Here is a 72,089-nt window from a genome sequence, read left to right as displayed (position 1 = left end):
GGACAGTGTCATTTCCATGTGAACATTCTTACAAGGAGAAGTCAAAAGGTAAGAGAGGGGACGGCTACAGCTAAAGCATTTAAATGTAAAAAAACAAAGTTAATATCGAAAGTGACAAATTCTGTAAATTTATTTTTGCTCACTTTTCTGCAATATGAAACAATTCCTTAACCCTAATCAACAGTAGACCCGATCACTCACTAATCATATATCATAAACACCACTGTCACAAATAAAGACCAAATCATATGCATATAAACAACAAAACTAGGCATATCATAAACAACAAAATAAAGGGCAAAACAACATATCAATTATCATAATATACATATTACCATATGCATATATATCCCAATGGAAACAAATTATCCCAACCATTAATTTTAATAGCATAAATTCCCGAATTAATAATTATATAGATTTCATGTGCACATATCTCAATGGCAGCAGTTTATCTCAATAAGAAACTAGAGCATATCATAAAGAAGAAACTTATCATCCTCTCCAACTGTAGATTTTCAGATTCAACTATCTCTTTCATGTACCTCATCACACAATATCCACATTCAACAGAACCATTTTGTTTTAGATTACCCTATATATAATGAAATTGAAAAGTTAATGCAATAATCACATTCCAAATAATAAGAACAATTCATTCATGTCTTCATACATAAGCACAACTCATATTGGCGATTGTTTAGAACACGATATTTGAGAAATACCCTTCCAGGAATTGTATATTTTAACCTCACTTCATTTTAAAAAGTAAAATTTTTTTTTTTTTCATATTTATAAGTGAATGCATTCAAAATCTACTACTTATTTGGTCATTATAGTTTTCCATGCATCGTCTCGGTTTCTGTTAGCCGTACAGTCCAATAAATATATCATAATTTTATCTTCTTTGATGATAGTCAAGATCCAATGGTACCTGCAAAAATGAAAATATGACATTGACTAGTATTAAATAACTAAACTCTTACCCAGTGTTGTATGGGATAAGGCAGATGATGTCTCTACACACTGCTTCCAACTGGTCAATAATATGTCGTGATAAGTCACGACCATCTTTACCAATTGGGCATGTAGGTATGCTTTCGGGATCCACAAATGAAATATAATCAGCCATGTCTTCTTCTCTCAAATATTTGTAGAGGTGACTGCACTCAAATATTACATAACTTGGTTATAAATGTTTCAAAGTATAGACAAGTTCCACATAAAATAATAAATATGCAAAAAACACAATAAGTTAGATATAACATACCCATGTAAATCAAAATTTGTCTGGCGTCTATCTCTCTCATCTCCATAAAACGTAAGATATCTTCTTTTAGAAATCATATGTTTTTAGGACGTCCAAACATAGCGCCCTCAAACTCTAAGTATATGGTCTCCAATTCATTCATCAATCTAACAGCATGCGAGTAGATATACTTGCATGCCATGAGTAATGTTTTTTCAATAACCTTGAATATCCTTGAACTTGTCAGCTGACCAGGAACATCCGAAAGAGCAAATAGTTGAGGTTTCCCCTTCTTCTACAATTTAGAATTTTCATACAATTATTCTAAACTAAACCATTGTCCAAGCAACATAAATGCCAATTGCAAACACAAAATCAAGATAAAACTTAAAGTATTTGTGTCTTTAGATAAATTATCCATAATAATAATAATAACAAAAATATAAACGTGACATAAATAATAACAATAAGACAAATATATATATATATAAACATTACATAAATAATAACAATAAAAAAACATGATAAAAGTGCATAATATAATTTTTTAAAGCAGATAACATATCTTTTCTTGTCCCTAAATAAACATGCCATAAAAGTAAAAATCATCATTGTTTCTTGTTCATTTCCCAGACATCCTCGTTTTCTAATCTAAAGTATCTTTCATGAACAAGAATACAATGAGGATCAACATCATCAATTGGTCGAGACTCTAGAATACTAGTCCAACCATCATCATCTCCCTCATTACATCTATTTGGCACTGGGAGCACAATAGACCATCATTTTTAATGGGTCGTCAATATAAAAGACTTGATTGACTTGACTTGCAAAGATAAATTCATAATTTTTGTGCCCTCGTTTGTTCATATTGACCAAGGTAAAGCCACATTCATCATTGTTGATTACTCCTTTGTCATTTGAAACTCACGCACACCTGAAAAGAGGAACTTGAAATTGATGATAGTCTAATTCCCATATTTCTTCAATCACTCCATATAAATACACATCCGCCATTAGAGGATTCTTAACTTTGGCACTGCCGATGTAAGGTCCAAAATACGATGACGTAGTCCAACTGCATGTAAATCTAGGGAAAATAGAAAATGACTAATTAAACGGTTTTAATGGCATGAATTAATTATGATATGCATGATTACATGTTTAAAAATAGGGTTTAATGTTAAAATGAATAAAATTGTGTTTTAAAGGTTATTCGATATGCGATCGAGTAACAGAGACCGGGGACCATATAAGAAAAAATATTTTTATTAAAAAATTATTTTTAAATATTTAAAATATGGTATATGTTATATGATATTTTCAAAAAAGAATTGTTTTGAGGTGTTTTTATACGCTGAGTCATATTTTTAAACGGCATTCAATTTTCGACGAAAATAGGGACTTTTGAGAACTCGGCTAATATTTTCACAAACTTTCTTAAACAAAATATTTTAAATATTACTTAATGGGCTTAAAGGGCCTATTATACTAGATTAATGGGTCTAAGCTTACACCATTGCCTTTAATTAATAAATAAGCCTAAAACTCTACCCCAAAGTCATGAAACTCTCGCCCCTCACCCCCTACACATACTAGGACTCTCCCCTCCCCAAAAAACACGCACACACGAAGATATTTGAAGGAAAAAAGCCACGGTTTTGAGGGGAATTCAGCCTAGGGTTTTTCAACATCGTCTTTTTTCGCATCGCCAACTCGTTTTCTTGCGTAATAAACGCAAAAGCACGTCTTAACTTTCTTTCAAAAATCTTTCACACCATATTATGTATATTTGATTAACCTTGCATGAAAAATATGTGGCACAAGTTTTATTTTCGTTTGTATGGGCATACATGCAAATAACTCGTGTTTTGATGATATAAAACTCATGTATATGATGCATAAAGGGGCAGATATCCTAGTTCAATAGAAAGGGATGAATTTCAAAGGGTTTAGGAGCCTAGGCAAGGCTGCACAAGGGCTGGACCGTTGGTAACCCAGGCTTGAACGAAAACTGCATGATTTGTGTACTAGGGTTTCGGCAAGGAGGAAGCATGGCGTGCGGCTCGACCAGGGCTTGGGATGGATGTGGTTAGGTGTGAGGAAGAGTCCTAGCATGGCCAGGACTCATGCACAGTTGCTAGGGAAGAGTCCATGCGAGATAGGACTTTTCCCATGCAAATTGAGGGCGGCAGCATCTGTGCGAGTGAGTCACGGCTTGACCAGGGGGTCCAGGCTAGGTATGAGGGTGGTCCAGTGAGGTTCATGAGGGTTTGGGCTCGGGTGGTGGCTCGGTCGAAGGGTCCTCGGGGAGTTAGGAGTCCTAGTGTGCATTATCGGCTGCGGCTCGTGCTGGATTTGTGGCGTGGGCTAGGGGCTGGTTAAATTGATTGAGGATAGTCAGTAGGGTCCCTGGTGGTATGGTCAGGGGTTGGCTCGAAGTGGCTCGGGGGTGGTTCGAAGAAAACGAGAGATGACTCGAGGAGAACTAGCTAGGATTCGTGATCTTGGTGTTGAATTGATAAGGGGTCGAACCATAGTCCACAGGGGTCGGTTCATGGTTCACGAGGGTAATTTAGGTAAGAAAAGTTCATGATAAAAGTTTGAGATTAAAATATTAAAGTTTGATTTAATTCGGGAATTAAACGCTTTAACAAATTAATAAATAGGAAATTAAATCGAAAGCCTTAAATTTAAGCTAAATAAAAATATTAGAAATTTAATTTAAGCTTAAATAATTATTTGGGATCGTCTAAAGTCAATGAAAGTAAGAAAAATTCAAAATCGAGAAATTTCAAGTCCAAGGGTAAAACGGTCATTTTAAAACATATATGAACCAAGCCGCTAGTGAGTCAGCTCGTTAGCTCATGAACATGTTCGTTGGTAGGCTCATGAGTCAGTTCATAAATAAAAAGAAAATAGTAGTTTTGATATTTGATTTATTTATTTACATTTTACTTATGAAAAATATAGAAAAATCGATTAAAGTTTTTTATTAGAATAAAATTATTAATTTTAATAAAAAATTATATTTTCCTCTAAATATATAATTTAATTTTTAATGAATTCAATAAATATTTAAATTTATAATTTATATTTATTAAATTTGTTTAGACTCGATAAAATCTCAAATAAGCTTATGAGTCATGAATATATTCATTAAATAAAGTTCGAGCTCAGATAGATTATAAATGAGTCAAACTAAAACATTCAATAGTTCGACTCAATTACATCCCTACCTGGATTTTATAGGCACCACACATGTTTTCTTTTCAAGGTTTCGAGAAAATTCATTCAAGCTAAAGGATGCGCAAGGACACAAATTTCTAGTCCTTTGGAAAATTATATTGCTCTAAAAATCGGCCTAGGCACAGTAGGCGGCAACCGACCGCCTAGAAAAAGTGCTTGTCGGCTTGTCGCCTAGGCGGTGCTAGGCGATCCTAGGCGGCTTTAGGCAGTTAGGGCTTTTATTTTTTAAAAAAAAAATTGGCGTTTAATTTATTTTAAAAATCCAATTAAAAAATGAAATGTAATGTTTTATAGGCTCTAAACTAAGTCTAACAAGAAATGTTATTTGTTAGTTTGTCCTAGTAAATCTAACTTCATCTTCATATGCGACCTAGAGTGAAAAAACTTCACGAAGACGATTTTGCATCCGAAAAAGTGGAAGATCACAATGATAATATTGAATTAATTTAAACAATGATTTAATATTATAAAGTAAAAAACTGCATCTTATTTTTTTATTAAGTCATGTTATCTCCACCTATATAAATCAGTGATTTAATATCTTAAAATAAAAATAAAATTTAAAAAAATTAGAGATATTTATATATAATATCACTAAATATTATAAAAATTAATTTAAAAAAGTTGTTTAGGCGGCGGCCTAGGCAGCTAGGTCCTAGGTGAAAGGTAGCAAATCGTTTACCTTTTTCGGAATACTGAAAAATTATAAATGAAATTTAATTTTTTTTGGTAATTAATAATTTTGCTACTGAGTTCACCATATTCAGAATAAGAAGATCTAATCGTTTGAGTAGGATTAATAGAATTTAATTAAATTGTTATATGTATAAATTATGATATTTTTATGTTGTTTCACCTTATTAAATATTTATAAAGATTTTGAAAAATAAAATATTTAAACCATTTTCCATTTTGTCATGCAACTATATAATTTATGGTGCCCAATTGATTGCTTTTTTTCCACTTGTTGGGTAGACGTGTTTTTTTTTTCTGTCTCGGATCTTTACAATATGTTTATTTCTAGTGTACAATTGATTTTTTTTATGATGGGTGTTAGTCTAGAAAATTATTTATTTTTGTGAATATTAGTTTGACATAATTAAATTGATTAAAGTTATAAAGATTGGTATGGGCCATTAATCAAGGAAAATAGGCTCAATAGAGAGCCCATGATATTCAAGCCCATGACCCATCATGGAAGTCTATAAATATGAACTATATCACCATTGTAGAGATTCATTCACATTATCTCATTTTATGCTCCAAAAATCTCTAGCTTTTGTGAGTACATATCTTGAGGTGTTTGTTAACTTGAGTGCTGGAGGATTTTTCGCCGGGTATCTTCCGACACCTCTAACCTCATTTCGTGACATAGGTGGCGACCCCGATATTTACTAGGATGGACGCAAAAGTAGCGGATATTCTTTCATAATAGCGTGTTCACCCGAATTTCGTGCAGCATCAGTTTGGCGCCGTCTGTGGGAAACCCGTCACCTAATCACTTAGAATGCAAACACGATCGCGTACGACCCATGATGCCCAAGAGGAGCATCGACGCCCTCCTCCAGCTCGATCGCATCACGAGGAGTTCCTGATCACGTCCGAGGTTCTGAAGGCATTGATGGAGGAACCAGCATCTCGGGCTGTAGCCGAAGCCGTGGCGCAATACCTCGCGACTCGGCAGCAGGACAGCAAGAACAGGGGAGCGCACGGCGAAGGAGCCCATTCATATCATTCAGAGAGAATCCCGCAAGAAAGAGAGGTAGTCGGGACCAACGACGTGCCACCGACAAACCTAAAGAAGTGGACTGCACTTCAAGATGACGAGGCTCACAGCCATGCACCTCTTTCCTATCAGAAACTCCACGCCAAGAAAGGAGAAGAGGGTGGATTGGCAATTTTACCAGCAAAGCGTATCCCTTTCACAACAGCCGTTCTAGCGGAGATGCTACCGGTTTGATTAAAGATAGCAAACCTGCCTGAGTATAAAGGAGAAGGGGATCCACAAGATCACCTCGACAAATTTTATGCAAAGCCAGACCTTTATGATATCAGCGACGCTGCTTACTGTAAAATCTTTCGAACTACCCTATCAGGACAAGCCCTTACTTTGTTCAACAAGCTACCCCCGGGGACAGTAGGTAGCCTGGAGGAACTCACCAGACGCTTTCTTCAACAATTCTCCATTAATAGGAAGTATCCTAAAACAGCATTTTATTTGTTCACCATAGTCCAGAAAGAGGGAGAGAGCCTGAGAGAGTTCGTACAACGATTTACTCAGGTCATTCATGAGGTCCCGCATGTCAATCACGATTTACTAGCGGGAATCATGCAGCAGAACCTCCGTCATCGGAGATTCAAAGAGTCAATAGCGGGAAAACCCCCGAATACTTTGGAAGAATTACTTGAAAGAGCAGAAAAGTACGTTCGCATCGAAGAAGCTGTAGAACCTCGTTATCTTATGAAAAGAAAGAAAGAGGATGAGAAATTCGGAATCAAGAAAGAAGAAAGACGGGTAACTCAAAGCCCTCATCTTCAGCATATCCCGCTAAACTCACGCTTGACAGACATATTAGTGGTAGCTGAGAAGCAAGGTCTTTTGCAACCCCCTCGCCCTATGAAAGAGAACTCGAAAAGACAGCAATCTGACAAATACTGTCGTTTTCACAAGGACAAAGGTCATGCCACAGAAGACTGTTTTGTCCTGCGAGCAGAAATAGAGAAACTCATCAAGCGAGGATACATGGGCAGTTTCGTGGATAAGTCACGAAATCAGCAGGACAATAAGCGCCCGTAGTCCCAGCACAAGCCCAATCCTCTGAGAGGACATGACGACCAAGGGAAATGACCCGTAAGGATAGAGGAGAACCTGCCTACTGGAGGAATCATCGCAGTAATTTCTGGAGGCCCGGCTTGTGGGGATTCAAACAGGGCGAGAAAAACCTTGATTCGCGCAGCATTGCAGGAACTTCCATCTGCGATTAGTACCAAACAACACACCGTACTCAAGGTAGTCCAGTCAAAGGAAGATATGGTGTTCGGTGATAGTGACCTGGAGCTCCCTCGCGGGGAACACAATGACGCCCTAGTCATCTCCACCACCATTTCCAATTTCTGGGTGAAAAAGATACTAGTGGATTCAGGAAGTTCTGCAGACATAATTTTTTATAGCGCCTTTGTAAAACTAGGAATTGACAATGCCCTACTAGCCCCAGTAAACACCCCTCTGGTTGGATTTGCAGGGGAGGTAGTTGAGGCATTGGGAGAGGTTACCCTTCCCCTTTCCTTGGGGTCTTATCCACTAAGGACCACAAAGATGGTAAAGTTTCTCGTAGTGAAGTCTCCATCAGCATACAACATTAGTTTGGGACGACCTAGCTTAAATTTGTTTCAGGCGATAGGCTCTACGTATCACATGAAACTTAAGTTCCCCACACCCGAAGGAATAGGGGAGGCCACCGGTGATAGCCGATTAGCGAGAGAATGTCATGCCATTACCTTACAGAAGACAACAAGTCACCGAAAGAGGCAGGCCGCCCCAAAAAACTCATCACACAGAAGTAAGCAGAAGTTGGAGCATCATCCGGACAACAGCGAGGTTCATGTTGTTGAGAGTGAATCTGGAAGAGACGAGAGACTTAAAGCGGCAGAAATACTAAAGAGTATAGAAGTAATACCAGGAAATTATGGGAGCAAGGTCAAGGTTGGAACAGGTTTACCAACTAATTTAGAAGAAGCCCTGGCAGCTTTTCTAAGGAATAACGCAGATGTGTTTGCCTGGGAGGATGAGGCATTGCCCGGAATACCCCAGGAGTTTGCGCTCCACAATCTCAAAGCAGATCCAAAGATAAAACCAATTAAGCAAAAGAAAAGAACGTTCGGTCTCGAGAAGAGCAAACATATCAGTGAAGAAGTAGAGAAGCTATTAGCAACCAAGTATATCCGCCCAGTCATGTACTCAGAGTGGTTGTCAAATGTCGTGCTCGTTCCGAAACCGGGAAACAAGTGGCGTTTGTGCATAGATTTCACTGATCTGAATAAAGCGTGCCCTAAGGATCCTTTTCCCGTTGCCAAGGATTGATTCATTGGTCGACTCCACCGCCGGATGCGACATGCTCAGCTTCTTGGATGCATATCAAGGCTACAATCAGATTCGGCTAGCACTTGAAGATCAGGAAAAAGCAAACTTTATAACTTATCGAGGGATTTACTGCTTCAAGGTGATGCCATTCGGATTAAAGAACGCGGGGGCAACTTACCAACAATTGGTAAACAAGATGTTTGAAAAAACAATCGGGCGCAACATGGAAGTGTATATAGATGACATGCTTGTCAAGAGCGTACGGGCTTCGACCCACACCGAAGATCTCAAAGAATGCTTTGGAATTCTGAGAAAGTATAAAATGAAGTTAAACCCCGAAAAGTGCACTTTCGGGGTCGGAGGAGGGAAATTCCTAGGTTATATGGTCTCAGTTAGAGGGATAGAAGCTAATCCCGAGAAGATCAATGCAGTTTTGAACATGTCTCCTCCGAAGACGTTGAAAGGAATACAAGAGTTAACAGGATGGATCGCCGCTCTTAATCGATTCATCTCTCAGTCGGCAGATAAAGGCCTGCCATTCTTCAAAGTGCTTAGACAAAGAAGTAGATTCAAATGGACCGACGAGTGTCAGCGAGCCTTCAACAACTTGAAAAAGTACTTGACCACACCACCTTTACTTGTAAAACCGTGTGAAGGAGATACGTTGTTCCTTTATCTAGCAGTCTCTGCCGAAGCAGTCAGCGCAGTACTAGCCTTAGAGAAAGGGCGCGAACATAAGCCAGTATATTACGTGAGCAAAACATTGCAAGGAGCAGAACTTCGATACACCAATATCGAAAAACTAGCCCTGGCGCTAGTCACTGCAGGAAGGAAACTGCGTCCTTACCTAATATCACATCAGGTAGTAGTGTTGACCAACCATCCCTTGAAGAAGGTACTCTTCAGCCCTGAGGCATCCGGTAGGATGGTCAAATGGGCGGTGGAGTTGAGCGAGTACGGCTTGGAGTACCAACCGCGCCCAGCGGCCAAGGCCCAGGCTCTGGCAGATTTCATAGTGGAAATGGAGATAATGGGTGCAGAATGTTCCAGCCCCACTTGGACACTTTTTGTTGATGGATCTTCCACCGCATCAGGAAGCGGAGCTGGGGTATTATTAGAAAATCCTCAGGGAGACAAGTTTCAGTATTCCATAAGGCTTCAATTTTTGACATCAAATAACGAAGCAGAATACGAGGCTATTATAGCAGGATTAAAGCTAGCTTTAGCCGCGGGAGCAAGAAGGTTGATAGCGCACAGTGACTCCCAGCTTGTGGTTAACCAACTTCAAGGGACTTATGTGGCTAAGGAGGAGAAGATGGCCAAATATGTGCTCCGGGTTAATGAGTTGCTCTCGCTTCAAGAAAACTATGAGGTAAAGCAGGTACCCAGGGCCCAGAATGAAGTAGCAGATAGGCTAGCCAAGATGGCGAGTTCTATGGCAAATATTGACAGTAGATGGGTCACAATTCTAGCAATTACAAAGGAAGAGGTGGATGGACCAACTCTTGACATTCTGTGCGCTAGGGAGGGTGAACCGAGCTGGAAAGATGAAATCATCAGTTTTCTGATGCAAGGACGCTTACCACAAGATCCCTCTACAGCCCGGAAGCTTCGGATAAGAGCCGCTCAATTTACAATAATAGATAATGAGTTATACAAGAGAGGCTACTCCTTACCGTACCTAAAGTGCCTTGCTCCCAGTAATGCTAATTATGTACTTCGAGAGATTCACGAAGGAGTTTGTGGGAATCATTTAGGAGGAAGGGCATTGGATGGAAAAGCTCTGCGACAAGGATATTTCTGGCCTACAATGAGGCGTGACGCAGAAAAGTTGGTAAGACACTGTCATGCATGCCAAGAGCACGCAAATATCAATCACCAGCCAGCTACGCTCTTACAACCCTTGGAGAGCCCCTTGCCTTTCGCGCAATGGGGAATGGATTTCGTAGGACCATTTCCAATAGCTTCTGGGCAGAGAAAGTTCCTTCTCGTTGCAGTCGATTACTTCACGAAGTGGGTAGAAGCTGAACCTCTAGCTAAGATAGCTGAAAGAGACATAATAAACTTTGTGTGGAAGAATATAATATGTAGCTTTGGAATACCACAAGCCTTCGTCTCGGATAATGGAACACAATTCTCAGGTTCTAAGTTAAGAAAGTGGTGTAAGGAGTTTTCCATCAAGCAATTCTTCACTTCCGTAGGAAACCCCCAAGCAAATGGACAAACTGAAGTTACAAATCGTACTATCTTGCAGCACCTCAAAACCCGATTAGGCGTAGCCAAAGGCAAATTGGTGGATGAGCTGCCCGAGTGCCCTCTGGGCTTATAGGACTACGTCACGCACCTCTACCGGAGAAACACCCTTCAACTTGGTTTATGGGGCAGAAGCAGTGGCTCTCGCAGAGATAGGAGAACCTTCCATGAGAGTCCAGAATTATACTCTAGCAGATATTGAAAAAGCAATGAGGCTATCTTTGGATCTCGTGGACGAGCTTAGGGAAGAGGCACCACTTAATGCAGAAAGGTGCAGAGCGCAAATGGCCAGAGTGTACAATAACAAGGTTAAGCATAGGTCATTTCAAGTAGGGGATTTAGTCTTGAGGAGGGAAGAAATCTTGCGGCAGGTAGGTAAATTGATCCGAAATGGGAAGGCCCATACAAAGTGATTGAGATAATCAAAGGAGGAGCATATCGTCTTCAGCAGCCAGATGGGAAGAAATTACCAAGAACATGGAACATTGTGAACTTAAAGAAATTTTATGATAGACTGCGTGTTTCTATTTGTTTTTACTTAAAGAACCATCAGTGGCAGGATGTTGTTTCCTCAGTTACCTTTATCAATAAATTTAAGAGTTTTTCCTTGCATTTAGCATCTTATCATTTTATTTAATTAAAGCCCATGTACCAAAAAAAAAAAAAACTGTAACACGCGCAAAAGTCGTCACAAGACCCAAGATGTCACAGAGAGCCACCCAAACATAAGAGGCTTGACCAGTCCAGTGGGAAAGTGCTCAGACGCTGTAAGAGGTCACCGAAATAGAGTCCCGAGATACCTACACCTCATCACTAGGGTAAGGACTTCCTGTCGAGACCATAAAGGCTTAATTATGCCTAAATTCATTTTCAACTAAGCAACAAGCATAAAGTACGACCGATAGAAAACATAAAATAACGCCCATGTGACATCGTAATCAAAATAAATCACGACTGAATAAAATAGTTGCGCAAAAAGGCGATCTCAGAATAAAGGTCAGCCAAGTTTAGTGGCAAAGCAACAACTCGTACTACTCATAAAAAAAATGATGAAAAAACATAGCTCACGAAAAGGCGAAAATCATCCATCCTCGATAACTTCGTCAGCAGGGAGCAAGTGCAGTGCACCAATGACCTCACAGTCAGCGTCCCCCGCTGGGGGAAGCTCTGGCAGAGGGTCAACCTGAGCGCTGTCATCCAACTCTGGCACATGAGGTGAAATCTTCATAAGCACCTCCTCAGGAACCAAGCCAGTCAAACGGAGCAGGCGACGACAGTCTCGCACCACCTCATCATGGAGACCAAAAGCGTGAGTGTAAACCTCGACAGCATAAGCCGGAGAAGCACGAAAGACTGCTAGTGCTTTCTCCTCAACACCCGTAACAAAAGACTTCCCTGTCTTAGATGCCAAGAACATCCCGCCAGTCTTCACCTCGGTATGGTACTTATCATAGAGAGAACCAAGCTCTTTACGCAATTCCTCGTCATCTCTGATCTTTTCTTCACATTTATTTTTCAAGCAAGAAAGATCATCTTGGAACTGCATGTTCTCCGATCAAAGGCGTTCATTTTCTTCCTTCAGTTGGGAAATCTCTCGGCGAAATCGAGCCTCCTCAGATCGACCTCTCTCCTCTCGAGCCTGGTAAGCACAGGCCAGAGACACAGCCTAAGAAGTAAGAAACAATTGGTTATATCACATAAACATCCCTACAGACAAGGCACTGAGGGACGAGAAAAGCACCTGGAAACCTATTAAGGCCAGAGAATGGGATAGAGCAGCGGGTGTTTGAGGGACCAGATGGGCCATGTCATAGTCACATATCATCTCCATCCCCTTTCTCCATCCCATATCAGGATCATCTGTATCCCAAAAAGACCTCACTCTCTCTTTAGCATTAACTCCTTCCAAGAATAGAGAGTTCTTCCGAGGGCCTCGAGAAGACGATATCGAATCTCCGCGACCTTTCTTAAAGTTTGGCGGGGTGGCCACTTCACCCTTCCTCTTTCCATCGTCGTGTCCTCTAGTACACTGATCCTTTCTTTGATCAACATCAGCTCCAGGAGCACGATTGTCAGTCGACATTGGATTAGGCCCTTGGCGACTCTGAGAATTAGACCCTCCTCCACGACCAGATTGGGAGTATGACCCCAAGGTAGGGATAGAAGATCGAGGAGCGGGAGCGTAGCGCCGATCATCAATTCTTTTCTTCTCTCCGATAGAAGGAGGCCTCCCCATAGTGTCTTCGCGAGCTTGAAGGGTGGCCAAGTTCATGCGCAACCCTACAAGAAATATAAGGGGCAATGAAGCATCAAAAGTCCATAAATCAAACGAAAAGCTAAAAATAGCAAACATCAATGATGTGCAAGAAGACAATTAGAGCAAGAAAAAAGATACCGCGGGCCAACAAACTCTTAGGATCGAATAAATCATCAAAAAACCCCAGGGTTTGACACTGAACTTGCAAGTGTCGATGAATCATTCTCATTTTCACAACACTACAACTAGAGCTCCAAGTTGAAGGTACGTCCCACCCACTATCCTTTACAATATGTTTATTTCTAGTGTACAATTGATTTTTTTTTATGATGGGTGTTAGTCTAGAAAATTATTTATTTTTGTGAATATTAGTTTGACATAATTAAATTGATTAAGGTTATAAAGATTGGTATGGGCCATTAATCAAGGAAAATAGGTTCAATAGAGAGCCCATGATATTCAAGCTCATGACCCATCATGGAAGTCTATAAATATGAACTATATCTCCATTTTAGAGATTCATTCACATTATCTCATTTTATGCTCCAAAAATCTCTAGCTTTTATGAGTACATATCTTGAGGTGTTTGCTAACTTGAGTGCTGGAGGATTTTTCTAAGGGAATCTTCCGACACCTCTAACCTCATTTTGTGACATAGGTGGCGATCCCGATTTTTACTAGGATGGACGCAAAAGTAGCAGATATTCTCTCATAATAGCGTGTTCACCCGGATTGATTGATCACCCGAATTTCGTGCAGCATCATTTGTCCTCTTGTTGGGATAGACATGTTCCTCTTGTCGTTACTCTATTAACTTGAATATTTTTAACGTATTTATGTCTTCACTCACACGATCACGAAGATTACTTATCCCAAAATTGCCTTAAATCAAATATTTTTAATTTTGGAGATCTTATGTGATGAACTATATACATTTTATCAACACGGGTTTTTCCAATATGCTTATATCCTCACTCCCAGAATTATCTCAAGTCAAACATTATTATATTTGAAGTTCTTATGTGATGATGTCATGAAAATAAGATGTATCTTGATGATATGCATAGTATTTAACAAATATTTTAAACTATACTCAACTGTACAGTCTCATATCAGCACAGTTTTGGAATCTCGTTCATTCTTGGAAGGGGTATATCCCTATTTGATTTGTTTTTCAATAATTTTTCAATCCAATTAAAACATTAGTTAAATAAGGGTCAAATAAAATTTTTATAAAAATTATTTTTTAATATATGTGAAAATACACAAACCTAATTCAATGAGATTGAGGAAGTAGCATTTTTTCGGAAAATTCAAAAAATACATTCCTTAAGTTTCCTACTTTCGCTAGGGTAGTGTAAATCGCCAAATTTATTTTTTGTGTAATAACTAATAAGTTGATATTTTTAATTTAAATAATTCATTTCTACTGATATCTAAATATTATTATTACTAAACCAAATTTTGCTGACACGTGATGCCAAACATTTTTAACATGTTGACATTAGCATCAACACAAAAATAAATAACAAAAAAATTATTAAAACGATATCATAATGATTGCAATTATTTAGGAAAAACATATTCGGAATAAAAAAATGTTTTGAAAAATTAAAAACAAGTTCTTCATTAACATTACAAAATGTAAATATAATATTAATGAGAATGATAATGATGATAGTAATAATAAAAAAATATTTTGAATGCAAAAAAATAAATAAGATAATAATAATAATAATAATAACAATAACAATAATAATAATAATTAAAAAAAGCATGTGATTTCCATCTTTTTCTCGATTAAAAAAATTATGTTTCTTTATTTTTGGATTTTTTAATAAAATAAAAAAATTATATCAACGTCTTTTGTTAGATAAAAATTTAGTAATTACTGTTCAAATATTAAAAAAAAACTGAAAATTATTTAATCAAACATTCTCACTTATATTATTCAAATATACATCATTGTTTACGGTCTACACACCACACGATATTAACACTATCATACACAAAACATTCAGACAAGAGTCCCACCCTTGACATACTCGGTGTAAGCCAAAGCTATCAATCCTACCATTGCAAGCCTTCCATTCCAAAGCTCTGCATCAGATGTCATCAATCCCCGCGATTTCGAATCCGCGCTCACTCCTTTAAACAACGGCACAAGTGATGCCACGGATAGCAAAACAGTCGTCCCGAGAAACCACGGGATCCCTCCGTTTTGTATTTGCGAGAAGATATCCTGTCCTCTGGTTAATTCTACTGCGATGGCTGACACGAATCCGATCATGGCTAGACGACCGTTGATCCTCTCCGGGCCAGGCCCGTCAAAGGCCATTATGTTTGTAATCTTGGTGCTTTCCTGCATGCACGTAGATTGAGCTCACATGTGAATATATGAATAATGAATGTATTATGTATCGTATTAATTGTAACAACAAGAAATATTGTTTGGATTTGAATTAACCTCGGGTTGCGGCGGTGCAGGAGGTGTTGAAAACAACTTAGGAGGAATTGGAACTGCTGCTTTTTCTTTCTCTCCAGTGACATCATCACCATCCTGTTGAATCAAGAATTAATAAACTCCAATATTATTAATTAATATATATTATTTACTTAAAAAATGTACATCATAAACTTTGCATAAGTAGTACTATAAGATCTGCGGATCACTTTTTTTGTTATTTAACCACAATCATTCAATAGTTTCACATTATATATATACCTCAGCCATGCTTCGAATTCTGAACTTTAAATCCCTCTTAAAAAGTGACGCGCTCTTCAAAGGTACAAACTGGTTCAAACCAACTGTTCTTGAATTAAAACCAGCTCCACAGATCATTTGCATCCCCGTTGCTGCAGCTGCCATATTGTGTATTTAGTCTGAAAGAAAACTGAGAATTTTTCTACTTATTTTAATAATCAAAATAAGTTGTTTTGGTACAAAAGTCGTATCTGGTTTGAATATGGGAGTGTGTTGGGATTGTGGGTTTATTTATAGATGCAATATCCGAGCTTTTTGTGCGGAGAAATTGTGGGTATTTCTTGTTCCACGTAAAATTGTTATTATTCGCACAACACCGTATGAATATGAACTCATAGGCACCGCACAGGTTTCATTTCAGGATGTGTACGGCTATAAAATTCTAGTTGGGTCGGTGTATGAAATTATGTACGTAGATATAATTATTTCACACAAAATTCAAACTATGTGTAACCTTTCTCTGTAATAACATAATAAAATAATGGTGTCAAAATTAAAATGAGGATGTTGAGATCCAAAGGTCGTTATGAGGATTTTGGAATATGTTATGTTATGTGAGGCATTTTTATTTTGAGTCTATTTTTCGTCAAAGTCTTAATATTTTTTCAGACATATCGATTAGATGGGAAAATAATATTTTTATCAACTGAGTTGTCTCATTTTGTGTTTAATAATTGGTCCATTAAGTATTCAAAGTTTAGTTTTAGCACGTAGTAAATTTGATTAGTTTTTTCTCTTAATCCTATTTTATCGAAGTGTTGTTATGGCACCAGAATTATTGATGTAACACTGAAATTTCTTAGTCGTCTAGTGTGGCATCAGCAATTTATAGGAAAATAGTTGTAAATTAAATTTATTGCACCCAAATCTAATTTTGACGAGTTAATGGACTAAAATCCGAAAATTAAATGAGTTACCATACTAAAAAGTTATCTTTCCATCATCAGATCCATTGTGATAATGACAAATCTCATTATACTAATGAAAGAAAATTACAAATTTAACTTTAGTGATTAAATAGTACTGTATTAAATTTCAGTAGTGTGTATCCTATATTGTCCTTATCTTATCACTAGTAGAATTTCCTTGATTTCCTTCGCATATTCAATGAGATCATAGGTAGATAATTGTCGAAGTAGACGAACGTGAAGTAATAGGGTAACATTTTACTTCGCATTCTAACCGAAGTCGTATCCAAGAAATTAGCGAAGTCTTTGGCCGGTTCAGTGAGGGAAAACCGGTCAGGAATTAGACCGATGCCGGTCAGGAATTAGACCGAAGTCGTATCCAAGAAATTAGTGACGAAATATTTTGTTTTTTATTACTTCATCATTTAGTTTAGTGTTGAATTAAATAATCATATTTTATTGCAACAAATTTTTAATTTAACGAAGTAATTCTTGATCACCACCACACTAATTTAATAAAATAGTGAAGTAAAACCATATTTTCACTTTATCAAAATAATTTAAGTAATATACAATAATGCCACTATAAACACACACACACATATATAACTTAAAATACATTCATTTGATTCATAAATTATCCATCTAAAAATGATGAAAATACACGAATCCACAAGTATATCTACCAATCCTCAAGTAATATATCCACAAATCCACAAGTGTAACCCTAAAATATATCCACAAGACCAAATGTGTATATCCACAAGTATATCCTAACAGCACAATGACAAACCAAAGATTTTTCCCAACGCACACGATCCACCTACATAAGAGTAGACGAATTCGTTCCATTAACTTCTAACTTCATCATTTTGACATTGTTTGTAATATTGGTTCTTGATTGATTCTGCAAACTGAAATGTAAAAAGTACAAGATGCATTAGATTAATACGATCATTCATCGAAAAAAATGACAATATCCACAAACCCACAAGAATTTTGTGTTTCTTCTCCGGTCCAGAGGGTACCTAGCAGAAATTTCGGGTTTGAATTTAAGCTATTTAAAGTTGATAAGATTCAAAGCAAAATATAAGGACAATAAAATCAAAATTGAAGTAGTGTACAAATGAAAAAACTTTTACAACGTGTGGGGATTTAAATGTTCTACAAATGGTTATGCCATATTTAGAGGACATTGTCGTTTTCATGTGAACATTTTTACAAGGAGAAGTCAAAATGTGAGAGAGGGGACGGCTACAGCTAAAGCATTTTAATGTAAAAACAAAAACAAAAGTTAATATCGAAAGTGACAAATTCAGTAAACTTATTTTTGCTCACTTTTCTGCAATATGAAACAATTCCTTAACCCAATCAACAGTAGACCCGATCACACACAAATCATGTATCATACACACCATTATCACAAATAAAGACCAAATCATATCCATATAAACAACAAAACTAAGCATATCATAAACAAAAAAATAAAGGGCAAAACAACATATCAATTATCATAATATACATATTACCATATGCATATATATCCCAATGGAAACAAATTATCCCAACCATTAATTTTAATAGCATAAATTCCCGAATTAATAATTATATAGATTTCATGTGCACATATCTCAATGGCAGCAGTTTATCTCAATAAGAAACTAGAGCATATCATAAAGAAGAAACTTACCGTCCTCTCCAACTGTAGATTTTCAGATTCAACTATCTCTTTCATGTACCTCATCACACAATATCCATATTCAACAGAACCATTTTGTTTTAGATTATCCTATATATAATGAAATTGAAAAGTTAATGCAATAATCACAATCCAAATAATAAGAACAATTCATTCATGTCTTCATACATAGGCACAACTCATACTGGCGATTGTTTAGAACACGATCTTTGAGAAATACCCTTCCAGGAATTGTATATTTTAACCTCACTTCATTTTAAAAAGTAAAAAATTTTTTTTTTTCATATTTATAAGTGAATGCATTCAAAATCTACCTAATCTACTACTTATTTGGTCATTATAGTTTTCCATGCATCGTCTCGGTTTCTGTTAGCCGTACAGTCCAATAAATATATCATAATTTTATCTTCATTGATGATAGTCAAGATCCAATGGTACCTGCAAAAATGAAAATATGACATTGACTAGTATGTAGTAGAAGTCATTAAATAACTAAACTCTTACCCAGTGTTGTATGGGATAAGGCAGATGATGTCTCTACACACTGCTTCCAACTGGTCAATAATATGTCGTGATAAGTCACGACCATCTTTGCCAATTGGGCATATAGGTATGCTTTCGGGATCCACAAATGAAATATAATCAGCCATGTCTTCTTCTCTCAAATATTTGTAGAGGTGACTGCACTCAAATATTACATAACTTGGTTATAAATGTTTCAAAGTATAGACAAGTTCCACATAAAATAATAAATATGCAAAAAACACAATAAGTTAGATATAACATACCCATGTAAATCAAAATTTGTCTAGCGCCTATCTCTCTCATCTCCATAAAACGTAAGATATCTTCTTTTAGAAATCATATGTTTTTAGGACGTCCAAACATAGCTCCCTCAAACTCTAAGTATATGGTCTCCAATTCATTCATCAATCTAACAGCATGCGAGTAGATATACTTGCATGCCATGAGTAATGTTTTTTCAATAACCTTGAATATCCTTGAACTTGTCAGCTGACCAGGAACATCCGAAAGAGCAAATAGTTGAGGTTTCCCCTTCTTCTACAATTTAGAATTTTCATACAATTATTCTAAACTAAACCATTGTCCAAGCAACATAAATGCCAATTGCAAACACAAAATCAAGATAAAACTTAAAGTATTTGTGTCTTTAGAAAAATTATCCATAATAATAATAATAATAATAACAAAAATATAAACGTGACATAAATAATAACAATAAGACAAATATATTTATAAACATTACATAAATAATAACAATAAAAAAACAAGATAAAAGTGCATAATATAATTTTTTAAAGCGGATAACATATCTTTTCTTGTACCTAAATAAACATGCCATAAGTAAAAATCATCATTGTTTCTTGTTCATTTCCCAGACATCCTCGTTTTCTAATCTAAAGTATCTTTCATGAACAAGAATACAATGAGGATCAACATCATCAATTGGTCGAGACTCTAGAATACTAGTCCAACCATCATCATCTCTCTCATTACATCTATTTGGCACTGGGAGCACAATAGACCGTCATTTTTAATGGGTCGTCAATATAAAAGACTTGATTGACTTGACTTGCAAGGATAAATTCATAATTTTTGTGCCCTCGTTTGTTCATATTGACCAAGATAAAGCCACATTCATCATTGTTGATTACTCCTTTGTCGTTTGAAACCCACGCACACCTAAAAAGAGGAACTTGAAATTGATGATAGTCTAATTCCCATATTTCTTCAATCACTCCATATAAATACACATCCGCCATTAGAGGATTCTTATCTTTGGCACTGCCGATGTAAGGTCCAAAATACGATGACGTAGTCCAACTGCATGTAAATCTAAGGAAAATAGAAAATGACTAATTAAACGGTTTTAATGGCATGAATTAATTATGATATGCATGATTACATGTTTAAAAATAGGGTTTAATGTTAAAATGAATAAACTTGTGTTTTAATGGTTATTCTATATGCGATCGAGTAACAGAGACCGGGGACCATATAAGAGAAAATATTTTTATTAAAAATTTATTTTTAAATATTTAAAATATGGTATATGTTATATGATATTTTCAAAAAATAATTGTTTTGAGGTGTTTTTATACGCTGAGTCGTATTTTTAAACGGCATTCGATTTTCGACGAAAATAGGGACTTTTGAGAACTCGGCTAATATTTTCACAAATTTTCCTAAACAAAATATTTTAAATATTACTTAATGGGCTTAATGGGCCTATTATACTAAATTAATGGGTCTAAGCTTACACCATTGCTTTTAATTAATAAATAAGCCTAAAACTCTACCCCAAAGTCATGAAACTCTCGCCCCTCACCCCCCTACACATACTAGGACTCTCCCCTCCCCAAAAAACACGCACACACGAAGATATTTGAAGGAAAAAAGCCACGGTTTTTAGGGGAATTCAGCCTAGGGTTTTTCAACATCGTCTTTTTTCGCATCGCCAACTCGTTTTCTTGCGTAATAAATGCAAAGACACGTCTTAACTTTCTTTCAAAAATCTTTCACACCATATTATGTATATTTGATTAACCTTGCATGAAAAATATGTGGCACAAGTTTTATTTTCGTTTGTATGGGCATACATGCAAATAACTCGTGTTTTGATGATATAAAACTCATGTATATGATGCATAAAGGGGCTGATATCCTAGTTCAATAGAAAGGGATGAATTTCAGAGGGTTTAGGAGCCTAGGCAAGGCTGCACAAGGGCTGGACCGTTGGTAACCCAGGCTTGAACGAAAACTGCATGATGTGTGTACTAGGGTTTCGGCAAGGAGGAAGCATGGCGTGCGGCTCGACCAGGGCTTGGGATGGATGTGGTTAGGTGTGAGGAAGAGTCCTAGCATGGCCAGGACTCATGCACAGTGGCTAGGGAAGAGTCCATGCGAGATAGGACTTTTCCCATGCAAATTGAGGGCGGCAGCATCTGTGCGAGTGAGTCACGGCTTGACCAGGGGGTCCAGGCTAGGTATGAGGGTGGTCCAGTGAGGTTCATGAGGGTTTGGGCTCGGGTGGTGGCTCGGTCGAAGGGTCCTCGGGGAGTTAGGAGTCCTAGTGTGCATTATCGGCTGCGGCTCGTGCTGGATTTGTGGCGTGGGCTAGGGGCTGGTTAAATTGATTGAGGATAGTCAGTAGGGTCCCTGGTGGTATGGTCAGGGGTTGGCTCGAAGTGGCTCGGGGGTGGTTCGAAGAAAACGAGAGATGACTCGAGGAGAACTAGCTAGGATTCGTGATCTTGGTGTTGAATTGATAAGGGGTCGAACCATAGTCCACGGGGGTCGGTTCATGGTTCACGAGGGTAATTTAGGTAAGAAAAGTTCATGATAAAAGTTTGAGATTAAAATATTAAAGTTTGATTTAATTCGGGAATTAAACGCTTTAACAAATTAATAAATAGGAAATTAAATCGAAAGCCTTAAATTTAAGCTAAATAAAAATATTAGAAATTTAATTTACGCTTAAATAATTATTTGGGATCGTCTAAAGTCAATGAAAGTAAGAAAAATTCAAAATCAAGAAATTTCAAGTCCAATGGTAAACAGTCATTTTAAAACATATATGAACCAAGCCGCTTGTGAGTTATTCGAAACTCGAATCGATAAAAAGTCATTTTATGATACTTGTTAAGATAAAAGAACCAAGTTCAAACTTTACAATACAGCTCGTTAGCTCATGAACATGTTCGTTGGTAGGCTCATGAGTCAGTTCATAAATAAAAAAAATAGTAGTTTTGATATTTGATTTATTTATTTACATTTTACTTATGAAAAATATAGAAAAATCGATTAAAGTTTTTTATTAGAATAACATTATTAATTTTAATAAGAAATTATATTTTCCTCTAAATATATAATTTAATTTTTAATGAATTCAATAAATATTTAAATTTATAATTTATATTTATTAAGTTTGTTTAGACTCGATAAAATCTCAAATAAGCTTATGAGTCATGAATATATTCATTAAATAAAGTTCGAGCTCAGATAGATTATAAATGAGTCAAACTAAAACATTCAATAGTTCGACTCAATTACATCCCTACCTGGATTTTATAGGCACCACACATGTTTTCTTTTCAAGGTTTCGAGAAAATTCATTCAAGCTAAAGGATGCGCAAGGACACAAATTTCTAGTCCTTTGGAAAATTATATTGCTCTAAAAATCGGCCTAGGCACAGTAGGCGGCAACCGATCGCCTAGAAAAAGTGCTTGTCGGCTTGTCGCCTAGGCGGTGCTAGGCGATCCTAGGCGGCTTTAGGCAGTTAGGGCTTTTATTTTTTAAAAAAAAAATTGGCGTTTAATTTATTTTAAAAATCCAATTAAAAAATGAAATGTAATGTTTTATAGGCTCTAAACTAAGTCTAACAAGAAATGTTATTTGTTAGTTTGTCCTAGTAAATCTAACTTCATCTTCATATGCGACCTAGAGTGAAAAAACTTCACGAAGACGATTTTGCATCCGAAAAAGTGGAAGTTCACAATGATAATATTGAATTAATTTAAACAATGATTTAATATTATAAAGTAAAAAACTGCATCTTATTTTTTTATTAAGTCATGTTATCTCCACCTATATAAATCAGTGATTTAATATCTTAAAATAAAAATAAAAATTAAAAAAATTAGAGATATTTATATATAATATCACTAAATATTATAAAAATTAATTTAAAAAAGTTGTTTAGGCGGCGGAATAGGCAGCTAGGTCCTAGGTGAAAGGTAGCAAATCGTTTACCTTTTTCGGAATACTGAAAAATTATAAATGAAATTTAATTTTTTTTGGTAATTAATAATTTTGCTACTGAGTTCACCATATTCAGAATAAGAAGATCTAATCGTTTGAGTAGGATTAATAGAATTTAATTAAATTGTTATATGTATAAATTATGATATTTTTATGTTGTTTCACCTTATTAAATATTTATAAAGATTTTGAAAAATAAAATATTTAAACCATTTTCCATTTTGTCATGCAACTATAGTAATTTATGGTGCCCAATTGATTGCTTTTTTTCCACTTGTTGGGTAGACGTGTTTTTTTTTTTGTCTCGGATCTTTACAATATGTTTATTTCTAGTGTACAATTGATTTTTTTTATGATGGGTGTTAGTCTAGAAAATTATTTATTTTTGTGAATATTAGTTTGACATAATTAAATTGATTAAGGTTATAAAGATTGGTATGGGCCATTAATCAAGGAAAATAGGCTCAATAGAGAGCCCATGATATTCAAGCCCATGACCCATCATGGAAGTCTATAAATATGAACTATATCACCATTGTAGAGATTCATTCACATTATCTCATTTTATGCTCCAAAAATCTCTAGCTTTTGTGAGTACATATCTTGAGGTGTTTGCTAACTTGAGTGCTGGAGGATTTTTCGCCGGGTATCTTCCGACACCTCTAACCTCATTTCGTGACATAGGTGGCGACCCCGATATTTACTAGGATGGACGCAAAAGTAGCGGATATTCTCTCATAATAGCGTGTTCACCCGAATTTCGTGCAGCATCAGTTTGGCGCCGTCTGTGGGAAACCCGCCACCTGATCACTTAGAATGCAAACACGATCGCGTACGACCCATGATGCCCAAGAGGAGCATCGACGCCCTCCTCCAGCTCGACCGCATCACGAGGAGTTCCTGATCACGTCCGAGGTTCTGAAGGCATTGATGGAGGAACCAGCATCTCGGGCTGTAGCCGAAGCCGTGGCGCAATACCTCGCGACTCGGCAGCAGGACAGCAAGAACAGGGGAGCGCATGGCGAAGGAGCCCATTCATATCATTCAGAGAGAATCCCGCAAGAAAGAGAGGTAGTCGGGACCAACGACGTGCCACCGACAAACCTAAAGAAGTGGACTGCACTTCAAGATGACGAGGCTCACAGCCATGCACCTCTTTCCTATCAGAAACTCCACGCCAAGAAAGGAGAAGAGGGTGGATTGGCAATTTTACCAGCACGGCGTAGCCCTTTCACAACAGCTGTTCTAGCGGAGATGCTACCGGTTTGATTAAAGATAGCAAACATGCCTGAGTATAAAGGAGAAGGGGATCCACAAGATCACCTCGACAAATTTTATGCAAAGCCAGACCTTTATGATATCAGCGACGCTGCTTACTGTAAAATCTTTCGAACTACCCTATCAGGACAAGCCCTTACTTGGTTCAACAAGCTACCCCCGGGGACAGTAGGCAGCCTGGAGGAACTCACCAGACGCTTTCTTCAACAATTCTCCATTAATAGGAAGTATCCTAAAACAACATTTTATTTGTTCACCATAGTCCAGAAAGAGGGAGAGAGCCTGAGAGAGTTCGTACAACGATTTACTCAGGTCATTCATGAGGTCCCGCATGTCAATCACGATTTACTAGCAGGAATCATGCAGCAGAACCTCCGTCATCGGAGATTCAAAGAGTCAATAGCGGGAAAACCCCCGAATACTTTGGAAGAATTACTTGAAAGAGTAGAAAAGTACATTCGCATCGAAGAAGCTGTAGAACCTCGTTATCTTATGAAAAGAAAGAAAGAGGATGAGAAATTCGGAATCAAGAAAGAAGAAAGACGGGTAACTCAAAGCCCTCATCTTCAGCATATCCCGCTAAACTCACGCTTGACAGACATATTAGTGGTAGCTGAGAAGCAATGTCTTTTGCATCCCCCTCGCCCTATGAAAGAGAACTCGAAAAGACAGCAATCTGACAAATACTGTCGTTTTCACAAGGACAAAGGTCATGCCACAGAAGACTGTTTTGTCCTGCGAGCAGAAATAGAGAAACTCATCAAGCGAGGATACATGGGCAGTTTCGTGGATAAGTCACGAAATCAGCAGGACAATAAGCGCCCGTAGTCCCAGCACAAGCCCAATCCTCTGAGAGGACATGACGACCAAGGGAAATGACCCGTAAGGATAGAGGAGAACCTGCCTACTGGAGGAATCATCGCAGTAATTTCTGGAGGCCCGGCTTGTGGGGATTCAAACAGGGCGAGAAAAACCTTGATTCGCGCAGCATTGTAGGAACTTCCATCTGCGATTAGTACCAAACAACACACCGTACTCAAGGTAGTCCAGTCAAAGGGAGATATGGTGTTCGGTGATAGTGACCTGGAGCTCCCTCGCGGGGAACACAATGACGCCCTAGTCATCTCCACCACCATTTCCAATTTCTGGGTGAAAAAGATACTAGTGGATTCAGGGAAGTTCTGCAGACATAATTTTTTATAGCGCCTTTGTAAAACTAGGAATTGACAATGCCCTACTAGCCCCAGTAAACACCCCTCTGGTTGGATTTGCAGGGGAGGTAGTTGAGGCATTGGGAGAGGTTACCCTTCCCCTTTCCTTGGGGTCTTATCCACTAAGGACCACAAAGATGGTAAAGTTTCTCGTAGTGAAGTCTCCATCAGCATACAACATTAGTTTGGGACGACCTAGCTTAAATTTGTTTCAGGCGATAGGCTCTACGTATCACATGAAACTTAAGTTCCCCACACCCGAAGGAATAGGGGAGGCCACCGGTGATAGCCGATTAGCGAGAGAATGTCATGCCATTACCTTGCAGAAGACAACAAGTCACCAAAAGAGGCAGGCCGCCCCAAAAAACTCATCACACAGAAGTAAGCAGAAGTTGGAGCATCATCCGGACAACAGCGAGGTTCATGTTGTTGAGAGTGAATCAGGAAGAGACGAGAGACTTAAAGCGGCAGAAATACTAAAGAGTATAGAAGTAATACCAGGAAATTATGGGAGCAAGGTCAAGGTTGGAACAGGTTTACCAACTAATTTAGAAGAAGCCCTGGCAGCTTTTCTAAGGAATAACGCAGATGTGTTTGCCTGGGAGGATGAGGCATTGCCCGGAATACCCCAGAAGTTTGCGCTCCACAATCTCAAAGCAGATTCAAAGATAAAACCAATTAAGCAAAAGAAAAGAACGTTCGGTCTCGAGAAGAGCAAACATATCAGTGAAGAAGTAGATAAGCTATTAGCAACCAAGTATATCTGCCCAGTCATGTACTTAGAGTGGTTGTCAAATGTCGTGCTCGTTCCGAAACCGGGAAACAAGTGGCGTTTGTGCATAGATTTCACTGATCTGAATAAAGCGTGCCCTAAGGATCCTTTCCCGTTGCCAAGGATTGATTCATTGGTCGACTCCACCGCCGGATGCGACATGCTCAGCTTCTTGGATGCATATCAAGGCTACAATCAGATTCGGCTAGCACTTGAAGATCAGGAAAAAACAAGCTTTATAACTTATCGAGGGATTTACTGCTTCGAGGTTATGCCGTTCGGATTAAAGAACGCGGGGGCAACTTACCAACAATTGGTAAACAAGATGTTTGAAAAAACAATCGGGCGCAACATGGAAGTGTATATAGATGACATGCTTGTCAAGAGCGTACGGGCTTCGACCCACACCGAAGATCTCAAAGAATGCTTTGGAATTCTGAGAAAGTATAAAATGAAGTTAAACCCCGAAAAGTGCACTTTCGGGGTCGGAGGAGGGAAATTCCTAGGTTATATGGTCTCAGTTAGAGGGATAGAAGCTAATCCCGAGAAGATCAATGCAGTTTTGAACATGTCTCCTCCGAAGACATTGAAAGGAATACAAGAGTTAACAGGACGGATCGCCGCTCTTAATTGATTCATCTCTCGGTCGGCAGATAAAGGCCTGCCATTCTTCAAAGTGCTTAGACAAAGAAGTAGATTCAAATGGACCGACGAGTGTCAGCGAGCCTTCAACAACTTGAAAAAGTACTTGACCACACCATCTTTACTTGTAAAACCGTGTGAAGGAGATATGTTGTTCCTTTATCTAGCAGTCTCAGCCGAAGCAGTCAGCGCAGTACTACCCTTAGAGAAAGGGCGCGAACATAAGCCAGTATATTACGTGAGCAAAACATTGCAGGGAGCAGAACTTCGGTACACCAATATCGAAAAACTGGCCCTGGCGCTAGTCACTGCAGGAAGGAAACTGCGTCCTTACCTCCAATCACATCAGGTAGTAGTGTTTACCAACCATCCCTTGAAGAAGGTACTCTCCAGCCCTGAGGCATCCGGTAGGATGGTCAAATGAGCGGTGGAGTTGAGCGAGTACGGCTTGGAGTACCAACCGCGCCCAGCGGTCAAGGTCCAGGCTCTGGCAGATTTCATAGTGGAAATGGATATAATGGGTGCAGAATGTTCCAGCCCCACTTGGACACTTTTTGTTGATGGATCTTCCACCGCATCAGGATGCGGAGCTGGGGTATTATTAGAAAATCCTCAGGGAGACAAGTTTCAGTATTCCATAAGGCTTCAATTTTCGACATCAAATAACGAAGCAGAATACGAGGCTATTATAGCAGGATTAAAGCTAGCTTTAGCCGCGGGAGCAAGAAGGTTGATAGCGCACAGTGACTCCCAGCTTGTGGTTAACCAACTTCAAGGGACTTATGTGGCTAAGGAGGAGAAGATGGCCAAATATGTGCTCCGGGTTAATGAGTTGCTCTCGCTTCAAGAAAACTATGAGGTAAAGCAGGTACCCAGGGCCCAGAATGAAGTAGCAGATAGGCTAGCCAAGATGGCGAGTTCTATGGCAAATATTGACAGTAGATGGGTCACATTTCTAGCAATTACAAAGGAAGAGGTGGATGGACCAATTCTTGACATTCTGTGCGCTAGGGAGGGTGAACCGAGCTGGAAAGATGAAATCATCAGTTTTCTGATGCAAGGACGCTTACCACAAGATCCCTCTACAGCCTGAAAGCTTCGGATAAGAGCCGCTCAATTTACAATAATAGATAATGAGTTATACAAGAGAGGCTACTCCTTACCGTACCTAAAGTGCCTTGCTCCCAGTAATGCTAATTACGTACTTCGAGAGATTCACGAAGGAGTCTGTGGGAATCATTTAGGAGGAAGGGCATTGGCTGGAAAAGCTCTGCGACAAGGATATTTCTGGCCTACAATGAGGCGTGACGCAGAAAAGTTGGTAAGACACTGTCATGCATGCCAAGAGCACGCAAATATCAATCACCAGCCAGCTACGCTCTTACAACCCTTGGAGAGCCCCTTGCCTTTCGCGCAATGGGGAATGGATTTCGTAGGACCATTTCCAATAGCTTCTGGGCAGAGAAAGTTCCTTCTCGTTGCAGTCGATTACTTCACGAAGTGGGTAGAAGCTGAACCTCTAGCTAAGATAGCTGAAAGAGACATAATAAACTTTGTGTGGAAGAATATAATATGTAGCTTTGGAATACCACAAGCCTTCGTCTCGGATAATGGAACACAATTCTCAGGTTCTAAGTTAAGAAAGTGGTGTAAGGGGTTTTCCATCAAGCAATTCTTCACTTCCGTAGGAAACCCCCAAGCAAATGGACAAACTGAAGTTACAAATCGTACTATCTTGCAGCACCTCAAAACCCGATTAGGCGTAGCCAAAGGCAAATTGGTGGATGAGCTGGCGAGTGCCCTCTGGGCTTATAGGACTTCGTCACGCACCTCTACCGGAGAATCACCCTTCAACTTGGTTTATGGGGCTGAAGCAGTGGCTCCCGCAGAGATAGGAGAACCTTCCATGAGAGTCCAGAATTATACTCTAGCAGATATTGAAAAAGCAATGAGGCTATCTTTGGATCTCGTGGACGAGCTTAGGGAAGAGGCATCACTTAATGCAGAAAGGTGCAGAGCGCAAATGGCCAGAGTGTACAATAACAAGGTTAAGCATAGGTCATTTCAAGTAGGGGATTTAGTCTTGAGGAGGGCAGAAATCTTGCGGCAGGTAGGTAAACTTGATCCGAAATGGGAAGGCCCATACAAAGTGATCGAGATAATCAAAGTAGGAGCATATCGTCTTCAGCAGCCAGATGGGAAGAACTTACCAAGAACATGGAACATTGTGAGCTTAAAGAAATTTTATGATAGACTGCGTGTTTCTATTTGTTTTTACTTAAAGAACCATCAGTGGCAGGATGTTGTTTCCTCAGTTACCTTATCAATAAATTTAAGAGTTTTTCCTTGCATTTAGCATCTTATCATTTTATTTAATTAAAGCACATGTACCCAAAAAAAAAAAACAAATTGTAACACGCGCAAAAGTCGTCACAAGACCCAAGATGTCACAGAGAGCCACCCAAACATAAGAGGCTTGACCAGTCCAGTGGGAAAGTGCTCAGACGGTGTAAGAGGTCACCGAAATAGAGTCCCGGGATACCTACACCTCATCACTAGGGTAAGGACTTCCTGTCGAGACCATAAAGGCTTAATTATGCCTAAATTCATTTTCAACTAAGCAACAAGCATAAAGTACGACCGATAGAAAACATAAAATAACGCCCATGTGACATAGTAATCAAAATAAACCACGACTGAATAAAATAGTTGCGCAAAAAGGCGATCTCAGAATAAAGGTCAGCCAAGTCTAGTGGCAAAGCAACAACTCGTACTACTCATAAAAAAAATGATGAAAAAACATAGCTCACGAAAAGGCGAAAATCATCCATCCTCGATAACTTCGTCAGCAGGGAGCAAGTGCAGTGCACCAATGACCTCACAGTCAGCGTCCCCCGCTGGGGGAAACTCTGGCAGAGGGTCAACCTGAGCGCTGTCATCCAACTCTGGCACGTGAGGTGAAATCTTCATAACCACCTCCTCAGGAACCAAGCCAGTCAAACAAAGCTGGCGACGACAGTCTCGCACCACGTCATCATGGAGACCAAAAGCGTGAGTGTAAACCTCGTCAGCATAAGCCGGAGAAGCACGAAAGGCTGCTAGTGCTTTCTCCTCAACACCCGTAACAAAAGACTTCCCTGTCTTAGATGCCAAGAACATCCCGCCAGTCTTTACCTCGGTATGGTGCTTATCATAGAGGGAACCAAGCTCTTTACGCAATTCCTCGTCATCTCTGATCTTTTCTTCACATTTATTTTTCAAGCAAGAAAGATCATCTTGGAACTTCATGTTCTCCGATCAAAGGCGTTCATTTTCTTCCTTTAGTTGGGAAATCTCTCGGCGAAATCGAGCCTCCTCAGATCGACCTCTCTCCTCTCGAGCCTGGTAAGCACAGGCCAGAGACACAGCCTAAGAAGCAAGAAACAATTGGTTATATCACATAAACATCCCTACAAACAAGGCACTGAGGGACGAGAAAAGCACCTGGCAACCTATCAAGGCCAAAGAGTGGGATAGAGCAGCGGGTGTTTGAGGGACCAGATGGGCCATGTCATAGTCACATATCATCTCCCTCCCCTTTCTCCATCCCATATCAGGATCATCTGTATCCCAAAAAGACCCCATTCTCTCTTTAGCATTAACTCCTTCCAAGAATAGAGAGTTCTTCCGAGGGCCTCGAGAAGACGATATCGGATCTCCGCGACCTTTCTTAAAGTTTGGCGGGGTGGCCACTTCACCCTTCCTCTTTCCATCGTCGTGTCCTCTAGTACACTGGTCCTTTCTTTTATCAACATCAGCTCCAGGAGCACGATTGTCAGTCGACATTGGATTAGGCCCTTGGCGACTCTGAGAATTAGACCCTCCTCTACGACCAGATTGGGAGTATGACCCCAAGGTAGGGATAGAAGATCGAGGAGCGGGAGGGTAGCGCCGCTCATCAATTCTTTTCTTCTCTCCGATAGAAGGAGGCCTCCCCATAGTGCCTTCGCGAGCTTGAAGGGTGGCCAAGTTCATGCGCAACCCTACAAGAAAAATAAGGGGCAATGAAGCATCAAAAGTCCATAAATCAAACGAAAAAGCTAAAAATAGCAAACATCAATGATGTGCAAGAAGACAATTAGAGCAAGAAAAGGGATACCGCGGGCCAACAAACTCTTAGGATCGAATAAATCATCAAAAAACCCCGGGGTTTGACACTGAACTTGCAAGTGTCGATGAATCATTCTCATTTTCACAACACTACAACTAGAGCTCCAAGTTGAAGGTACGTCCCACCCACTATCCTTTACAATATGTTTATTTCTAGTGTACAATTGATTTTTTTTATGATGGGTGTTAGTCTAGAAAATTATTTATTTTTGTGAATATTAGTTTGGCATAATTAAATTGATTAAGGTTATAAAGATTGGTATGGGCCATTAATCAAGGAAAATAGGTTCAATAGAGAGCCCATGATATTCAAGCCCATGACCCATCATGAAAGTCTATAAATATGAACTATATCTCCATTTTAGAGATTCATTCACATTATCTCATTTTATGCTCCAAAAATCTCTAGCTTTTGTGAGTACATATCTTGAGGTGTTTGCTAACTTGAGTGCTGGAGGATTTTTCTCCGGGTATCTTCCGACACCTCTAACCTCATTTCGTGACATAGGTGCCGACCCCGATTTTTACTAGGATGGACGCAAAATTAAAGTAGCAGATATTCTCTCATAATAGCGTGTTCACCCGGATTGATTGATCACCCGAATTTCGTGCAGCATCATTTGTCCTCTTGTTGGGATAGACATGTTCCTCTTGTCGTTACTCTATTAACTTGAATATTTTTAACGTATTTATGTCTTCATTCACACGATCACGAAGATTACTTATCCCAAAATTGCCTTAAATCAAATATTTTTAATTTTGGAGATCTTATGTGATGAACTATACACATTTTATCAACAAGGTTTTTTCCAGTATGCTTATGTCCTCACTCCCAGAATTATCTCAAGTCAAACATTATTATATTTGAAGTTCTTATGTGATGATGTCATGAAAATAAGATGTATCTTGATGATATGCATAGTATTTAACAAATATTTTAAACTATACTCAACTGTACAGTCTCGTACCAGCACAGTTTTGGAATCTCGTTCATTCTTGGAAGGGGTATATCCCTATTTAATTTGTTTTTCAATAATTTTTCAATCCAATTAAAACATTAGTTAAATAAGGGTCAAATAAAATTTTTATAAAAATTATTTTTTAATATATGTGAAAATACACAAACCTAAATCAATAAGATTGAGGAAGTAGCATTTTTTCAGAAAATTCAAAAAATACATTCCTTAAGTTTCCTACTTTCGCTAGGGTAGTGTAAATCGCCAAATTTATTTTTTGTGTAATAACTAATAAGTTGATATTTTTAATTTAATTAACTCATTTCTACTGATATCTAAATATTATTGTTACTAAACCAATTAACATGTTGACATTAGCACTCAACACAAAAATAAATAACAAAAAAATTAATAAAACGATATCATAATGATTGCAATTATTTAGGAAAAACATATTCTGCATAAAAAAAATGTTTGAAAAATTAAAAACACTTGTTCATTAACATTATAAAATCTAAATATAATATTAATGAGGATGGTAATAGTAATAATAAAAAATGCAAAAAATAAAAAAAATAATAATAACAATTATAATAATATGAACAACAAAAGTAATCAAAAAGCATGTGATTTCCATCTTTTGCTTGATTAAATAATTATGTTTCTTTATTTTTTTATTTTTTTAGTAGAATAAAAAAATTATATCAACGTCTTTTGTTAGATAAAAATTTAGTAATTACTGTTCAAATATTAAAAAAAAACTGAAAATTATTTAATCAAACATTCTCACTTATATTATTCAAATATACATCATTGTTTACAGTCTACACACCACACGATATTAACACTATCATACACAAAACATTCAGACAAGAGTCCCACCCTTGACATACTCGGTGTAAGCCAAAGCTATCAATCCTACCATTGCAAGCCTTCCATTCCAAAGCTCTGCATCAGATGTCATCAATCCCCGCGATTTCGAATCCGCGCTCACTCCTTTAAACAACGGCACAAGTGATGCCACGGATAGCAAAACAGTCGTCCCGAGAAACCACGGGATCCCTCCGTTTTGTATTTGCGAGAAGATATCCTGTCCTCTGGTTAATTCTACTGCGATGGCTGACACGAATCCGATCATGGCTAGACGACCGTTGATCCTCTCCGGGCCAGGCCCGTCAAAGGCCATTATGTTTGTAATCTTGGTGCTTTCCTGCATGCACGTAGATTGAGCTCACATGTGAATATATGAATAATGAATGTATTATGTATCGTATTAATTGTAACAACAAGAAATATTGTTTGGATTTGAATTAACCTCGGGTTGCGGCGGTGCAGGAGGTGTTGAAAACAACTTAGGAGGAATTGGAACTGCTGCTTTTTCTTTCTCTCCAGTGACATCATCACCATCCTGTTGAATCAAGAATTAATAAACTCCAATATTATTAATTAATATATATTATTTACTTAAAAAATGTACATCATAAACTTTGCATAAGTAGTACTATAAGATCTGCGGATCACTTTTTTTGTTATTTAACCACAATCATTCAATAGTTTCACATTATATATATACCTCAGCCATGCTTCGAATTCTGAACTTTAAATCCCTATTAAAAAGTGACGCGCTCTTCAAAGGTACAAACTGGTTCAAACCAACTGTTCTTGAATTAAAACCAGCTCCACAGATCATTTGCATCCCCGTTGCTGCAGCTGCCATATTGTGTATTTAGTCTGAAAGAAAACTGAGAATTTTTCTACTTATTTTAATAATCAAAATAAGTTGTTTTGGTACAAAAGTCGTATCTGGTTTGAATATGGGAGTGTGTTGGGATTGTGGGTTTATTTATAGATGCAATATCCGAGCTTTTTGTGCGGAGAAATTGTGGGTATTTCTTGTTCCACGTAAAATTGTTATTATTCGCACAACACCGTATGAATATGGACTCATAGGCACCGCACAGGTTTCATTTCAGGATGTGTACGGCTATAAAATTCTAGTTGGGTCGGTGTATGAAATTATGTACGTAGATATAATTATTTCACACAAAATTCAAACTATGTGTAACCTTTCTCTGTAATAACATAATAAAATAATGGTGTCAAAATTAAAATGAGGATGTTGAGATCCAAAGGTCGTTATGAGGATTTTGGAATATGTTATGTTATGTGAGGCATTTTTATTTTGAGTCTATTTTTCGTCAAAGTCTTAATATTTTTTCAGACATATCGATTAGATGGGAAAATAATATTTTTATCAACTGAGTTGTCTCATTTTGTGTTTAATAATTGGTCCATTAAGTATTCAAAGTTTAGTTTTAGCACGTAGTAAATTTGATTAGTTTTTTCTCTTAATCCTATTTTATCGAAGTGTTGTTATGGCACCAGAATTATTGATGTAACACTGAAATTTCTTACTTGTCTAGTGTCGCATCAGCAATTTATAGGAAAATAGTTGTAAATTAAATTTATTGCACCAAAATCTAATTTTGACGAGTTAATGGACTAAAATACGAAATTAAATGAGTTACCATACTAAAAGGTTATCTTTCCATCATCAGATCCATTGTGATAATGACAAATCTCATTATACTAATAAAAGTTAATTACAAATTTAACTTTAGTTATTAAATAGTTCTTTATTAAATTTCTGTAATGTGTATCCTATATTGTCCTTGTCTGATGACTAGTATAATTTCATTGATTATTTCGCATGTTCAATGATGTCATAGGTAGATAATTGCTGAAGTAGACGAACGTGAAGTAATAGGGTACCATTTTTCTATGCATTCTAACCGTAGTCGTATCCAAGAAATTAGCGAAGTCTTTGGCCGGTTCAATGAAGGAAAACCGGTCCGGAATTAGACCGATACCAAAGTAAAACAACGTATTTTATTTCATCGATTTCTTAAAGTGCAACAATAATAGCTCATATATAACTTCATAGTTTACAATGATTGACGCAGTAAATGTTTTGTGTAATTTCACAGGTTTTGTATTTTGGTGAAGTAATTGATGCGAATGACTTCGTTGTTATGAAACTATGATGAAGTAAATATATTTTATACCTTCGCCATAGTTGTTATTTGTTGAAATATTTGGTATTTTGTTACTTCACAATTTACATTTATTGACGAAGTAGTCAATTTAAAAGACTGCATTTTTTTTTGTATTATAATGAAGTATTTAATAAAGAACGACTTCACAATTATTGAGTTGTGGTGAAGTAAATTCTTTCTTTGACTTCGACAAAATTTTAATATGACGAATTATTTTGTTTTTTATTACTTCATCATTTAGTTTATTGTTGAATTAAATAATCATATTTTATTGCAACACAATTTTAATTTAACGAAGTAATTCTTGATCATCACCGCACTAATTTAATAAAGTAGTGAAGTAAAAACATATTTTTCACTTTATAAAAATAATTTAAGTAATATACAATAATACCACCATACACACACACATATAACTTAAAATATTCATTTGATTCATAAATTATCCATCTAAAAATGATGAAAATCCACGAATCCACAAGTTTATCTACCAATCCACGAGTATATATCCACAAATACACCAGTATTATCCAAAAATATATACAAAAAGCCAAATGTGTGTATCCACAAGTATATCCTAACATGCACAATGACAAACCAAAGATTTAGCACAACGCACAGGATCTATTTAAGCACCTACATAAGAGTAGACGAATTCGCTCCATTCACTTCTTGCTTCATCATATTGAGATTGGTTGCACTATTTGTAACGCCCCAGATTCGAATACTGTCCTCACTGTACCAAGACGAGTCTTTACAGCGTGCTTATGTCCTCACTCACACGCACCATAGAAAACTTCCCAGGGGTCACCCATCCCAAAATTGCCTCAAGTCAAGCATGCTTAACTTTGGAGTTATTATGTGATGAGCTACCGAAAAAAAGATACACATTCTTGATATGAGTAGTACCAATCAAATCTTTTAAGCCCTCCTCAACTGCACAGTCTCATACCTGAACAGTTTCGGAATCCCTCTCCTTCCGATGTAAGATCGGTTCATTCATGTTCCTTCCGCCTAGAAGCCTGTCAGGAGCCGCTCATTGTCCGTGCAACCTCATAGCACCGGCGATCACCCCCCGCCCTCTTCGGCCCTAGGCCTCACATGCCCACCAGCTTCCGCTTGGTTCATCCTCGAACCACACCGTACTAGGAGAGGTCGGCTCTGATACCAACTGTAACTGTGATTAGGGCTGGCAAAAATCAGAAAATTCCCGACCCTTCCCGACTTTCGACCCGGGCCCGACCCGAAATTTTCCCAACCCGAATGGTCGGGATTTTTCCCCACCCGCTCAGAATCGGGAAAGGGATCGGGAATATAGGATATACCCGACGGGATTCCCAACCCGACCCGAATATATTAATAAATTTAAAGATTTAATTTTATTTGAAAAATAGACTAAAATACTAATTTTATTTATTGAATTAAAATATATTTTTTTAAATTTAATAAATTTAATCTATACATAATATTTATACTTATTTGGGTTATTTTATATATATTTAAGATTTTATTAACTTATATGTATATATTCTTAAATTAGTTAGTCATATTAGTAGTTAGAGAACAAATGGAAAACGAAAAGAAATTTAAAAAAAAAATCAAGAATAGTATAGAATGTATCTTTGTCCACCCATCATTTGCTTTTAAGATATATGAAAAATATTGTTTCGCTTAGGTATATTTTAGTAATTTACTTCAAATACAATCATAATACTAAAACGTTTTAGTAATTTTATATTTATATTAGGTATATTTTACAATGAAAAGCTACATTTGATTTTATCCGTCAAAAAAAAAAAAGACATAAATGAATCTTATTAATTTGATTTGATTAAAAAAATATTAAATTTTATACTTAAAATATATATTTTTATAAATATAAATCGGATCAAAATCTAGGTCATATTAAAAAGTGCAAATATTTAAAACATTCTTCAAATTTAATTTCTCATATCTAACAACAATAATAATAAAATGAAATGATGAAAATAAAAAATGAACAGAATGAATGACTCACTATTTTAATTTTCCATTAATGATTTATCTTAATTTCAATGTTAATGTGAAACTAGTAATATTTAAAATTGTAACTCATTTTTAAATTCGGGTATTTTGTACTTGAGGATATTTAAGGAATTCTTTTATGAAATATAATTCTTAGGTTATGACATGAAGTTGATGATAGAAGATGATCAATAATAGTTTCCACTATATCAAGCTGAGATCGAGGTAAGTGGGCTTTTGCTATGTATTTCTTTGTAACTTAAACTTTGTATAAGTATTTCATGACATGCGTGTATGTGTGTCAAATCATTTTCGAAAAATGCTATTATATATTTTATAAAATCTCGATCGATGAACGATATGTTCCTTCTATTTCTGATGTTCTTTGATTCCGCTGAATTCATTCAAAAATCCTGATAAGTGTTGTTTGATACATCTGATTCTGTGTTGCACTGTTATGATTCGAGTGGGATATAGAACGACGATTGTAAATTCTATATGGCCCCCATCAGTGGGTATAAAATTGTGTTATGGCCCCATCAGTGGGTATAAAATTGTGTTCTGTATGGCCCCCATCAGTGGGTATAAAACTGTGTTTTGGCCTCACCCCTTAGAGGACTAACATATGGGGGATAATTTGACCATGGAAAACGAGATGATTAACAGTGTTTTCGTTTGTTCTGATTTGTTCTGTTCTGAACTGTCTGATAATCTCTGTTTCGCATTTAGATTCCGATTCTGATCTGATATGATATACTACGTTTTGAAAATCAGTTTGCAATATGGGTTTTAAATTATATTTATATGTACTTGTGGTAATCGATCATCCCCCACTTGCTGAGTGTTTTCCAAAACACTCATCCATTATTTCCCTCCTCAGATAAGAATGAAAAGGAACTTGAAAAGGAAGAGCATACATAATCTTGGGCTGATGAAAAAGGAGACATTTAGAAGTGCTACTATTATTTGATTTTTGTTGTCTCTATGATGATAAGTTTTAGCTTCCGCTGATGTATTTGGTTATGTTTTGTACTTTGGGATGTAAGAACAAATTTCGTCATGAAATAATAAACTGGTTTTTGGTTAAATTCTATACTATGAGGTTTGTTGTTTTTGAATTTTATTTGAAAACAACGCCGATGCCGCTCTCCCAGGTTCGGAGCGTGACAATAACGCCCCAGATTCGACGATTGTCCTCACTATACAAAGACGAGTCTTTCCAGCGTGCTTATGTCCTCACTCACACGTACCCTAGGAAACTTCCCAGAGGGTCACCCATCCCAAAATTGCCCCAAGTCAAGCACACTTAACTTTGGAGTTCTTAAGTGATGAGCTACCGAAAAGAAGATGCACATTCTTGATATGAGTAGTACCATTCAAATCTTTTAAGCCCTCCTCAACTGTACAGTCTCATACCTGAACAGTTTCTCAATCCCTCTCCTTCCGATGTAAGATCAGTTCATTCATGTTCCCTCCGCCTAGAAGCCTCCCAGGAGCCGCTCATTGTCCGAGCAACCTCATAGCACCGGTGATGACCCCCCGCTCTCTTCGGCCTCGGGCCTCACACTATTGGTTCTTGATTGATCATGCAGACTGAAATGTAAAAAGTAAGTTCAAGATGCATTAGATTAATTAATAAGATCATTCATCCAAAAAAATGACAATATCTACAAATCCACAAAAATTTATTGTTTCTTCTCCGGTCCAGAGGGTACCTAGCAGAAATCTTCGGGTTTGAATTTAAGCTATTTATAGTTGATAAGATTCAAAGTAAAATATAAGGACAATAAAATCAAAATTTAAGTAGTGTACAAATGAAATAACTTTTACGACAGTGGGGATTTAAATGTTCTGCAAATGGTTATGCCATATTTAGAGGACAGTGTCATTTCCATGTGAACATTCTTACAAGGAGAAGTCAAAAGGTAAGAGAGGGGACGGCTACAGCTAAAGCATTTAAATGTAAAAAAACAAAGTTAATATCGAAAGTGACAAATTCTGTAAATTTATTTTTGCTCACTTTTTTGCAATATGAAACAATTCCTTAACCCTAATCAACAGTAGACCCGATCACTCACTAATCATATATCATATACACCACTGTCACAAATAAAGACCAAATCATATGCATATAAACAACAAAACTAGGCATATCATAAACAACAAAATAAAGGGCAAAACAAACAAAAAATATTTTAAGAAATAATTTAAATTGCATTTATCGCTACCAACAGAAAATAAATTACAAAAAATTTAATAAAACGATAACATAATGATTGCAGTTATTTAGGAAAAAACATATTCTGAATAAAAAATGTTTTGAAAAATTAAAAACACGTTCTTCATTAATATTATAAAATATAAATATAATATTAATGAGGATGATAATAGTAATAATAAAAAATGCAAAAAAGAAAATAATAATAATATTAACAACAACAATAATAATAATTAAAAAGCATGTGATTTCCATCTTTTGCTCGATTAAAAAAAGTATGTTTCTTTATTTTTGTATATTTTTAGTAAAATAAAAAAAATTATATCAACATCTTTTGGTAGATAAAAGGGTAAGGAAGAATCATGTTTATATTTTTGAAAGAATGACTGACATTATCAAATAATATCATTAACATTGGGGATTTGATTCATAAATTATCCATCTAAAAATGATGAAAATCCACGAATCCACAAGTATATATCCACAAATCCACAAGTATAACCCAAAAATATATCCACAAAATCAAATGTGAATATCCAAAAGTATTTCCTAACATACACAATGACGAACCAAAGATTTATCCCAACGCACACAATCCATTTAAGCACCTACATAAGAGTAGACGAATTCGCTCCATTCACTTCTGACTTCATCATATTGAGATCGGTTGTAACATTGGTTCTTGATTGATCCTGCAAACTGAAAGGTAAAAAATACAAGATGCATTAGATTAATATGATCATTCATCCCAAAAAAATGACAATATCCACAAACCCACAAGAATTTATTGTTTCTTCTCCGGTCCAGAGGGTACCTAGCAGAAATCTTCGGGTTTGAATTTAAGCTATTTATAGTTGATAATATTACAAGTAAAATATAAGGACAATAATATCAAAATTTAAGTAGTGTACAAATGAAAAATCTTTTACAACAGTGAGGATTTAAATGTTTTGCAAATGTTTATGCCATATTTAGAGGACAATGTCGTTTTCACGTGAACATTCTTACAAGGAGAAGTCAAAAGGTGAGAGAGGGGACGGCTACAGCTAAAGCATTTAAATGTAAAAAAACAAAAACAAAAGCTAATATCGAAATTGACAAATTTTATAAACTTATTTTTGCTCACTTTTCTGCAATATGAAACAATTCCTTAACCCTAATCAACAGTAGACCCGATCACGCACTAATCATATATCATACAGCCCACTGTCACAAATAAAGATCAAATTGTACGCATATAAACAACAAAACTAACATATCATAAACAACAAAATAAAGGGCAAAACAACATATCAATTATCATAAAATGCATATTGTCATATGCATATATATCCCAACGGAAACAAATTATCACAACCATTAATTCTAATAGCACAAATTCCAGAATTAATAATCATATAGATTTCATGTGCACATATCTCAATGGCACCAATTTATCTCAATAATAAACCAGAGCATATCATAAAGAAGAAACTTATCATCTTCTCCAACTGTGGATTTTCATATTCAACTATCTCTTTCACGTACCTCATCACACAATATCCACATTCAACAGAACCGCTTTGTTTTTTATTACCCTATATATAATGAAATTGAAAAGTTAATTCAACAATCACAATCCAAATAATAAGAACTATACATTCATGTCTTCATACATGGGCACAATTCACACAGTCAATTGTTTAAAACATGACCTTTGAGAAATACCATTCGAGGTATTGTATATTTTTACCCCACTACATTTTAAAAGGTAAAAAATTAATTTTTTTTCATATTTATAAGTGAATGCATTCAAAATCAACCTAATCTACTATTTACTTGGTCACTATAGTTTTCCATCCATCCTCTCGGTTTCTGTTAGCCATAGAGTCAAATAAATATATCATATTTTTATTTTCATTGATGATAGTTAAGATCCAATGGTACCTGCAAAAATGAAAATACAGCATTGATTAGTATTAGTAGAAGTCATTAAATACGCCACCACGTGGAACATGGTGAATCATGATATTTGGACCTCTTTCTGATAATATTGTACCATACGCCACCACGTTTTCACGTTGTTTTACAGCTAGTTTACATTTTTTCCCTTTTAAGAACAATAAGATATTTTATATATAAATGTATGATTGTGGAAAAAAATTTGACTTGATATCAAGAAATACAGAACCTTCATATTTGAAGTGTCGCATTCATAAACTTTTTTCACATCATCTGACAGTTTTGGGTCTTTGATGTATGAGCACTTGTTTGATGCTGCAGTCTCGGAAGTTCGATCATTGATGACGGGCATAAAACTAGCAAGTTGAGCCTTCAATTTCTCCAATTATGCCTTTAAACTCTTAGTCTTTTCCAATTGTTCTTTGAAGTTTTAGACCATAGCTTTTGGGACTGATTCCCTCTTCTTTCTTGGAGTTTTAAAGAAGACTTGAGGCTTTATAAAACCTCCCACTCCTCGAACCTTTCCATAGCGTTCTTGGCTTCCTAAGGCAGTGGTTAGCACATCATTCATTCCAGAAGATTTGAATACTCTTTTGACTTTTTTCAAACAAAACATCCTACAATTACAGACATAACAAATCAATCCAAAAACCACAGTTTTATTTATCTAGTCAATATAGAGATTGAATAAAACTAAACATTTACAATTTTTTCAGCGACTTATGATGTCTCCACATTTGTTATGTTGCCAGATTTGTTTTCCCAGGCTTTACGCCAAAGCATCGCTCTATCAACTTCTTCATCTTCACCAATTATGTTTTTCTTTCTCTACCATTCCAAAATTTATCAGCTTAAGAACATGAAGAACTTGATGAAAATGACAAATAGAATGCTCTATAGCTTACCGATTCAGCCTCCAAGCCGATGTAACCCTTGCGAGACATTTTGTTGTGATATTTACAATGCATGGTCCTTTTTTTTGTTTTTCGTGAGTAACCTACATCATTGTGTTCTTCAGTTAAGTATGGAAATTATTAATTCTTAAAGAAAACATGAAAATTCTTAAAGTACCTCCCATGATGGATCTAGTCTCTTAAAGAAAAAAATGAAAACTTTAAAGTACCTCCCATGATGGATCTAGTCTCGCATCCACAAATGGTTTCCAATATGCTATTGGGAGCTGATATTGACTTGGTGGAGAAATCAAATTTTCAGGATTTTTTCTATTAAGCCAAACAAAGCTGCTAGTCAATTTGTTTTTGAAATCTCGCCAATTTTGAGCTGTTGAACTCATCATAGCAAACTCCCTTTGTGGCGTTAGTTCGAAGACATTCTGCAACAAAAAATATTAGTTGGTACTATTTCATATCGTATATACATACATGTTCAAATTAAAATACATATATGTTCAAATTAATATTTACATAAAATTTCGATAAAAAATATGCATATGATGCCTAAGATTAAAATCAGCCTATTACTCTAATCAACCAAGATCATCAAAATAGCACGAAGTATAGAAAAAAATATGTATTAAGGTAGCAAATTCTGAAATTACACATTATTGTATATGTAATCAATCCTTGATTAAAAATTCAAATGAACAACAAAATTTAATCTTGTACTTACCGAGATCCCTTCCCACACTTTTTGTTTTATGTTTTCTGGAACATTAGGTCAGGGCTTTATATTGTTTGGAACCATGGATCTAGCAATAGAGCCAATGTATGATTGTAAAGCGCTTCCATTTGCATTGTATGTTGGCCTCCCTATGTCTTCGCAATCAATCTTCGTTTTTTTTCCCCATCTTACAGGTGCAGTTAGTTTACCCATCAATATAGGTCACCTCTTCATTCTTCTGACATCTACAGGACGTTCTTGTTTATCAGTAAGTCCATGCAGCTCTGCATCAGTTACTCCAACCAGCCTATCATCATTTAATTCTTGTAGCTCCTCAAATTCTTTTTTTTTTCTCCTCATTTTTGTGACCCATTATGATCTCCGCTACATAAGAACAAGAATGAAACCAATATTAAAATCTACACAATAACATGGATAATTAAAATATCACAAACATAACATAAATAAATAATAATAATAACAAAAATATAAACATGACATAAATAATAACAATAAGACAAATATATATATATATATATAAACATTACATAAATAATAACAATAAAAAACATGACAAAAGTGCATAACATAATTTTTTAAAGTAGATAACATGTCTTTTCTTGTCCCTAAATAAACATGACATAAAAGTACAAATCATCATTTTTTCTTGTTCGTTTCCCAGACACCCTCGTTTTCTGATTTAAAGTAGCTTTCATGAACAGGAATACAATGAGTATCAACATCATCAATTGGTCTAGACTCAAGAATAGTACTAGTCCAACCATCATCATCTCTCTCATTACATCTATTTGGCACTAGGAGCACAATAGACCATCTTTTTTAATGGGTCGTCAATATAAAAGAATTGATTGACTTGACTTGCAAGGAAAATTCATCATTCTTGTGCCATCGTTTGTTCATATTGACCAAGGTAAAACCACATTCATCATTGTTGATTACTCCTTTGTCGTTTGAAACCGACGCACACCTGAAAAGATGAACTTGAAATTGATGATAGTCTAATTCTCATATTTCTTCAATCACTCCATAGAAAGACACATCAGCCATTAGAGGATTCTTATCTTTGGCACTATAGACAAGCATGGTGCTGGCAACTAGAGAAACCCCATTGTTTTGGCAAACTCTCTCACCATCCCGCGCCTTTGTTTGGTATAATTACCATTTATCACATAACTACTATACTTAATGACATTCGCACGTGGTCCATGAGCCACCCATGTCAATGTCGATGTTGTTCCACCATTGTATCTGTCTATTTCACTGACATGCATTCGATTTGAATAGGGTGATTAAAATAGTAGTTACAACTTGTTCAGTGCAAAATGCATGAAAAAGATTTTTGCATCCACCTAACCTTTGCACGAAATCAGTCAATGAACCTCTTATTGTGAGCATCTTGTATCCATCTTTCATATGTTTTTTTTTTCGAAAACATTGACTTCAAGAAGGTTTTAGGTTCACTATGGAAATATTTATATATAAATTTTTGTCAGACACTAGATATTGACAATTACAGTGTGCAAAATAATAAATTAACGCGGTACACTTACATTATGTAGTAGATACTTCTCCCGTATTTTCCAGCACAGTCAAATGTGCTTTTTGTAGATCAACTTATTGCACTATAATTGGTGATTTGCATGCTAAGAATCCAGGAACGTTTGTTTTGGGGTCTCGATTTGATTGAGGGACAACAACATGATCAAGATCATTGACATATTCCGAACAAAACTCAATTGCTTCTTCGGCTGAATATCTCTGAACAATGCAACCTTCGGAATGTTTTTGACTGCCTACATAACTCTTAAGCACTTTCATGCATCTTTCGAACGGATACATATACCGGAAATAAATTGGTCCGCATAATCCGACTTCTCGAACAAGATGGACTGTTAAGTGAAGCATGACATCGAAGATAGAAAGCCGGAAAATACTGCTCTAATAAGCATAGCGTAACAACCAAGTCAAATTGCAGCTTATCTAACTTGGCTACATCTATAACCTTGTAACAAATATCTTTGAAGAATGAGCATAATCTTATGATGGCATATCTAACATGTTTTGGTAGTGCATCACGGATGAGTATTGGTAGGAAATGCTGCATTAGAACATGACAATCATGAGATTTCAAGTCTGTCAACTTCAGCTCAGACATGCACACAAGATTCTTCATGTTCGATCAGAAACCTTCAGGAACATTTATATCCATTAACGACTGACTGACTTGTAACATTTCTTTTTTTGTGAATGAGCATGCGGCAGGAGGAAGATATGTTCTTTTTTCACCAAATTTAGGGGCCAATTCAGGCCCAACTCCTATTTGAACCATGTCCAACCTAGCTGCCACATTGTCCTTAGTTTTTCCTTTAACATTCATCAAAGTATTAATGAGGGATTCGAAGACATTTTTCTCAATGTGCATCACATCGAGACAATTCCTACCAGGCGAGTGTTTCCAATAAGGAAGATTGAAAAAAAGTGACTTCTTTTTCCAACATTTTCTGAAATCTGTTGCTCCGAAATCTTTTTCTTCTATACTATCTTCCACATTATTCCCCTTTGCATTCATTTTATTTTTACCTTTTTAGCACTAATCTTCTTTCCAAACTCACACCTTATGTCTGAAATCTTGCCAAACAAGGTAACTCCAGATAATGGTGTAGATGCTTCTCCATGTTTTTCCATGTCATTGAACTCATTATTTTGCCTCTGATAAGGATGAAACCGTGGTAGGAATCGTCTATGACAAACAAATGACATTTTCTTCCCATTTTCCAAATGCTTTGCATAAGTATCTTCTCCACATACTGGACATACATAATAACCATGTGTAGTACATCCACTAAGGTTACCATAGGCAGGAAAGTCATTGATGGTCCATAATAAGACTGCTTTAAGAGTGAAAAATTGTCTTCGGTAAGCATCATATACGCCATCAACTTCTTCCCACAATCATTGCAAATCTTCAATTAGCACCTCGAGATTACATCTATATCATTTCCTGGCTGTTTAAGCCTTGAAATGAGCATGGTTAGCATGATGAATTTCCTCTTCATACACATATTTGGAGGCAGTTTATAGGTGGCCAACATGATTGGCCAGCAACTGTACCGACTACTAAGGTTGCTATAAAGATTAATGCCATCAGCTGCAAGTGCTAAAGATTTCTTGGCTCACTTCCAAATTCGGGCCACATATGATCCACCAACTTCCAAGATGGTGAATCAGATGGATGACGTAACTGACCAGCAAATCATGTGGTTTCTGCATGCCACGTTAAATTTTTGAGGTCTCTAAAGATTTAAACATGCGCTTAAATCTTGGTTATGGGAGGGAAATACCACATCACCTTAGCATGAACAACTTTCTTCTCAACGTTCTTTTTGGTTAGCTTCCACCTCGGCAATCCACATTTAGGGCAACTTACATAGTCTATATATTGCTTCCTATAAAGGATGCAATCATTGGAACGAGCATGAATCTTTTCATGACTCAACGCCAAACAACTCAATGTCTTTTTTACATCATACATTTTGGATGGCAGATTGTGATTATCTGGCAACATATCCCCAAAATCCATTAGTAGATCTGAAAATAGAGCATCACTCATCCCATGCCTTGCTTTGGTATTGTACAGTTTCACAAATGCACTCAAATTTGTGTAACGTTTACATCCACTGTACAACGGTTTCTCTGCTTCCTCCAAAAATTTCATTAACGCTTCTGGATTTTCTGTATAATTATCATATGCTGCCTCACACATATTAGCGGTTTCAAAGCCGTCATGATAATTATCAATTGGCTCTTGGTTGGTACTCAATTACAATCACTCCCCCAAATTCTATAGAGGCTCCCTTATCCTATTTTGGACCCCTTTTCCAGAAGTGGCCCTGTCCTTACCTTTTTGTACGTAGATTTAAGGATGTAAATGAACCAAGCCGCTCGTGAGTTATTCGAAGCTCGAATCGATAAAAGCTCATTTAATAATGTTCGTTAAGATAAACGAACCAAGTTCAAACTTTACAATGCGGCTCGTTAGCTCATGAACATGTTCGTTGATAGGCTCATGAGTCAGTTCATAGATAAAAAAAAAATAGTTTTGATATTTGATTTATAGATTTTACATTTTACTTATGAAAATATAGAAAAATCGATTAAAGTCATTTATTAGAATAAAATTACAAATTTAATAAGAAAATTATATTTTTCTCTAAATATATAATTTAATTTTCAATTAATTTAATAAATATTTAAATTTATATTTATTACGTTTGCTTAGGCTCGATAAATCTCAAATAAGCTTATGAATCATGAATATATTCATTAAATAAAGTTCGAGCTCAGATCGATTATAAACGAGTCAAACTAAAACATTCATAGTTCGACTCAATCACATCCATGCCTGGATTCATAGGCACCACACATGTTTTCTTTTCAAGGTTTCGAGAGCATTCATTCAAGCTAAAGGATGCGTAAGGACACAAATTTCTAGTCCTTTGGAAAATTATATTGCTCTAAAAATCGGCCTAGGCACACTATGCGGCAACCGACCGCCTAGAAAAAGCGCTAGTCAGCTTGTTTCCTAGGAAGTGTTAGGCGATCCTAGGCGGCTTTAGGCATGCTTTTATTTTAAAAAAAAATTGGCCTTTTAATTTAAAATTAAAAATCCAATTAAAAATGAAATGTAATGTTTTATAGGTTCTAAACAAAGTCTAACAAGAAATGTGATTTGTTGGTTTGTCCTAATATATCTAACTTCATCTTCATATGCGATCTAGAGTGAGAAAACTTCACGAAGATGATTTTGCATCTGAAAAATGGAGGATCACAATGATAATATTGAGTTAATTTAAACAATGATTAATATTATAAATAAGAAATTGCATCTTATTTTTTTATTAAGTCATGTTATCTCCACCTATATCAATCAGTGATTTAATAGCTTAAAATAAAAATAAAATTTAAAAAAATTTAGAGATATTAATATATAATGTCACTAAATATTATGAAAACTAATTTAAAAAACCGTTTCGGCGGCCACCTAGGCGGCTAGGTGCTAGGCGATAGGTAGCCGCTCGTTTACCGTTTTTTAAAATACTGAAAAATTATAAATGAAATTTCAATGTTTTGGTAAATTGTTGGGGATCGATTTAGAGTTTGGGGAGGGGGTGTGAGTGAATAAACTCGTTCCTTTCTTTGATGTTTTTGCAAAGGTGCTAGAATCCTGCAGATCACAATAACTTGTGCGGAAACGATCTGATGGTTTAAGGTGAAAATAATAAAACAGTAGGCAGTTGACAGTAGTTGTTTCTGGAAGTTCGAAGATGAAATCTTCTACTTCTCCCCTTCTTCTGTTTCCAAAAGGTATCACTAAAAGACTTTGGTTTTTAGAGTATAACTCTTGTACACACCCACTTCACTAGGACTTACCCTTCGCCTACCGAAACTCTTAGTTTCACACACAATATAATGAATATAACAAGGTTCTGGAAAAGACTTTTTTCCATATTACAAACTCTTCTCAATAAGATGTAATAAGGTGAATAGCTTGTGAAGAGATAAAGAAACAGCAGCACGAGACGATCTCAGAAGATCAGATATCTGCTATAAAGTGTGTGCTGCTTTTCTGTATATTGAGCTTGAAGATAAAGAGTAATTCTTGATTGCTCAAAACAACGTTGGAATGATAGACAGATAATGTGTTCCTTGTTTATAATAATCGTTGTTTTCTATATTGGATTGATCATTTAATATATAGAAACATTGAATCCAACGTCTATAAACAAAACAGTTTCTTTGACTCTGGGTGAATCAGCTTTATCACCTAAAAAAGGTCCTGTAGAAAGCTTCAGAATAATCAATCTTTGTTTTATACCAAAAAAAGTAAAGCGTGTTAAATGTCTCCGTAAAGCATTAAATGGTGCAATTAATACTAGCACTAAGTAAGGTAACGGTAACATTAAGACTTGTAACGATCAAACGAAAGACGTTAAGTTCTGCTTCTGCTTAGGCTACATTCTGCTTCTGCTTAGGCTACATTCTGCTTCAGTTTTTGCTAACCGTTAAGTTTAGCTAAGAAATACTCGATAAGTACTACTTCTGTTTTAGCGATACGAGTGCTTCTGCTATTTATATTTTCCTCTGTTTTTACTATCATCACCTACTGGTTTTGACTCTCATCACCACAATTAAAGTAAGTCTAACATAAATAATAATTTTGCTACTGAGTTCACCATATTCAGAATAAGAAAATCTAATCGTTTGTGTAGGATTAATAGAATTTAATTAAATTGTTATATGTATAAATTATGATATTTTTATGTGTTAACCTTATTAAATATTTATAAAAATTTGAAAAATAAATTTAAACCATTTTCCATTTTTTCATGCAACTATAGTATTTTATGGTGCCCAATTGATTGTTTTTTGTCCTTTTGTTGGGGCGAACATGCTTTTTTTTTTTTTTTGGTCTCCGATCTTTCCAATATGTCTATTTCTAGTGTCCAATTGATTTTTTTGTCCTCTTGTTGGGTAGAACATGTTCCTCTTGTCGTTATTGTATTAACTTGAGTCTTCCAACGTGTTTATATCCTCACTCCCACGATCATGAGAAACTTCACAAGGGTTACCTATCTTAAAATTGCCCCAAATCAAACATTTTTAGTTTTGGAGTCATATGTGATGAACTATTTTCATTGTATCAACACGATCTTTCCAGTATGTTTATGTCACCACTCCTAGAAATTGTCTCAAGTCAAACATTCTTTGAAGTCTTATGTGATGAACTCTTGAAACTAAGATGTATCTTGAGATATAAATATTACTAATAAACTAGTTTGAACTATACAGCCTGATACTTGCACAGTCTACACTCTCATACATGCACGGTTTTGGAATCTCATTCATTGTTGGACGAGGTATACCCCTATTTATTTGTTTAACAACATTGTTTTTATTCAATTAAAACATTTATTTAAAAAGGGTCAAATAGAAATTTTTTTTATAAAAATTATTTTTTAAATGCTTTTTAATATGTGTGAACAGACAAACCTAAATCAGTGTAAATCGTCAAATTATTTTTTGTGTAATAACTAATAAATTGATATTTTTAATTTATTAATTCATTTCTACTGATATATAAATTATTGTTACTAACCAAACATTTTTAACATGTTGACATTAGCACTCAACAAAAAGAAAAAAAGAAAAAAGAAAATAAAGATCAACTTATTGAGTTAAGATAAAATTTTAGCGATGTTCCATTCAAAAGCATGGCTTTTCTGAATGTTTATCGAATAATTCCATTCACATATTTCTGAATGTTTATCGAATAATATCATTAACATTGGGAAAGTTTTCTGAATGTACCGAGGAAATTATATTTTAATAAACTGACACATTTTCGTTTCGGTCTTTTTGTTGTGAAAAGTAAAAATTTATGGTAAAAAGTAAAAATCTCAAACTCTCAAAATTTACCAAACTACACACTTTATAATATTTTTCTCATCTACTCAATTGTGAATTTCTTCACAAATGGTGAGGCTATTTATAGAATTTCTTTACAAATAATCCAAAAATAAAATACATCATTACCTACATCAGCACACACTAATTTTCAATATTTACAACTCTTATTTCAACATTCAAATATTCAATACACACATTTTAAATATTATTTTCAACATTTAATATATTATTTTCAACACTCCCCCTTGTGATGATGATCATGATACGAAGATGTCTTCATACTGCCTCGTTAAAAACCTTACTAGGAAAAACCCATTGGGATAAAAATCATAGTAAGGGAAAAAGAGTGCAGTCACGTAAGCTTCCCCCTCATGTTGACACGAACAATTCTTCACAAATTTCGTAGATTGCGCATTCCCAATATTATATGTGCTTTCTGAATATTGACGTAGGAAGTGCCTTTGTGAAGAGATCTGATGAGTTTTCACTTGATTGAATGTGACGAACATCAATACATTTATTTTCTCTAGCTCTTTGGTGAATGCGAAGAACTTAGGAGAAATATGTTTAGTTCTGTCGCTTTTTATGTATCCCTCTTTCATTTGAGCAACACATGCAGCATTATCTTCATATAGTATCACAGGCTTCTCGTCGAATGATAATCCGCATGAGATTTGGATATGTTGGGTCATTGATTTTAACCACACACATTCACGGCTTGCTTCATATAGTGCAATAATCTCGGCATGGTTTGATGAAGTTGTTACGAGTGTTTGTTTCTGTGAACGCCAAGAAATTGCAGTGCCTCCACGAGTAAATACATATCCAGTTTGAGAACGTGCCTTGTGTGGATCAGATAAGTATCCAGCATCAGCATAACCAATTATACTTGGATTAGCATCTTTTGAATATAAAAGTCCCAAGTCTGTCGTTCCTCGTAGATAACGGAATATATGTTTAATTCCGTTTCAGTGTCTCTTTTTTGGATATGTGCTAAATCTTGCCAACAAATTTACGGCAAAAGATATATCAGTGCCTTGTACAATTTGTAAGATACATAAGGGCACCGATAGCACTTAGATATGGTACTTCTGGACCAAGAATATCTTCATCATCTTCACATGGATGGAATGGATCATTTTCTATGTTTAATTATCTAACAACCATTGGAGTACTTAAAGGATTTAATTTATCCATATTAAAAACGTTTAAAAGATCTTTTCTGTATAATTTGTCTGGTGAACAAACATTCCACATTCTGTTTGTTCAATTTGTAAACCCAGACAATACTTGGTTTTTCCAAGATCCTTCATTTCAAATTCTTCCTTCAGTATGACACAACTTCTTGAATTTCCTTATTTGTTCCAATGAGTGTTTAAATCATCAACATAGACAGCAATAATTACGCATCCGGATGTTGTTTTCTTAATGAAAACACAAGGCATATTGAATTAGTTACATATCCCTTTTCATCAAGTGATCACTTAGCCGATTAACCACTTCGGCCGGATTGCTTTAACCCATATACGATCTTTGTAATTTCACATAATAACATTCTCTGGTTTTGAACTTTGTGCTTCAGGCATCTTAAATCCTTCAGGGATTTTCATATATATATTACTATCAAGTGAATCCATTTAAGTAAGCTGTAACAACATCCATAAGACGCATTTCTAAATGTTCAGATACCGCCAAGCTAATCAAATACCGAAACGGAATTGCATCCATCACGGAGAATACGTTTCTTCATAATCATTTCCAGACCTTTGAGAAAAACCTTGTGCAACAAGTTGAGCTTTATATCTTACTATTTCATTTTTCCTCATTTCGCTTTCGAATAAAAACCCATTTGTATCCAACAGGTTTTACACCTTCAGGGGTAAGGACTATAGTCCAAAAACATTACGTTTATTTAACGAATCCAATTCAACCTGGATGGCTTCTTTCCATTTTATCCAATCATGCCGATTTTACATTCACCAAAAGATTTGGTTCGTAATCTTCATTATCATTTATGATGTCGATTGCCACATTATAAAAAATAATATCTCAATTTCTTCTATATCTTTTCGGTTCCATATTTTCCAGTATTAATATAATTGATAGAGATTTCATGATTCTCGTCAGTTTGTGGTTCTGACAGAACATTTTCATCATCATGTGTTTCTTCAGGAACATCATTCTCTATTTTGTGATCATCAAGTGTTTCTTCAGGAACATCATTCTTTATTTTGTGATCATCGTGTTTCTCTATGAATTTTTTTTTCGAAGATTTTTATCCTTGGAACCGACTGGCCTTCCACGCTTCAGCGTTTAATGACAGCATGAGTATTTTCAATTTGTTTTTCTTCGGAATTTCAATTCAGCAGGGGCATTGCAGCATGTATATATGATTTAGTTACCCCTTTTGTGTCTGCAAATGCATCTGGTATTTGATTTGCTATTATTTGCCAGTGCAAAATTTGCTGTACATCTTTTTCACATTGTTTTGTTCTTGGATCCAGATGTAACAATGATGATACATACCATGTAATTTTCTTTTCGGTATGTTTTTGTTCTCCCGCTAACATTGGAAAGATTTCCTCATTAAAATGACAATCAGCAAAACGTGCTGTGAACACATCGCCTGTCTGAGGTTCAAGATATCGAATGATTGATGGACTATCATAACCGATATAAATTCCAACCTTTCTCTGAGGTCCCATTTTCTTTCGTTGCGGTGGTGCAATAGGCACATAAACCATACATCCAAAAAATTCTCAGATGAGAAATGTCTGGTTCTTTACCAAATGCAAGCTGCAATGGGGAGTATTTATGATATGCACTTGGTCTGATGCGAATTAATGAGCAGCATGTAAAATTGCATGTCCCCATATAGAAATAGGGAGCTTTGTTTTCATAATCATTGGTCTAGCAATCATTTGCAGACGTTTAATCAATGATTCAGCCAATCCATTCTGTGTATGTACATGAGCAACAGGATGCTCAACAATGATTCCCATAGACATACAATATCATTGAAAAGTCTGGGAAGTAAATTCACCAGCATTATCAAGTCTAATTTTCTAGATTGTATAATCGGAAAATTGATTCCTCAATTTTATTATTTGAGCAAGTAATCTTGCAAATGCAACATTTCGAGTTGACAATAAACATACATGTGACCATCTGCTGGAGGCATCAATTAATACCATAAAGTATCTGAATGGTCCACGTGGTTGATGGATTGGTCCACAAATATCACCCTGAATACGTTCAAGAAACATTGGTGATTCATTTGGATTTGGGCTGGCGATGGTCTTATAATAAGTTTTCCAAGAGAACATGTTTTACATTGAAACTTATTATTCTGAAAGATCTTCTGGTCTTTCAGTGGATGACCATGTGTATTTTCTATAATTCTTCGCATCATTGTTGAACCAGGATGTCCTAATCGATCATGCCAATTGGTTAATAGTGAAGAATTATCTACCACCAGGTTTGATTCAATGGGACTTATATGTGTATAATGCAATCCAGTAGGGAGCATTGGTAGTTTTTCAATCACATATTTCTTTCCTGATTTATATGTGATAAGACCATATATTTCTCATTCCCTTCATTCAGTGTTTGAGTATCATACCCATGGGAATATATAGCATTAAAACCCAACAAATTTCTTTCGAGTGTGGTAATATAAAGCATCATTGATCAAAAATTGTTGTACCATTAGGTAACAAAAATTGTGGCCTTTACCCACATCCTTCAATCAAGTCTACAGGACCTGATATTGTATTCACCGTTGTTTTTGTTGGTTTTAGTTCCAAGAAATATCTTTTATCTCGGAGGATAGTGTGCGTTGTACCACTATCGGGTAGGCAACTTCACTTTACTCATAGCATTTCCATATTGAACTTCAAAAAAAAATATGCAATGAAATAAGATTACTGACAATACATAGGTAAATATAACACATATCATAATTGTACATAAAACATTATTATATGAATACATGAAAATAAATTATTGTACATTTATATTCTACCATTATATTGTTCATTTCAGAGAAATCATTGAGAAAATCTGTAGCATCAATATTGTTTATTTCTATCCCACCAACATATTGATCATTTCCAGAGAATCATTCATAAAATCACAGCATCAAAATGAGTTGAATCACTCAAACGGTCACTGCGTTCAGTGAAGTTGGTCTCTTTTCTTTCCCCTTTATCGATTCTTTATAGAGCTTGCAAAGGTGCTCAGGGCTCGACAAATACGGACCAATGTCCTGGAGTGCCGCATCTGAAACAAGAACTTTCAATTTTTTCGAGTGATTTCATTAACACTCATGTTCTCATGATGCCTTTTCTGTGGATGGTTTGTGACGCCCTTTTGAGATGAGTTATAAAAATAACTATCTCTATTGTTTTCAAAACCACGGCCTCGACCACGACCACGGCCAATTCCACGTCCACGACCACGACCACGTCCTCGACCTCGACCAAAACCTTGTCTTTGAATTTGATTTTGGTTTCCAGGTTTAAATTCATTTTTACTCACAGCATTTACTTCTGGAAATGCTGTTGATCCAGTGGGTCGGGACTGATGATTTCTCATTAATAGCTCATTGTTCTTTTCCGCCACAAGAAGACAGGCGATGAGTTCAGAATATCTCGCAAATCCACGCACTCTATATTGTTGCTGTAAAGTTATATTTGATGCGTGAAACGTGGAAAATGTTTTTTCAAGCATTTCCGATTCTGTAACCTCATGTCCACAAAATTTTAGCTGCGAGATTATTCGATACATCGCTGAATTATAATCACTGACTTTCTTAAAATCTTGGAATCTTAACATTTCCATTCATACGGGCGGTCGGAAGTATAACTTCCTTATATGTTCAAATCTTTCTTTCAATCCTTTCCACAGAGCCATGATCTTTTTCGATAGATATTCACATTTTAAACCTCATCGAGATGTCGACGCAAAAATATTATAGCTTTTGCTTTTCTTGTGATGAAGATATACCATTTTCTTTAATGGTCTCGCTTAGACCCAATGACTCAATATGCATTTCTACATCGAGAGTCCATGGCATATAATTTTTCCCGTGATGTCGAGCGCAACAAATTCGAGCTTTGTCAAATTTGACATGGTGGTACTAAAAAAAATTACGATGCATTTTATAGTTAATGAATATTGCAATACAAAGTAATGGATAAACAACAAATACAAGCATTTGTAAAAATAAGAAAACACACGAGGAGGATATTCTCCATAAATACAAGACTCGTGAGTATGATAACCAAAATAATTAAAAATAACCTTGAGAAAGCCATCTTCTTTTTTCTTCGAAAAATTTGATAAATAATTTTTAGAGAAGAAGAGAAGTTGGAGTGATGAATGTTTTGAGATCATATTTATAGGGCAAAAACTAGCCGTTTTGTTACCATTTATGACCGTTGGTGTACAAAAAATAAAGTATGTATTTGTATAATTTTATGGTTAATATGATGTATATAATATTAGTCATGTTTAAATAATTATGTATATCATATCATATTATTATATGATGTGTCATAAGTTATTTTGTTTAAAAACCTTATAGGCTTTTATACTTGTCGTATCCCTTACCGGGAGTGTGGGATGTCGTCTTAACATTCCCAGGATTTATAACAAGTTTTTGAAAAATTTATTTTTATTATTTCTAATAATAACATTATATTATAATTAAATATACACAATAAATAAAAAAGTAAAATAAATATATTACTTTTGTTACCTTTTTCTTCTGTTTGGAGCTTGGAAAAATAGGAGACTTTTAGAGCTTCGTGCTGATAACGTGTTGTGAAAAGTAAAAATTTATGGTAAAAAGTAAAAATCTCAAACTCTCAAAATTTACCAAACTACACACTTTATAATTTTTTCTCTCTACTCAATTGTGAATTTCTTCACAAATGGAGATCTATTTATAGAATTTCTTTACAAATAATCCAAAAATAAAATACATCATTACCTACATCATCACACACTAATTTTCAATATTTACAACTTTTTTTCAACATTCAAATATTCAACGTTCAAATATTCAATACACACATTTTAAATATTATTTTTCAACATTTAATATATTATTTTCAACATTTTTGTCTATAAATTTTTCATTTTTAGTTTTTTTCCACCAAAGTAATGACAAGGCATCCCACGTGTCAAATAGAACTGTAAATTATTTAATCAAACATTCTCACTTATATTATTCAAATATACATCATTGTTTACAGTCTACACACCACACGATATTAACACTATCATACACAAAACATTCAGACAAGAGTCCCACCCTTGACATACTCGGTGTAAGCCAAAGCTATCAATCCTACCATTGCAAGCCTTCCATTCCAAAGCTCTGCATCAGATGTCATCAATCCCCGCGATTTCGAATCCGCGCTCACTCCTTTAAAAACGGCACAAGTGATGCCACGGATAGCAAAACAGTCGTCCCGAGAAACCACGGGATCCCTCCGTTTTGTATTTGCGAGAAGATATCCTGTCCTCTGGTTAATTCTACTGCGATGGCTGACACGAATCCGATCATGGCTAGACGACCGTTGATCCTCTCCGGGCCAGGCCCAAAGGCCATTATGTTTGTAATCTTGGTGCTTTCCTGCATGCACGTAGATTGAGCTCACATGTGAATATATGAATAATGAATGTATTATGTATCGTATTAATTGTAACAACAAGAAATATTGTTTGGATTTGAATTAACCTCGGGTTGCGGCGGTGCAGGAGGTGTTGAAAACAACTTAGGAGGAATTGGAACTGCTGCTTTTCTTTCTCTCCAGTGACATCATCACCATCCTGTTGAATCAAGAATTAATAAACTCCATATTATTATTAATATATATTATTTACTTAAAAAATGTACATCATAAACTTTGCATAAGTAGTACTATAAGATCTGCGGATCACTTTTTTTGTTATTTAACCACAATCATTCAATAGTTTCACATTATATATACCTCAGCCATGCTTCGAATTCTGAACTTTAAATCCCTATTAAAAAGTGACGCGCTCTTCAAAGGTACAAACTGGTTCAAACCAACTGTTCTTGAATTAAAACCAGCTCCACAGATCATTTGCATCCCCGTTGCTGCAGCTGCCATATTGTGTATTTAGTCTGAAAGAAAACTGAGAATTTTTCTACTTATTTTAATAATCAAAATAAGTTGTTTTGGTACAAAAGTCGTATCTGGTTTGAATATGGGAGTGTGTTGGGATTGTGGGTTTATTTATTGCAATATCCGAGCTTTTTGTGCGGAGAAATTGTGGGTATTTCTTGTTCCACGTAAAATTGTTATTATTCGCACAACACCGTATGAATATGAACTCATAGGCACCGCACAGGTTTCATTTCAGGATGTGTACGGCTATAAAATTCTAGTTGGGTCGGTGTATGAAATTATGTACGTAGATATAATTATTTCACACAAAATTCAAACTATGTGTAACCTTTCTCTGTAATAACATAATAAAATAATGGTGTCAAAATTAAAATGAGGATGTTGAGATCCAAAGGTCGTTATGAGGATTTTGGAATATGTTATGTTATGTGAGGCATTTTTTTTGAGTCTATTTTTCGTCAAAGTCTTAATATTTTTTCAGACATATCGATTAGATGGGAAAATAATATTTTTATCAACTGAGTTGTCTCATTTTGTGTTTAATAATTGGTCCATTAAGTATTCAAAGTTTAGTTTTAGCACGTAGTAAATTTGATTAGTTTTTCTCTTAATCCTATTTTATCGAAGTGTTGTTATGGCATCAGAATTATTGATGTAACACTGAAATTTTTACTTGTCTAGTGTCGCATCAGCAATTTATAGGAAAATAGTTGTAAATTAAATTTATTGCACCAAAATCTAATTTTGACGAGTTAATGGACTAAAATACGAAATTAAATGAGTTACCATACTAAAAGGTTATCTTTCCATCATCAGATCCATTGTGATAATGACAAATCTCATTATACTAATAAAAGTTAATTACAAATTTAACTTTAGTTATTAAATAGTTCTTTATTAAATTTCTGTAATGTGTATCCTATATTGTCCTTGTCTGATGACTAGTATAATTTCATTGATTTTTCGCATGTTCAATGATGTCATAGGTAGATAATTGCTGAAGTAGACGAACGTGAAGTAATAGGGTACCATTTTTCTATGCATTCTAACCGTAGTCGTATCCAAGAAATTAGCGAAGTCTTTGGCCGGTTCAATGAAGGAAAACCGGTCCGGAATTAGACCGATACCAAAGTAAAACAACGTATTTTATTTCATCGATTTCTTAAAGTGCAACAATAGCTCATATATAACTTCATAGTTTACAATGATTGACGCAGTAAATGTTTTGTGTAATTTCACAGGTTTTGTATTTTGGTGAAGTAATTGATGCGAATGACTTCGTTGTTATGAAACTATGATGAAGTAAATTATTTTATACCTTCGCCATAGTTGTTATTTGTTGAAATATTTGGTATTTTGTTACTTCACAATTTACATTTATTGACGAAGTAGTCAATTTAAAAGACTGCATTTTTTTTTGTATTATAATGAAGTATTTAATAAAGAACGACTTCACAATTATTGAGTTGTGGTGAAGTAAATTCTTTCTTTGACTTCGACAAAATTTTAATATGACGAATTATTTTGTTTTTTATTACTTCATCATTTAGTTTATTGTTGAATTAAATAATCATATTTTATTGCAACACAATTTTAATTTAACGAAGTAATTCTTGATCATCACCGCACTAATTTAATAAAGTAGTGAAGTAAAAACATATTTTTCACTTTATAAAAATAATTTAAGTAATATACAATAATACCACCATACACCACACATATAACTTAAAATATTCATTTGATTCATAAATTATCCATCTAAAAATGATGAAAATCCACGAATCCACAAGTTATATCTACCAATCCACGAGTATATATCCACAAATACACCAGTATTATCCAAAAATATATACAAAAAGCCAAATGTGTATATCCACAAGTATATCCTAACATGCACAATGACAAACCAAAGATTTAGCACAACGCACAGGATCTATTTAAGCACCTACATAAGAGTAGACGAATTCGCTCCATTCACTTCTTGCTTCATCATATTGAGATTGGTTGCACTATTTGTAACGCCCCAGATTCGAATACTGTCCTCACTGTACCAAGACGAGTCTTTACAGCGTGCTTATGTCCTCACTCACACGCACCATAGAAAACTTCCCAGGGGTCACCCATCCCAAAATTGCCTCAAGTCAAGCATGCTTAACTTTGGAGTTATTATGTGATGAGCTACCGAAAAAAGATACACATTCTTGATATGAGTAGTACCAATCAAATCTTTTAAGCCCTCCTCAACTGCACAGTCTCATACCTGAACAGTTTCGGAATCCCTCTCCTTCCGATGTAAGATCGGTTCATTCATGTTCCTTCCGCCTAGAAGCCTGTCAGGAGCCGCTCATTGTCCGTGCAACCTCATAGCACCGGCGATCACCCCCCGCCCTCTTCGGCCCTAGGCCTCACATGCCCACCAGCTTCCGCTTGGTTCATCCTCGAACCACACCGTACTAGGAGAGGTCGGCTCTGATACCAACTGTAACTGTGATTAGGGCTGGCAAAAATCAGAAAATTCCCGACCCTTCCCGACTTTCGACCCGGGCCCGACCCGAAATTTTCCCAACCCGAATGGTCGGGATTTTTCCCCACCCGCTCAGAATCGGGAAAGGGATCGGGAATATAGGATATACCCGACGGGATTCCAACCCGACCCGAATATATTAATAAATTTAAAGATTTAATTTTATTTGAAAAATAGACTAAAATACTAATTTTATTTATTGAATTAAAATATATTTTTTAAAATTTAATAAATTTAATCTATACATAATATTTATACTTATTTGGGTTATTTTATATATTTAAGATTTTATTAACTTATATATATTCTTAAATTAGTTAGTCATATTAGTAGTTAGAGAACAAATGGAAAACGAAAAGAAATTTAAAAAAAAATCAAGAATAGTATAGAATGTATCTTTGTCCACCCATCATTTGCTTTTAAGATATATGAAAAATATTGTTTCGCTTAGGTATATTTTAGTAATTTACTTCAAATACAATCATAATACTAAAACGTTTTAGTAATTTTATATTTATATTAGGTATATTTTACAATGAAAAGCTACATTTGATTTTATCCGTCAAAAAAAAAAAGACATAAATGAATCTTATTAATTTGATTTGATTAAAAAAATATTAAATTTTATACTTAAAATATATATTTTATAAATATAAATCGGATCAAAATCTAGGTCATATTAAAAAGTGCAAATATTTAAAACATTCTTCAAATTTAATTTCTCATATCTAACAACAATAATAATAAAATGAAATGATGAAAATAAAAAATGAACAGAATGAATGACTCACTATTTTAATTTTCCATTAATGATTTATCTTAATTTCAATGTTAATGTGAAACTAGTAATATTTAAAATTGTAACTCATTTTTAAATTCATTTCAATCATGATATTAATTTCTCCTATTAAATAATGATTAAGATATTATTCTTGCTCTAAAGAAAGTGAGAATTTTAAAATTATATCTTAATTCACCTCCTTCTAAATTACAGGAAAAATTATATTATCTCTTGGGAAATTAAAATATATTGGTTATGTTTTTCAAATCTATCTTTATTTTTATGTCAAATTATCCGAATAGATAATTGATTTCCCATGTGTTAAAATTATTGATTAGTCTTCAAATTAATCTCTAAAGCCTAATTACTACTTATTCATAAATTACCGTGACCTACCAAATTCCTAATCCCTCCCACAACCCACGTTTTAGGCACATTTTTATACATTCAATATTAAATAAATTACAATCTTCATTCTTCTTCTTAGCTTATAAAGAAAGCATGTTTACAAATTGGTTTCTTTCTATTTAATATGAAATTATTATTATTTAAAAGTTGTAACTCATTTTCATAAATTCCTTTCAATGTGATAATAACTTCTCCTAATTAAATTATCAACCTTTCATGTCACTTTTGTGTATTATATAAATCCTCCCAACCCATTTTCATTTTTCTTACAAAGAGAGTGGAGAGATAAGCCATAACCCTATATTTTATCACCATCAAATTTACCAAGTACTATTCCAAATCATTTCATTTTGTCAAATTGCCACCCCCAACTTATTCCTTTCCATACTAGTATCTTCTCATTCTTTTTATTAAATTAGAGTAGTGACATAAGGATTGAAGGACACTGAAAATAATCGTCTTTTATGTGGATACATCGGGTATTTTGTACTTGAGGATATTTAAGGAATTCTTTTATGAAATATAATTCTTAGGTTATGACATGAAGTTGATGATAGAAGATGATCAATAATAGTTTCCACTATATCAAGCTGAGATCGAGGTAAGTGGGCTTTTGCTATGTATTTCTTTGTAACTTAAACTTTGTATAAGTATTTCATGACATGCGTGTATGTGTGTCAAATCATTTTCGAAAAATGCTATTATATATTTATAAAATCTCGATCGATGAACGATATGTTCCTTCTATTTCTGATGTTCTTTGATTCCGCTGAATTCATTCAAAAATCCTGATAAGTGTTGTTTGATACATCTGATTCTGTGTTGCACTGTTATGATTCGAGTGGGATATAGAACGACGATTGTAAATTCTATATGGCCCCCCATCAGTGGGTATAAAATTGTGTTATGGCCCCATCAGTGGGTATAAAATTGTGTTCTGTATGGCCCCCATCAGTGGGTATAAAACTGTGTTTTGGCCTCACCCCTTAGAGGACTAACATATGGGGGATAATTTGACCATGGAAACGAGATGATTAACAGTGTTTTCGTTTGTTCTGATTTGTTCTGTTCTAAACTGTCTGATAATCTCTGTTTCGCATTAAGATTCCGATTCTGATCTGATATGATATACTACGTTTTGAAAATCAGTTTGCAATATGGGTTTTAAATTATATTTATATGTACTTGTGGCAATCGATCATCCCCCACTTGCTGAGTGTTTTCCAAAACACTCACCCATTATTTCCCTCCTCAGATAAGAATGAAAAGGAACTTGAAAAGGAAGAGCATACATAATCTTGGGCTGATGAAAAAGGAGACATTTAGAAGTGCTACTATTATTTGATTTTTGTTGTCTCTATGATGATAAGTTTTAGCTTCCGCTGATGTATTTGGTTATGTTTTGTACTTTGGGATGTAAGAACAAATTTCGTCATGAAATAATAAACTGGTTTTTGGTTAAATTTTATACTATGAGGTTTGTTGTTTTTGAATTTTATTTGAAAACAACGCCGATGCCGCTCTCCCAGGTTCGGAGCGTGACAATAACGCCCCAGATTCGACGATTGTCCTCACTATACAAAGACGAGTCTTTCCAGCGTGCTTATGTCCTCACTCACACGTACCCTAGGAAACTTCCCAGAGGGTCACCCATCCCAAAATTGCCCCAAGTCAAGCACACTTAACTTTGGAGTTCTTAAGTGATGAGCTACCGAAAAGAAGATGCACATTCTTGATATGAGTAGTACCATTCAAATCTTTTAAGCCCTCCTCAACTGTACAGTCTCATACCTGAACAGTTTCTCAATCCCTTTCCTTCCGATGTAAGATCGGTTCATTCATGTTCCCTCCGCCTAGAAGCCTCCCAGGAGCCGCTCATTGTCCGACAACCTCATAGCACCGGTGATGACCCCCCGCTCTCTTCGGCCTCGGGCCTCACACTATTGGTTCTTGATTGATCATGCAGACTGAAATGTAAAAAGTAAGTACAAGATGCATTAGATTAATTAATAAGATCATTCATCCAAAAAAATGACAATATCTACAAATCCACAAAAATTTATTGTTTCTTCTCCGGTCCAGAGGGTACCTAGCAGAAATCTTCGGGTTTGAATTTAAGCTATTTATAGTTGATAAGATTCAAAGTAAAATATAAGGACAATAAAATCAAAATTTAAGTAGTGTACAAATGAAATAACTTTTACGACAGTGGGGATTTAAATGTTCTGCAAATGGTTATGCCATATTTAGAGGACAGTGTCATTTCCATGTGAACATTCTTACAAGGAGAAGTCAAAAGGTAAGAGAGGGGACGGCTACAGCTAAAGCATTTAAATGTAAAAAAAAAGTTAATATCGAAAGTGACAAATTCTGTAAATTTATTTTTGCTCACTTTTCTGCAATATGAAACAATTCCTTAACCCTAATCAACAGTAGACCCGATCACTCACTAATCATATATCATATACACCACTGTCACAAATAAAGACCAAATCATATGCATATAAACAACAAAACTAGGCATATCATAAACAACAAAATAAAGGGCAAAACAAAAAAAAAATATTTTAAGAAATAATTTAAATTGCATTTATCGCTACCAACAGAAAATAAATTACAAAAAATTTAATAAAACGATAACATAATGATTGCAGTTATTTAGGAAAAAACTATTCTGAATAAAAAAATGTTTTGAAAAATTAAAAACACGTTCTTCATTAATATTATAAAATATAAATATAATATTAATGAGGATGATAATAGTAATAATAAAAAATGCAAAAAGAAAATAATAATAATATTAACAACAACAATAATAATTAAAAAGCATGTGATTTCCCTCTTTTGCTCGATTAAAAAAATTATGTTTCTTTATTTTTGGATATTTTTAGTAAAATAAAAAAAATTATATCAACATCTTTTGGTAGATAAAAGGGTAAGGAAGAATCATGTTTATATTTTTGAAAGAATGACTGACATTATCAAATAATATCATTAACATTGGGGATTTGATTCATAAATTATCCATCTAAAAATGATGAAAATCCACGAATCCATAAGTATATCCACAAATCCACAAGTATAACCCAAAAATTATCCACAAAACCAAATGTGAATATCCAAAAGTATTTCCTAACATACACAATGACGAACCAAAGATTTATCCCAACGCACACAATCCATTTAAGCACCTACATAAGAGTAGACGAATTCGCTCCATTCACTTCTGACTTCATCATATTGAGATCGGTTGTAACATTGGTTCTTGATTGATCCTGCAAACTGAAATGTAAAAAATACAAGATGCATTAGATTAATAAGATCATTCATCCCAAAAAATGACAATATCCACAAACCCACAAGAATTTATTGTTTCTTCTCCGGTCCAGAGGGTACCTAGCAGAAATCTTCGGGTTTGAATTTAAGCTATTTATAGTTGATAATATTACAAGTAAAATATAAGGACAATAATATCAAAATTTAAGTAGTGTACAAATGAAAAATCTTTTACAACAGTGAGGATTTAAATGTTTTGCAAATGTTTATGCCATATTTAGAGGACAATGTCGTTTTCACGTGAACATTCTTACAAGGAGAAGTCAAAAGGTGAGAGAGGGGACGGCTACAGCTAAAGCATTTAAATGTAAAAAAACAAAAACAAAGCTAATATCGAAATTGACAAATTTTATAAACTTATTTTTGCTCACTTTTCTGCAATATGAAACAATTCCTTAACCCTAATCAACAGTAGACCCGATCACGCACTAATCATATATCATACACCCCACTGTCACAAATAAAGATCAAATCGTACGCATATAAACAACAAAACTAACATATCATAAACAACAAAAAAAGGGCAAAACAACATATCAATTATCATAAAATGCATATTGTCATATGCATATATCCCAACGGAAACAAATTATCACAACCATTAATTCTAATAGCACAAATTCCAGAATTAATAATCATATAGATTTCATGTGCACATATCTCAATGGCAGCAATTTATCTCAATAATAAACCAGAGCATATCATAAAGAAGAAACTTACCATCTTCTCCAACTGTGGATTTTCATATTCAACTATCTCTTTCACGTACCTCATCACACAATATCCACATTCAACAGAACCGCTTTGTTTTTTATTACCCTATATATAATGAAATTGAAAAGTTAATTCAACAATCACAATCCAAATAATAAGAACTATACATTCATGTCTTCATACATGGGCACAATTCACACACTCAATTGTTTAAAACATGACCTTTGAGAAATACCATTCGAGGTATTGTATATTTTTACCCCACTACATTTTAAAAGGTAAAAATTAATTTTTTTTCATATTTATAAGTGAATGCATTCAAAATCAACCTAATCTACTATTTACTTGGTCACTATAGTTTTCCATCCATTCTCTCGGTTTCTGTTAGCCATAGAGTCAAATAAATATATCATATTTTTATTTTCATTGATGATAGTCAAGATCCAATGGTACCTGCAAAAATGAAAATACAGCATTGATTAGTATTAGTAGAAGTCATTAAATACGCCACCACGTGGAACATGGTGAATCATGATATTTGGACCTCTTTCTGATAATATTGTACCATACGCCACCACGTTTTCACGTTGTTTTACAGCTAGTTTACATTTTTTTCCCTTTTAAGAACAATAAGATACTTTATATAAATGTATGACTGTGGAAAAAAATTCGACTTGATATCAAGAAATACAGAACCTTCATATTTGAAGTGTCGCATTCATAAACTTTTTTCACATCTGACAGTTTTGGGTCTTTGATGTATGAGCACTTGTTTGATGCTGCAGTCTCGGAAGTTCGATCATTGATGACGGGCATAAAACTAGCAAGTTGAGCCTTCAATTTCTCCAATTATGCCTTTAAACTCTTAGTCTTTTCCAATTGTTCTTTGAAGTTTTAGACCATAGCTTTTGGGACTGATTCCCTCTTCTTTCTTGGAGTTTTAAAGAAGACTTGAGGCTTTATAAAACCTCCCACTCCTCGAACCTTTCCATAGCGTTCTTGGCTTCCTAAGGCAGTGGTTAGCACATCATTCATTCCAGAAGATTTGAATACTCTTTTGACTTTTTTCAAACAAGTCATCCTACAATTACAGACATAACAAATCAATCCAAAAACCACAGTTTTATTTATCTAGTCAATATAGAGATTGAATAAAACTAAACATTTACAATTTTTTCAGCGACTTATGATGTCTCCACATTTGTTATGTTGCCAGATTTGTTTTCCCAGGCTTTACGCCAAAGCATCGCTCTATCAACTTCTTCATCTTCAGCAATTATGTTTTTCTTTCTCTACCATTCCAAAATTTATCAGCTTAAGAACATGAAGAACTTGATGAAAATGACAAATAGAATGCTCTATAGCTTACCGATTCAGCCTCCAAGCCGATGTAACCCTTGCGAGACATTTTGTTGTGATATTTACAATGCATGGTCCTTTTTTTTTCGTGAGTAACCTACATCATTGTGTTCTTCAGTTAAGTATGAAATTATTAATTCTTAAAGAAAACATGAAAATTCTTAAAGTACCTCCCATGATGGATCTAGTCTCTTAAAGAAAAAAATGAAAACTTTAAAGTACCTCCCATGATGGATCTAGTCTCGCATCCACAAATGGTTTCCAATATGCTATTGGGAGCTGATATTGACTTGGTGGAGAAATCAAATTTTCGGGATTTTTTCTATTAAGCCAAACAAAGCTGCTAGTCAATTTGTTTTTGAAATCTCGCCAATTTTGAGCTGTTGAACTCATCATAGCAGACTCCCTTTGTGGCGTTAGTTCGAAGACATTCTGCAACAAAAAATATTAGTTGGTACTATTTCATATCGTATATACATACATGTTCAAATTAAAATACATATATGTTCAAATTAATATTTACATAAAATTTCGATAAAAAATATGCATATGATGCCTAAGATTAAAATCAGCCTATTACTCTAATCAACCAAGATCATCAAAATAGCACGAAGTATAGAAAAAAATATGTATTAAGGTAGCAAATTCTGAAATTACACATTATTGTATATGTAATCAATCCTTGATTAAAAATTCAAATGAACAACAAAATTTAATCTTGTACTTACCGAGATCCCTTCCCACACTTTTTGTTTTATGTTTTCTGGAACATTAGGTCAGGGCTTTATATTGTTTGGAACCATGGATCTAGCAATAGAGCCAATGTATGATTGTAAAGCACTTCCATTTGCATTGTATGTTGGCCTCCCTATGTCTTCGCAATCAATCTTCGTTTTTTTCCCCATCTTACAGGTGCAGTTAGTTTACCCATCAATATAGGTCACCTCTTCATTCTTCTGACATCTACAGGACGTTCTTGTTTATCAGTAAGTCCATGCAGCTCTGCATCAGTTACTCCAACCAGCCTATCATCATTTAATTCTTGTAGCTCCTCAAATTCTTTTTTTTTCTCCTCATTTTTGTGACCCATTATGATCTCCGCTACATAAGAACAAGAATGAAACCAATATTAAAATCTACACAATAACATGGATAATTAAAATATCACAAACATAACATAAATAAATAATAATAATAACAAAATATAAACTTGACATAAATAATAACAATAAGACAAATATATATATATATATATAATATTATATATATAATACATAAATAATAACAATAAAAAACATGACAAAAGTGCATAACATAATTTTTTAAAGTAGATAACATGTCTTTTCTTGTCCCTAAATAAACATGACATAAAAGTACAAATCATCATTTTTTCTTGTTCGTTTCCCAGACACCCTCGTTTTCTGATTTAAAGTAGCTTTCATGAACAGGAATACAATGAGTATCAACATCATCAATTGGTCTAGACTCAAGAATAGTACTAGTCCAACCATCATCATCTCTCTCATTACATCTATTTGGCACTGGGAGCACAATAGACCATCTTTTTTAATGGGTCGTCAATATAAAAGAATTGATTGACTTGACTTGCAAGGAAAATTCATCATTCTTGTGCCCTCGTTTGTTCATATTGACCAAGGTAAAACCACATTCATCATTGTTGATTACTCCTTTGTCGTTTGAAACCGACGCACACCTGAAAAGATGAACTTGAAATTGATGATAGTCTAATTCTCATATTTCTTCAATCACTCCATAGAAAGACACATCAGCCATTAGAGGATTCTTATCTTTGGCACTACAGACAAGCATGGTGCTGGCAACTAGAGAAACCCCATTGTTTTGGCAAACTCTCTCACCATCCCGCGCCTTTGTTTGGTATAATTACCATTTATCACATAACTACTATACTTAATGACATTCGCACGTGGTCCATGAGCCACCCATGTCAATGTCGATGTTGTTCCACCATTGTATCTGTCTATTTCACTGACATGCATTCGATTTGAATAGGGTGATTAAAATAGTAGTTACAACTCGTTCAGTGCAAAATGCATGAAAAAGATTTTTGCATCCACCTAACCTTTGCACGAAACCAGTCAATGAACCTCTTATTGTGAGCATCTTGTATCCATCTTTCATATGTTTTTTTTTCCGAAAACATTGACTTCAAGAAGGTTTTAGGTTCACTATGGAAATATTATATATAAATTTTTGTCAGACACTAGATATTGACAATTACAGTGTGCAAAATAATAAATTAACGCGGTACACTTACATTATGTAGTAGATACTTCTTCCGTATTTTTCAGCACAGTCAAATGTGCTTTTTGTAGATCAACTTATTGCACTATAATTGGTGATTTGCATGCTAAGAATCCAGGAACGTTTGTTTTGGGGTCTCGATTTGATTGAGGGACAACAACATGATCAAGATCATTGACATATTCCGAACAAAACTCAATTGCTTCTTCGGCTGAATATCTCTGAACAATGCAACCTTCGGAATGTTTTTGACTGCCTACATAAATCTTAAGCACTTTCATGCATCTTTCGAACGGATACATATACCGGAAATAAATTGGTCCGCATAATCCGACTTCTCGAACAAGATGGACTGTTAAGTGAAGCATGACATCGAAGATAGAAAGCCGGAAAATACTGCTCTAATAAGCATAGCGTAACAACCAAGTCAAATTGCAGCTTATCTAACTTGGCTACATCTATAACCTTGTAACAAATATCTTTGAAGAATGAGCATAATCTTATGATGGCATATCTAACATGTTTTGGTAGTGCATCACGGATGAGTATTGGTAGGAAATGCTGCATTAGAACATGACAATTATGAGATTTCAAGTCTGTCAACTTCAGCTCAGACATGCACACAAGATTCTTCATGTTCGATCAGAAACCTTCAGGAACATTTATATCCATTAACGACTGACTGACTTGTAACATTTCTTTTTTTGTGAATGAGCATGCGGCAGGAGGAAGATATGTTCTTTTTTCACCAAATTTAGGGGCCAATTCAGGCCCAACTCCTATTTGAACCATGTCCAACCTAGCTGCCACATTGTCCTTAGTTTTTCCTTTAACATTCATCAAAGTATTAATGAGGGATTCGAAGACATTTTTCTCAATGTGCATCACATCGAGACAATTCCTACCAGGCGAGTATTTCCAATAAGGAAGATTGAAAAAAAGTGACTTCTTTTTCCAACATTTTCTGAAATATGTTGCTCCGAAATCTTTTTCTTCTATACTATCTTCCACATTATTCCCCTTTGCATTCATTTTATTTTACCTTTTTAGCACTAATCTTCTTTCCAAACTCACACCTTATGTCTGAAATCTTGCCAAACAAGGTAACTCCAGATAATGGTGTAGATGCTTCTCCATGTTTTTCCATGTCATTGAACTCATTATTTTGCCTCCGATAAGGATGAAACCATGGTAGGAATCGTCTATGACAAACAAATGACATTTTCTTCCCATTTTCCAAATGCTTTGCATAAGTATCTTCTCCACATACTGGACATACATAATAACCATGTGTAGTACATCCACTAAGGTTACCATAGGCAGGAAAGTCATTGATGGTCCATAATAACTGCTTTAAGAGTGAAAAATTGTCTTCGGTAAGCATCATATACGCCATCAACTCCTTCCCACAATCGTTGCAAATCTTCAATTAGCACCTCGAGATTACATCTATATCATTTCCTGGCTGTTTAAGCCTTGAAATGAGCATGGTTAGCATGATGAATTTCCTCTTCACACATATTTGGAGGCAGTTTATAGGTGGCCAACATGATTGGCCAGCAACTGTACCGACTACTAAGGTTGCTATAAAGATTAATGCCATCAGCTGCAAGTGCTAAAGATTTCTTGGCTCACTTCCAAATCCGGGCCACATATCCACCAACTTCCAAGATGGTGAATCAGATGGATGACGTAACTGACCAGCAAATCATGTGGTTTCTGCATGCCACGTTAAATTTTTTGAGGTCTCTAAAGATTTAAACATGCGCTTAAATCTTGGTATGGGAGGGAAATACCACATCACCTTAGCATGAACAACTTTCTTCTCAACGTTCTTTTTGGTTAGCTTCCACCTCGGCAATCCACATTTAGGGCAACTTACATAGTCTATATATTGCTTCCTATAAAGGATGCAATCATTGGAACGAGCATGAATCTTTTCATGACTCAACGCCAAACAACTCAATGTCTTTTTTACATCATACATTTTGGATGGCAGATTGTGATTATCTGGCAACATATCCCCAAAATCCATTAGTAGATCTGAAAATAGAGCATCACTCATCCCATGCCTTGCTTTGGTATTGTACAGTTTCACAAATGCACTCAAATTTGTGTAACGTTTACATCCACTGTACAACGGTTTCTCTGCTTCCTCCAAAAATTTCATTAACGCTTCTGGATTTTCTGTATAATTATCATATGCTGCCTCACACATATTAGCGGTTTCAAAGTCGTCATGATAATTATCAATTGGCTCTTGGTTGGTACTCAATTACAATCACTCCCCCAAATTCTATAGAGGCTCCCTTATCCTATTTTGGACCCCTTTTCCAGAAGTGGCCCTGTCCTTACCTTTTTGTACGTAGATTTAAGGATGTAAATGAACCAAGCCGCTCGTGAGTTATTCGAAGCTCGAATCGATAAAAGCTCATTTAATAATGTTCGTTAAGATAAACGAACCAAGTTCAAACTTTACAATGCGGCTCGTTAGCTCATGAACATGTTCGTTGATAGGCTCATGAGTCAGTTCATAGATAAAAAAAAAATTAGTTTATATTTGATTTATAGATTTTACATTTTACTTATGAAAAATCGATTAAAGTTATTTATTAGAATAAAATTACAAATTTTAATAAGAAAATTATATTTTTCTCTAAATATATAATTTAATTTTCAATTAATTTAATAAATATTTAAATTTATATTTATTAAGTTTGCTTAGGCTCGATAAAATCTCAAATAAGCTTATGAATCATGAATATATTCATTAAATAAAGTTCGAGCTCAGATCGATTATAAACGAGTCAAACTAAAACATTCAATAGTTCGACTCAATCACATCCATGCCTGGATTCATAGGCACCACACATGTTTTCTTTCAAGGTTTCGAGAGCATTCATTCAAGCTAAAGGATGCGTAAGGCACAAATTTCTAGTCCTT

General features: G+C 35.3%; 3 protein-coding genes and 2 long non-coding RNA genes across 5 annotated transcripts; all 5 read right to left on the bottom strand.

Annotated features, from left to right (window-relative positions):
* Window positions 1–15,041: 15,041 nt before the first annotated feature.
* LOC142534247 (early light-induced protein 1, chloroplastic-like) lies at window positions 15,042–16,058 on the bottom strand. The gene is made up of 3 exons (XM_075641187.1): window positions 15,815–16,058; window positions 15,557–15,649; window positions 15,042–15,451 (listed from the first exon to the last, which is right to left on the bottom strand). The coding sequence occupies exons 1-3, from the start codon at window positions 15,956–15,958 to the stop codon at window positions 15,107–15,109; spliced, it is 582 nt and encodes a 193-aa protein (XP_075497302.1). The 5' UTR covers window positions 15,959–16,058; the 3' UTR covers window positions 15,042–15,106.
* Window positions 16,059–18,759: 2,701 nt separating this feature from the next.
* On the bottom strand, window positions 18,760–71,320 carry LOC142534249 (uncharacterized). Its single transcript, XR_012816940.1, has 3 exons — window positions 70,877–71,320; window positions 18,965–19,146; window positions 18,760–18,898 (listed from the first exon to the last, which is right to left on the bottom strand). It is a non-coding gene; the product is annotated as an uncharacterized LOC142534249 (long non-coding RNA).
* On the bottom strand, window positions 29,688–30,943 carry LOC142534251 (uncharacterized). The gene is made up of 2 exons (XM_075641189.1): window positions 30,630–30,943; window positions 29,688–30,554 (listed from the first exon to the last, which is right to left on the bottom strand). Exon 2 carries the CDS (start codon window positions 30,432–30,434, stop codon window positions 29,970–29,972), a length of 465 nt encoding a protein of 154 aa, XP_075497304.1. The 5' UTR covers window positions 30,435–30,554; window positions 30,630–30,943; the 3' UTR covers window positions 29,688–29,969.
* On the bottom strand, window positions 33,020–34,066 carry LOC142534248 (early light-induced protein 1, chloroplastic-like). The gene is made up of 3 exons (XM_075641188.1): window positions 33,825–34,066; window positions 33,567–33,659; window positions 33,020–33,461 (listed from the first exon to the last, which is right to left on the bottom strand). Exons 1-3 carry the CDS (start codon window positions 33,966–33,968, stop codon window positions 33,117–33,119), a joined length of 582 nt encoding a protein of 193 aa, XP_075497303.1. The 5' UTR covers window positions 33,969–34,066; the 3' UTR covers window positions 33,020–33,116.
* LOC142534246 (uncharacterized) lies at window positions 42,201–43,223 on the bottom strand. Its single transcript, XR_012816939.1, has 3 exons — window positions 43,100–43,223; window positions 42,594–42,803; window positions 42,201–42,467 (listed from the first exon to the last, which is right to left on the bottom strand). It is a non-coding gene; the product is annotated as an uncharacterized LOC142534246 (long non-coding RNA).
* Window positions 71,321–72,089: the final 769 nt, after the last annotated feature.

Source organism: Primulina tabacum, unplaced genomic scaffold (genome assembly GCF_025594145.1).
Source record: "Primulina tabacum isolate GXHZ01 unplaced genomic scaffold, ASM2559414v2 Contig436, whole genome shotgun sequence".
Taxonomy (NCBI): Eukaryota; Viridiplantae; Streptophyta; class Magnoliopsida; order Lamiales; family Gesneriaceae; genus Primulina; species Primulina tabacum.
This window is presented reverse-complemented; position numbering and strand designations above follow the sequence as displayed.

Excerpts from the sequence above, each read along its gene's own strand:
- LOC142534247 (XM_075641187.1), bottom strand. The coding sequence starts at position 15,958 with ATGGCAGCTGCAGCAACGGGGATGCAAATGATCTGTGGAGCTGGTTTT. Across the intron at positions 15,650-15,814 it reads GAATTCGAAGCATGGCTGAG|GATGGTGATGATGTCACTGG; the intron begins GTATATATATAA and ends TTGATTCAACAG. Across the intron at positions 15,452-15,556 it reads CTGCACCGCCGCAACCCGAG|GAAAGCACCAAGATTACAAA; the intron begins GTTAATTCAAAT and ends ACGTGCATGCAG.
- LOC142534251 (XM_075641189.1), bottom strand. The coding sequence starts at position 30,434 with ATGAAGTTCCAAGATGATCTTTCTTGCTTGAAAAATAAATGTGAAGAA.
- LOC142534248 (XM_075641188.1), bottom strand. The coding sequence starts at position 33,968 with ATGGCAGCTGCAGCAACGGGGATGCAAATGATCTGTGGAGCTGGTTTT. Across the intron at positions 33,660-33,824 it reads GAATTCGAAGCATGGCTGAG|GATGGTGATGATGTCACTGG; the intron begins GTATATATATAA and ends TTGATTCAACAG. Across the intron at positions 33,462-33,566 it reads CTGCACCGCCGCAACCCGAG|GAAAGCACCAAGATTACAAA; the intron begins GTTAATTCAAAT and ends ACGTGCATGCAG.